The 72,089-nt window shown below is 39.7% G+C and overlaps 1 protein-coding gene across 2 annotated transcripts; it reads right to left on the bottom strand.

Moving 5' to 3' along the window:
* Nucleotides 1–38,358: 38,358 nt before the first annotated feature.
* LOC103023125 (midnolin) lies at nucleotides 38,359–69,762 on the bottom strand. 2 transcript variants are annotated; one of them, XM_022678920.2, is made up of 8 exons: nucleotides 69,106–69,762; nucleotides 65,654–65,741; nucleotides 64,778–64,840; nucleotides 48,339–48,617; nucleotides 48,261–48,302; nucleotides 46,393–46,546; nucleotides 45,815–46,138; nucleotides 38,359–40,072 (listed from the first exon to the last, which is right to left on the bottom strand). In XM_022678920.2, exons 1-8 carry the CDS (start codon nucleotides 69,324–69,326, stop codon nucleotides 39,810–39,812), a joined length of 1,434 nt encoding a protein of 477 aa, XP_022534641.2. In that variant the 5' UTR covers nucleotides 69,327–69,762; the 3' UTR covers nucleotides 38,359–39,809. The 2 variants fall into 2 exon arrangements, with proteins under 2 accessions (XP_022534641.2, XP_022534640.2); XM_022678919.2 differs by having other exon boundaries at nucleotides 48,261–48,617.
* Between the last annotated feature and the right edge of the window lie 2,327 nt (nucleotides 69,763–72,089).

Below are 72,089 nucleotides of genomic sequence, written 5' to 3'. Positions count from 1 at the left end.
TGATCTACATACATAGCAGAATTGTCACTGTTTAATCTTCTTTTTACTTGATTTTATCTGTTTTAATTGTTCTAAAATTCTAATACATTCACAGAAATGAAATAAAAAAGTTTCTAAAATGCATTTTCCATGTGGTCTAAGACATTCAATTCATGCTCAATTACACAAACACACAACTACCACCCACACAAAGATACACACAGATAACAAGGTATGACCTCACACAGCGTGAGTGTGTGCTATTTCAGGCTAGATAGATATCTTATCAGATTTAATCTAATTCATTCTTTTTCCTTTCAATATTTAATGTTTAATTCAGCATTTTGTTTTCCGCTGCTGTTGGCCTTGTGTACTGTATAAGAACTGGATCTTTTATAATTGACAACAGTGAAGCTGAGGGCAGTAGTGATTAGGGGGCTGCAATAGTTAGTAAACATAATTGACAGCATTGATTTATAACAATTGATTTTGGAGTTTTTTTTATGAGTTTTGGACTTGGAATTTCAGTGTTGACTCATTTTTGCAACACTAAAGGAAGGAAAATACTGATAAATACATAAGAAAAATTCATAAATAATAATGGACATTCAGTTGTTTTTGTTATATTGACTACTGTCAGTTATTAAGAAGTATTAATTATTAGAAAAACTCCATCACAGTTGAAGACGTGAAGAAACTTTTTGTTCAAACAAAAGTCAGATACTACCTAAAAGATACCTAAATGTAAAAATTATATTAAATTTACATTAAAACATTGTGAAAAACTGGCCTAGGGTCTTAAAGCTCTAATTTTAAACTCTAATATTCATAAATACAACTGTTGTTTTGTGTAATACTGTTATATGCATTACTTTTATTCTATATAATGTGCAATAACATGTCTCTATGAATATTATATGTCTGTTATTTCTTACGTGTACATTTACTGTATTTAAGCATTATTCAGAGCGACTTACAAGGTTATTCCTATTACAGAAGTGGTCCAATGTAGTGTTAGGAGTCTAGTCCAAGGTGTAGCCCAGCATTTTTACTTACTTACTTATAATTACACTTATATAGTGCCTTTCTGCCACTCATGGCCCTCAAGGATTAAGAATGCTTACCATTCCATTCCACACACACTCAAAACACACACCGGTGAGAAGCGGAAGCCAATCACGCGCAGCATACTCTCAACCGGAAACGACCTCCACCTGGAGGACTGCATCAGGCACTGAGGATGCACAATCCAAATCTGGGCATACAGTCACACACACATTTACACAGCAATTTTACAATATCCAATCTTCCTGATCTCCATGGTTTTGGACTGTGAGGGGAAAACAGAGTCCCCAGAGGACAGGGTGAGAACATGGAAACTCCACCCAGATAGGGACTTGAACCCAGGACCCCAGTGCTGGGAGGCATAGTCACTTAAACCTGCAATTGAACCCTAGTCTCCCACATGATGTGGTAGCTTCCATTTTACCACAGCAACCATTTGGACATTATTATCTTTGTACATTAAACCCTGGAGAAACACCCAATCTGATTCAGCTATGCCTTCTATGCTGTATAGTCTAAATGATAAAAAAAAGTTCACTTCGATTTTGAAAGTTAAGCTCTCAGGATGCAGTAAAACATGCATACATTAGAACTGAAGCCTCTTCAACAGTTACAAGAGATGGAGGTCATGACCAAAATAATCGTTGATTAATCAACTAATCTGAAGAAAATAATCATCAGAAATAATTGACTACTAAACTAATCATTAGTTGCAGCTGTAATGGTGAGTAAAGGAACAGGGTTACTGGGCTGTAATGGAGAGTGTCTGCAGGGCAGTCTATAAAACAGTCAGGAGTCAGTCAGGGTGAGTTCAGGCTTTGGTAAATGTGTTGATAGAGCACATGTCCAGTGTGTTCTCTGACACAGGGGCAGCACTTTAGAGGCCCATAAAGCCACGGGAAATTAGCTTCTTTGAAAGGGAAGCACTGGACCTGCAGGAGGGCCTTCTGGGGCAGGATGTTCTCGTAAAACACTTCACTGAGGTGAAGAGCTTTTAGAGTGGAAAAGGAGAAAAAAAAAATTAAACTTTAAATAAACTGATTTTTGGAAGATAAGCCTACCTCATGTCTTCAAAATGGTCATGAACAAAAAGCTGTGAGGAAACTACCTAGTTTATCATACCAAATCATCATTGATCATTTGGTGTTGTGTGGTTGGTTGCATTAACAAACACTCTGTATAAAGATTTTTGATGTTCCTTCAGAAAGTCTAATCCTAGATACCTGGTCATGTAGCTTGCCATCAGCTGCCGGAGCCCTGGGAGAGTACAATTGGCCCTGTTCTCTCTAAGTGGGTAGATGGCGCTCTCTCCCCACATCAATCCAAAGGGTGATGTCGATCAGCACAAGGCGTCTGTGAGATGATGTATCGGAATCGAGTCGCTGCGCTTTCCTCCGAGCACACTGTGATGCTACTCGTTAGTTCAAAAAGAGGCAGAGACTGACTCACATGTATCAGAGGAGGCATGTGCTAGTCTTCACCCTCATGGTGTGTTGGGGCATCACTAGTGATAGAGTGAGTCCTAATGATTGGGTTGGGTAATTGATTGGCCTTGGAAATTGGGGAGAAAATGGTAGAAAAAAAAAAAACGTCTTAAGCCTGAGTTGCACTGTCTAGGCCCAATTCTGGCCCAAATGCTCAGCTCACGTGCAAGCCATGTTCTGCATGTGCCAACACCCCAATTGCTGAGTATAATACCGGAATCATCCTGTGCCAAGCTTGGACATATATTTTTAATGCTATCTGGGATGTTTAAAAAATGGCCAAATGAGTAAGCAAGTGAACCCCAGACCACCAAGTTTAGGAGGACCCTGGATCGGTACTCCAACCTGCTGCCGGGCACGAAAGCAGCTTTCACACTTGACTAAGTGTACCAAACCTGCAGAGAAAGTGCATTCGGGTCAGAAAAAAGTATAAAAATGCCCTTAGTTCATTTTATAGTTATCCTATCTTGATGAGAAATCCATCTTTTAGTGGTATCTCTTTACCAGCATAGTGTATGGTGCCATGATTTGGATCATGCATTTGATTTTTTCTACCCTTGGCCATATGGTTTGTCTAGTGTGGTCACATTGATTATGCTGGCAGAGCAGCTAAACCATCCAACCCAAATAAAAATATATATTCTCTTTGCTGTTTACGAGATAAACTGGTGAACCATCATAACCAACATGTCTAGTTTGACCAGCTTGAGCTTGCCATATTGTATTTGTACTGTATTTAAGTTTTTTTCATGGCTTGGTTTGTATTAAATGTAGAAATTATTTGTGCATATTTTAGTTTTCTGAGCTTGGATTGGAACGTTGGACTTGAACTGAACCTGGGTGTAGATTAGCTCAGCTAATCAGAGCTGTACTGGAAACAGATTTAGCTGAGTTTTGTTTTTTCAACATGCCCAAATCCTTTATGACCCTGTAACCTTGGAGTTATATGGGCAAAATATATCACAGCATTACTAAGCTTAACCTGTAGTGTTGTGTGTATGTATTTGTAGTTTCAACTACGTCTATATGAAAAGCACTAATGACGCAGAATAATAGCATGTTTGCTCAGTTGCTATACATGACAGAGAATTTCATGACTGTTAGAGGAGTAAACAGTAGTATGTGAATCCTTTGGGATTACTTGGATTTCTGCATGACTTGGTCATTAAATGTATTCTGATCTTTATCTAAATCACAACAAACAAATCATTTTTGTGTGGTATTAGTTTAAGCAGACTGTGCTTGTCTATTGTTGTGACTTAGATGAAGATCAGAATATGTTTAATGACCAATTTATGCAGAAATCCAAGTAATCCCAAAGGGTTCACATACTTTTTATTGCAACTGTATATTTAGGTCACATGTACAGTATGCAATATGGCTAGGATTGATGGATAAATCAACAAAGTTTAGCACTTAAAATACTGAATGACTGTCATGCCATCATTATCTACTTCATTTTGTTAGATTATAAACTTGTGCAGAGTGCAATTTACAGTAGACTTCACAGACAAGCTTACAAAAGACAACCCTGTAATTTTAGACAAAATCTTGATAGGAACAATTTGATAGGAAACAGTGTCTGAAATAAAGTTTTTTATTTGTCATTGACCCAGGCCATGTACCTTCTGAACCCTTGAAGACCCTGCTGTTTGATAAAGGCAGGAGTGGGCCAACCCCCCAAGAAACCAAATCAGACCAAACTAGTGGTGGTGGGGGTTGGAAATATCAGCTCATGAAAGTAGAGTCTGCCTAGAGAGTGTAGAGTAGTGTCTAAGTAGAGGCCTTTTAAAGACAAATGTTAATGATAAATGTTACTAAATAATGACATTGGTGTACTGCTGTTGATCCTTAAGCATTATTCGAGCAGCATGTGGCCTTAGTTGCAACATCAGAAAAATTTGACCGTTTCTGACGCAACAGGCCACCCAACTCTTGGTAAAAGCAGTCGTTATCTCACGCCTCAACTACTGCAATACCATACTAACTGGCCTCTGGGCCTGTGTAGTAAAACCACTCCAGATGATCCAGAATGCAGCAGCACGTCTGGTCTTCAACCAGCCAAAACGGGCACATGTCACCCCACTGCTCATTGAGCTCTATTGGCTACCAGTTGATGCTCGCATCAAATTCAAAGCTCTTACAGTCGCCTACAAGGTGATGATCGAACAGCACCTTCCTACCTGCACTCACTCCTGGAGGCTTACTCTACCTCCCGGCCGCTGCGCTCCTCCAATGAACATCGCCTCACTTTGACTGTTCTCATACAGAGTTCCCCAGTGGTGGAACAAACTACCTTCCACTACCAGATCAGGAGAATCTCTCACTATCTTTAATAAACTCCTGAAGACAGAGCTCTTCAAAGAGCATTTAATCTCCTAACACCTCTAACACACTAACTACTTCTAACCTCATTTTCCTCTTCCCCTCCTTCACTCCTCTATCCCATTATTTCCCTTTTACCTCCTTTAGGCCCTATATAAAGATGTTTTTAACTTTAACTTCTATTACTTTTGTACTTCACTATTGTAAGTCGCTTTGGACACAAGCGTTTGCCAAATGGAATGGAATGGAATAATTATTGTGATTATACTGCCGTTAATGCTGTTTATTGTTAGATATTGTAGTGTCACAAGGCCATAGTCTTGTTTAGCAGTTAAATGACCAGAAAGAACCAGTGGTTTTCTGTTCCAAAATAGCATCTCCACTGGTGCAGCCCTTATTCACCTGCTACCCCAACACCAGGAGGATGGAACAGCACTAATAATCCCAGCTAACAGAAGAACAATAAAGAAAGGCCACCACAATATATCGATAAGTTAATAATCCCGCTCCTAAAACATCATTATCATTAGATCTGACTGCATTCAAAATCAAGTGCCTTAGTTAGGGCAGGGTATTGGATGAGTACATCCTGATCTCATTCTTAATTCCCAAATCGTCCTAAAAGTATTGGGTGGAACACCATCATTTCAGAGTACACAGCTCTACCACTGCTCCACAGCTCAATGCACCAATGGCAGAACTTCTCTACAGGGACTAGACAGCAATAGGCACAATTCAAAATAGCTGAATTTGCATTCATTTTATGGGCTGTCCACAAGCATTTGGATATATAGTCTAGGTAAACACAAAATATGTTTTCACAGCTTGTGCAAGTACTGTAACACCACACTGCTTTCACACCGTTTTAAACAGAATAGTTTCACACACTCTCACTCTCCATGAAAGAGGCCTCGCTCTGTGTTTTGGTTTCATTTTGATTCACGAAGCTGAGAACGCACTCCACACGCTCTGAGAAATACAAGCCAGCAAGTATTAAGAATAACTGTTCCAGAGTAAAGTCAGAACACACACACACACACTCACTAACACACGACATATACGACACACAAACACATGCACACACTGACACACAACACAGACCACAAGCATGCTGTTGTGCTACTCTCACTATGGAGATTTTCCACTGAACCGTGCAACACTTTAGTTACTGTATATCTGCACCTACACCCAACCCGACCTCAACCTCAGTGACCAACAACACGTCTCTCTTCATCTCATCTGCAGATCATACGTCCCCAGTGCTTCCTGTTTGCTCCTATAAATAAAAATGAAACTATTTTAAGAGCCGGTATTATGGAAAGCTAAACGCTGTGCAGGGTTAACTACAGTGCAACCACTGCTGTGCATCTGAACATGCAACACACTATACCGTCCATGCAGCCTGCAATGCCTGACCCACATTACAGTGGTTTTAAAATCTTAACTACTGTTGAAAACGTGACAGACCTCACACATAACAGCGTTTCTTAGTCATTAAAGTCCCCATACTACAATCTGCTCTGAAACATCCCACACTTTCACATTATGAACACAACCAAGAGTTTTGACTGATGGCTGGTTTTGCTGTGAACTGCTTTATCATACAGCAAAAGACAAAAAATAAGATAATAATGTACATACTTTTATGTATAACTTGCCCTTTACATTAAAAATCACACATCTTCTGTCTTTGAATTAAGCCCAGTTGCTGAGTATCATATATGAGTCAGCCGGACCCGCATGTGCCGACACCCCGGTTGCCAAGTATAATGCGAAAAACACCCCGAGCCTCTTGTGCCAACAACCCAGATCCCAAGTATAATATGTGATTCAGCACGAGACGCATCATGTGCCAACACCCCAGTTGCTGTGTATAATATTGAAATCAGCCCAAGCTTCTTGTGCTAACATTACAGTTGCCAAGTATAATATGGGAATCAGCCTGAGCCACATGTGCCAACACCCTGGTTGCCAAGTATAATATAGAAAGTCAGCACAAGCCGCATGTGCCAACACCCTGGATGCCAAGTATAATATAGAAATCATTCCAAGCTTCTTGTGCCAACACCCCCGTTTCAGAGTACAATATGTGATTCAGCACAAGCTGCATGTGCCAACTCCCTGGTTACCGAGTATAATATGTGAGTCAGCACAAGCCACATGTGCCAACACCCTGGCTGCCAAGTATAATATAGAAATCAGCCCAAGCTTATTGTGCCAACACCCTGGTTGCCAGGTACAATATAGAAATTAGCCCAAGCTTATTGTGCCAACACTCTGTTTACCGAGTATAATATGTGAGTCAGCACAAGCCACATGTGCCAACACCCTGGCTGCCAAGTATAATATAGAAATCATTCCAAGCTTCTTGTGCCAACACCCCCCGTTTCCGAGTACAATATGTGATTCAGCACGAGCTGCTTGTGCCAACACCCTGGTTGCCAAGTATAATATGTGAGTCAGCGCAAGCCACATGTGCCAAAACCCTAGTTGCCAAGCATAACATAGACATCATCCCAAGCTTCTTGCTCCAACACCATAAGCTTCTTGTGTCAACACCCTCGTTCCAGAGTATAATATGTGAGTCAGCACGATCCGCATGTGCCAACAACCCAGTTGCCAAGTATAATATAGAAATCAGCCCACCCTTCTTGTGCCAACACACCCATTCCCGAGTACAATATGTGAGTCAGCACGATCCGCATGTGCCAACACCCTGGTTGCCAAGTGTAATATAGAAATCATCCCAAGCTTCTTGTGCCAACACCCTGGTCGCCAAGTATAATATAGAAATCATCACAAGCTTCTTGTGCCAACACCCTGGTTGCCAAGTATAATATAGAAATCATACCAAGCCAAGCTTCTTGTGCCAACAACCCTGTTCCTGAGTACAATATGTGAGTCAGCAAGAGACGCATGTGCCAACACCTCGGTTGCCAAATATAATATAGAAATCATCCCAAGTTTCTTGTGCCAACACCCTGGTTGCCAAGTATAATATGTAACCCCATTTTCCTTCTTCCCCTCCTTCACTTCTCTATCCCTTTATTTTCCTTTGATCTCCTTTAAGCCCTATCTAAAAATGGGTTATCTTAATTCCTATTACTTTTGTACTTCATTATTGTAAGTCGCTTTGGACAAAAGCGTCTGCCAAATGTAATGTAATGTAATGTAATGTAATGTAATATAGAAATCATCACAAGCTTCTTGTGCCAACACCCTGGTTGCCAAGTATAATATAGAAATCATACCAAGCCATGCTTCTTGTGCCAACAACCCTGTTCCTGAGTACAATATGTGAGTCAGCATGAGACACATGTGCCAACACCCCGGTTGCCAAGTATAATATAAAAAACAGACCAAGCTTCTTCTTCCAACACCCTAGTAGTTTGTTATAGCAGTCATTCAGTATAGAGCTCATTTGTAACAGAAGTATGAGGAAACCTCCTCATTCATTGCTTCTTCTAAAATCACAAATATTAAAAAAGTGTATGCACAGTCTATCCTGTGTCTACTCTGCGAAGAAGCCTTGCAATTGATTGCGTTCAGCCACAAATGCATAGTGATACTGAGGTCAGGTTGTCAGGTTGTTGTGTATCTGTGTGCATTTGCACATCTGTCTATACAGTGGGTGCAGGGTAGAATAAAGTAGCTGAATGTATTGATTAGAAGGGGTGTCCACAAACATTTGGACATATAGTATATAGTGAAAAAGACACAGTTGTGTAAATATCAGGGTCTGCAAAGAAAATAATGGATACTCAAGCTTCTAAAACCCATCTGTTCTTCTTCATCTCCTCCACATACCTGTCTATAACTGTCTAGACAGCTCTGTATGTATACTCTACTGAATGTGGGTCAACTGGCAAGAGAGAAAGAGACTGAGAGAGATTGAGAGAGAGATGGAAAGAGGGAGGGTGGATTATGTCTCAGTATACACACATATTCGCACAGACACAGCACTGTTTATTAGAACAGAATGTAAGAACTGTTCTTCTAAAAGTACAGTCTGTTGGGAACACCTGCTTATTTATTGTTTCTTCAAAGAAAACAAAAGGCATTAAAATATTAAAATATAATCAAGAGGAAGATGGATGATCACAACCATCAAACCAAGCTGAACTGCTTGAATTTAGTTATCCAAGTAGTGTGTAAGACGGGTGGAGGAGAACATGCCAAGATGCATGAAAACTGTGATTAAAAACCACGGTTATTCCACCAAATATTAATTTATGGATATGGACTTTATGGATATAAACTTGTTTTCTTTGCACTATTTGAGGTCTGAAAGCTCTGCATCTTTTTGTTATTTCAGTCATTTCTTATTTTCTGTAAATAAATGCTCTAAATGACAATATTTCTATTTGTAATTTGGTAGAAATGTTGTCCGTAGTTCATAGAATAAAACAACGATGTTCATTTTACTTAAACATATACCTATAAATAGCAAAAGACACAAAGTACGTTTTACCTGCTTCCCAAAAGTAGCTTCGTACAGCAGAATAGGAAAGGTTTCAATTGGATTGCACTCTACCTCAGCTATGTTAGCATGAGTGTGCTAATCAGTTAGCTATGCGAACTCTGCACTGAATATATACACAGAATTTTACCAAAATGTACATTGAATGTATGAATAACTGCTTCAGCTGGCTGTAAGCTTTGGTCACAGTCAGTGGCATATTGCCTTTAATTCAGTTGTTTCTTGTTGTTTTATCTGTGTTTTTTTTTGCTTGCTAAATAGCAGGCTACAGCTAGTTGCTAAGGAAGATGTATCAACTTCCACATTACTTGTACTTATACTTAATGATAATAATGTAACATAATATTAGTCCCAGCAACAAATTCCCAAAACCACTCTCTCTTTTGCAAACTAGGGGCTAACGAAAATGACTAATTGTGTACCAAGGTTCCGTTTTAGGCCCAGTGTTATTTTGGTCTTTCACTGGTTTCTGGTATTTGCACTTCTTCTTTACAGATGACATCATGCTGTAAGATTACGGTAAGTTTATTTTGAAAAAAAAGGGATGCTAGATTTTGTAGATGAGCTGTTGTTTAACTGTTAAAACTGTTAATATTACTACTACTGGATAAACTGCGTGTCCAGGTAAAATCTGATTGTTTCTTTGCTGCAAGCTCAATGAAGGCAGTCTGAGACATGCTTGGTCTGGGCAAAGGTCTGTATGGAGGTTGCAAAACTTTTGGCACAAAAATAACTTATAATTCTGGCTCTGCCTCTTGTCTCTACTAAAAAGACTTTGGTTGCAGTTGCAACCAAACCACACATCACAAGTCTGGCTGAATTTTATTTTAGACAAACTAAAAAAACTAAAAATAAAGTAGTAAAATATAAAATAAATAAATGAATAACACATTAGTAGCTAACAAACAGTTTAATCTAGCCAAACATACGGCCAGCTGAAGAAGAAGAAACATCATTGTCTTTCTGCATGACCCACTTATAGTTAAGCTTCAGTTTATTGGCAGATACTCTGACATTCATTCATCACAGAAGATTTTGCTGGTACAATGCACAATTCACAGAAGAACTCCAGTGTAAAATTGATTTTTTATTGTAGTAAAACATGATAAAGAGTACTAACTTTTGTTGAATAGCCCACCTCCCTTTTTCCGCAGCTTTCCGAGATCCAGTAATTTTGTTCCTTTTGCCCAGCTTGCTATACAATGGGCGCTTTAGGGCAGGCGTTTGTGCACTTTTAGCCCCTGCAGATAAATCACTTTTTCCACTGTTATCCAGGCTCAAAGTAACTCCACTCCTCATTGGTAGAATCTGGAGAGCCCTGACATTTAAAACGAAGCATTAATAACTTTAAAACTGCACAAGAAGCTTATTACAAAACACTGTTTACAACCTGTAGCATAGCCTAATCTCCGGGCGCCGCCGTCTTAAAGTAAAGTCAAAATCAGTACAGTGATGGCTCAGAGATTAGTTTACAGATAGCAGTGTAAAAAGTGATATCAGGGCAAAATATGCCCCAAAGTGCTCATTGTAAAGAGTGCTGGGCAAAAAGCACAAAATTACTGGATCTCGGAAAGCTGTGGGAGAGTGGAGGTGGTCTATTCAACAAAGGTTAGTACTCTTCATCATGTTTTACTACAACAAAGGTCAATTTTACACCGGAGAAAGTTCTTAGATGTGTTAAGACAAATTGTTTCTGAAAGAACCTCAACCTTTCTTTCAAGACAAGTTGAAAGAGGAAAGTTAAATGATTGGTAATGATTGTAACTAGTGGCATCTGGCTAGAATTGTCCAAACAAACAAAAAAAAACAAGCAGCTCTGGCAAAAATAACACCAACATTCAATGCAGGAGACCCTACACACACATCCCACAGGTCAGTGCTGTATTCTTTAACTTACATGGGGATGGCAAAAGTCATGGGACACCATGCTATATATATATATATATATTTGGCATGTCAGTGTAACAGATTACATCAACACAGTTGGGTATATTTTTATTGCATACATTTTTTTCCTGTACTTGTGTGACTTTGTAACACTTTATGTAAATGTGTTAATTGTAAATGCAAGAAAACAGGGTTAATATAAAGGAGTTTATTAAGCTTTTTTTAATTTGGGGTCAACTTTCTTTTTTTTTTTAAAAAAGAAGCACCATAACAGTGGCTCACCCAGAAACACACATACAGCTAAACACACACACACACACACACACACACACTCGCATACTGTCGCACACACATGCACGCAGCCTGCACAGGCTTGAAACACGTTGCTACGGCAACTGCCCACTCGGGCCTACGCACACACCACCCACACGCGGTCAAGAATCAGATGGTTTTTTGTCTGTGTGTGTATTTGCGTGCGCATGTGTGTGTGTGTGTGTGTGTGTTTGTGTGCTCAACAGGAAATTAGTTTGCTTCAGTATCGGCTGCAGGTCTGTGAGAGTCGAGCGTTTCCAAATAACAGTCTGCATTCACTGGAGAAACAATCTGCAGGCTCTGACACGAAAACACAACTGCGCAGACCTTGTAATTACCACTCGTGTCATACGGATTTATAACTTCCACAGCACAACAGGTCATTATTCCAAAGCTAAGAAAAAAACAGATACATATTTTGGTAGAACTTATAAAGCTAAAATAATAATAATAACAACAACAACAACAACCAGAAAAGTGCATGACATGAAGGAAATGACATCTAAGGTGTTGCTAGGTGGTTGTTAGGGTGTTATAATGTTATAGTTGTTGGTTACAAAGGTGTTACTTCAAAGGGTTTGATATCTAACCATATAGCAGACGTCTCTAAGGTCATTATTGGGCCAAATACCACAGCCGAGACTGAGTTGCACCAGAATGAAACTAGGCCCAATTCAGGCCCAGATGTGAACTGAGCATTTGGTCCAGAATGGGCCTAAATTTAAACCAGAATAAGGCCCTGGTTGCCGATTATAATATGGTCAGCCTGAGCCACATGTGCCAACACCCCGGTTGCCAAGTATAATATGATAATAAACCCAAGCCACTCGTGCCAACACCCCAGTTGCCAAGTATCGTGGCTGGCATTGCAATGACAATTTACCCGAGCTACTTGGGCCAACACCCCGGTTGCCAAGTATAATAAGACCATTAACCCAAGCCACTCATGCTCACATCTCGGTTGCTAAGTATAATATGAGAATTGACACGAGCCACTCATGCCAACAGCCCGCTAGCTGAGTATAGTATGGGAATCGGCCTGAGCCGATTGTGCGAACACCCTGGTTGCTGAGTATAGTATGAGAATCTACCCAAGCCACTCGTGCCAACAACCTGGTTGCCAAGTATAATATGACAACTAACTCTAGCCACTCATGCCAACACCCCGGTTGTCGAGTATAACATGAAAATCTACCCAAGACGCTTATGAGAACACGCCGATTGCTGAGTATAGTATGGGAATTGGCCTGAGCCACTCGTTCCAACACTCTGGTTGCCTTGTATACCATGAGAATCTACACAAGCCACTTGTGCCAACACCCCTGTTGCGAAGTAGGATTTGACAATTAACCTGAGCCGCTTATGCGAACACCCTTGTTGCTGAGTATAGTATTAGATTCTACCCGAGCCACTTGTGCCAACACCCTGGTTGCTGAGTATAGAATGAGAATCGGCCCGAACTGTATGTGCTAACACCGCAGTTGAGGAATATAATACAAATATCATTCCAAGCCACATATGCCAACACTACAGTCATCAATATAATAATAGTATAATATAATATATCAGCTGAGTGCAGAATGACTCTTCATGTGATCTGGGTAGTCTGTCGCTAAGCTGTTGATAGGTGGTTGTGAAGGTGTTACTGGGGTACACTTGTTGGTTGGAAAAGTGTTCATTACGGTGTTGTTACGGCATTGTTAATCGTTGCAAGGTGTTACTGTGTGGCTGCTATGAATATAATCTAGTTGCTAAGTTGTCACTAAGCTGTTGCTTAGGTGTTGCTAGTGTATAGTTGTTGGTTGCTAAGGAGTTACTGTACAGTTGCAATCGTAATGGCTTGGTTGCTTATGTGCTGCTCTGTTGTCATTAAAGTGTTGCTAAATGGTTACTTGACACAAAATACACTGTATTGCCAAAAGTATGCGTTAGCCTGCCTAATGATGTAAGGCTTGGCTGGAACTGCTTAGTCATGGAAACCCATTCCATGAAGCTATGCAGAAGCAGTCTGCATGCATAACCGCTTAATTTTATACACCTGTGGCCTTGGAAGTGATTGGAACACAGATTTGATCATAGACATTACATTGTCTGGAATGAGAAGAACTGCTATATCTCGTCAGTATAATTTGGATTAAGAAATTGTACTGATCTAAGTGGTCTGGTCACTGCTCTTGCTTTAGCCATTCTGTTTCAGGACTGATGAAACCACAACTGTCCCCATACATCTCCTGGAAATGAGTAATGGTGTACCACATGGTTCCGTTTTAGGCCCAGTGTTACTTTGTTCGTTTGCTGGTTCCTGTCATCCGCACTTCTTCTTCTTTACAGATGACACTATACTGTACATTTCCTGTGAAAAAAGCAGAAAAGCTTTAGCAAAAGCACATTGAGCATATGGTTCCTTTACAGACATACAGAGCAGTGGCATGTGGTGTTTTCCATACATTATAATTATTGCATAGAAACGCGAATGCTTTATATTTCAATTCATTTTGTTATCATGCCTGATGTAACATATTATTACTGTTGGGAAAAAATATTTACCTTAAAATAAAAATATATGGATTAAATCCCATAATTAGCGTTTTTACTACCCCTGTTCTCCTTCTCTCTCAAGTGCAATACTTTTACAGATTTCCTTTCCTAAGATCTTCATTTAACTTTTACTCAGCACATTCAAATTTATAAAGCATCAAAACTAGACTGAGATATTATCATAATGTAATAAAAGCAGGCATACTACACTACACTACAAAATTATTTCTGTCTTCCTCTAAAAATACATAGAATTACCAGCATTGCACGGTCACAGAGTATTGTTGTGATTAATATAATTAATGTTCTGAGCCTTTGAGTCAGAAAATATAGAATATATATTGACACATAGATTTTTCAGCAATTGGTACAACGTTGTTGTAATTATTTATTAAAAAGGGGTGTCCACAAACATTTGGACACATAGAGGCAGTTCTCCAAATCATGATTAAGTCTATTCTTGGACTGTATTGTATTTAAAATAGAAATTTCCATTAAATGAAAAATTTACTATTTTAACCTTATAAAAAGATGTTTCTCTTATTTTGATTAAGAATAATTGTGTAGTGTTGATTTGGAATTCATCTTACCATCACTAGTACACCAAATGCATTATGCTCAGTGTAAAAGAGGAGTAGTACTCACATTTCTTTTAAAGGTAAAATGCTGCAAATATCTAAACCTGTTCTCTTCCTGCTCATTTCCCTGTCTATCTCATTGTCAATTCACAGAGGGAAAATCCCAGGCTAACTGAATTTAGCTTTATCTAAATAAGACTACAATAAAGCTACTTCTGCTGTGTCATGACTGGCTTGGCAGGCTCATATTCATGATAGTTTGACTATATCAAGTCCTTTAGTGTAAAACGGCTTAAAAAGTCAAAAGGCAAGTATGGGCACCCATGTCAGAAGGGATTAGTAATCTAGTTTTTCGTTTTATTGGGCAAAAATGCTAACAGCTAATGACAACACAGCTAAATGCTTTTATTTAGCAGTAAGCTGTTCATACCATGCCAATATCAGGACATAATGCTTTATTTTCTACAGAGACCTTAGTAACCATACATTAGGCCACAGGATTCTTCAGTAGTTAGCGACATTGGACGAGCCTGTTTGCCATCATTGATACAATAGCGTTGGATGAGCCTGTTTGCCATCTTTGCTACAATAGCGTTGGATGAGCCTGTTTGCCATCATTGCTACAATGGCGTTGGATGAGCCTGTTTGCCATCATTGCTACAATGGCGTTGGATGAGCCTGTTTGCCATCATTGCTACAATGGCGTTGGATGAGCCTGTTTGCCATCATTGCTAATGTGGCCTTAGCGTCACTGGCCAAGCTTGTTAGCTGCATTACTTAGGGTGAATAAACGTCCGTATTTCCTTTAAAAAGTTAGGAAATGTCCTGTTTTTTAAATTACCTTCATTGGACCATTAAATTTACAGGCACTAGGGCACTTCGCACGGTGCTGTGTGTGACACAATCCCTGAGCCGTCAGTGAGGGCAGCCCTGTTCTTAATCAGAACGTAGACAGCGTGACTGTCAGTTCGCAAGCAACATGCCGAAGCGCAAGTGTATGTTTACCGACGATTTACAAAAGAGTTTCCCCGCTTTCAGACCGGTGTGCAGAGTGTTCATGTAGTAAACGGACTGCTGGCCGAAAATCGCAGAGAAGAACTTGAAGAATTTATTAATTTATTTTTTCCAATAGCTGATTGTTAATTAGTTCGTTTGTTAATTTATTTTTTTCCAATATCCTACAGAACAGACAATATTTTGTTCTATTTTGTATTACTGAGGGTAACTGAGTATTTGGAGTTGAGAGTTATTGTTATAACTTTTGTTGTTTGTTTTGTTGTTTGTTTAGATGAGAAATTATTTCTTTCATTGTGCTATTCATTCATTACAGGAAATGTTAACTTAAGCCTTTTGAATAAATGCATTTTGATTAAAATTATCATTTGTTATTGGAGTTTTTGTTGTTGACTTTCAATGAAAAGCTTTTTTTAATAAACTGTAAATATCATGTTATTGTAGGATTACGTGGGCCTATGTTAAGGGAGTGCATGCCACAGTATATGTGTGCCCCCCAACCACTCACCCCGCCCGCACCCCTACCATACCCCCCCCGATTCCAAGGTGTCCTGGTTTACCCAAATGAAAATATGGTCACCCTACATTACTACCGAGGCGCTAGAGATGTTGGCCGAGCCTGTTCACTGGCATTGCTACTGTAGCTTTAGCAGCATTGTCTAAGCCTGTTTAGCAGCATTACTACTGAGGCATTACTGGCATTGGCTGAGCCTGTTTGCCAGCATTGCTACTGTGGTATTATTGATATTGGCTGGGTTTATTCACCGCCAATGCTACCATAGCGTTCGTGACATCGGCCAACCCAGTCACCAGCATTGCTAATGTGGTGTTTGCGAAGTGGGCTGAGCCTGTTTGCCAGCATTGCTACTGTGGCATTAGCGACATTAGCTGGGGCTATTCACCATCAATGCTACCATAGCGTTAGAGACGCCAGCATTGCTACTGTGAGCTTAATAAGATGGTTTCTAAGCGACAGCTTAGCGTTTTTTTGTTGCAGTTGCTCAGACTTGAAGAGAGGGCGGAGCTACACATATTAGTGACTGGTCAGTGTTTGGATGGTGTCAGCGTAATTCACTTTTAGATCCACCAATTCTTCATCCAGAAGAGAGGGATAGTGATGAAATACAACAGAAATTTATTAGACTTTGGAAAGATATTTATAAGAAAAGAAAACTGTTAAAAAAGGAAGTCCAGCTCTGTCACGATCGTCAGCTAAAAATCCAGTCCAAAAATCCCTTAACCCGGACGTTTACTTCCAGATCTGCGCAGGTCAAAGAGCAACAGAGCGTGTAATATATCTGCAGGACATCCCGACACAAGCCTCAACACAAATGATCACAAACACACAGACACACACTAGTGCACACACTCATATGGCATCACACACTTGATGTTTGACGGCGACCCTCTTGTTGGCCCCTTTTTTACCGGCACGCCGTTATTCATCCCACATGAAAAGGCTGCAGCCAGGCTTTGGGAGATGACCTTTAACCTCCGCTGTATAATGTGTTTTCCCACTGGTGAGGGGTGCTGTTAAAACAGGAACTTTAAAATGATGTGTGTGTGTGTGTGTGTGTGTGTGAGAGAGACAAAAAGAGAGAGAAGCGTATTTGTTCTTTTGAGATAAGGAAACCTCGGGCGCTTTTTCACAGCAAAGCCAAGCAGTTCTAAACACAAAGGATGGTGACTTTTCCACACGGACACAGTTCGTGCCCTGCGTGCAGTTTTTTCAGTCTGGTTATCTAGCTCGGGAACTACAGAACTGTTTGGTGAAAAGGCTTAATGGTGTTGGTCTCTGCTAAATGGCTAGCTATGCCTTGCTACTGCCACAGTAGGCTGGTAACTGGAGTGCTAATGCTAATGCTAATGATGCTGGACGAGGTCGATAGCGATGTGGGAAGTAGCCAATGTGCTAACTCCCTGGTTAAGATGTAGGATGAGGCTGGTAGCAAGCATGCTAATGCTGCAATAGAGATGTGGGATGAGGCTGTTAGCAAGCATGCTAATGCTGCAATAGAGATGTGGGATGAAGCTGTTAGTCAGCATGCTAAAGCTGCGGTTGGAATGTGAATTAATGTCCAGTAGCTAGTGTGCTAACGCTAGGGGTGTGCTGTATCGTATCGTGCGCAATAATATCGCCAACATTTTATACGATCTTATACCCCAAATAACATATACCCCTATATAATTTGAATGATATTATACCCCAAATTATTGTGCCATAGCTATCACATCAGGGTACACATTTTCTTTACTGTTTTTATCAAAAGAAAAATTCACACTGTTCTCATTTTCCATTATAAATCATTATATCTGTCTAGTATCATTTATTTTACTGTAATCCTGGATATATGGAGATATTTGGAGTGCATTATTAGGATCATTGACATCTGTCACGAATCTGATAAATTCTTGTATTGTTTCATATATCAGTTAGGGGTGTGCCATATCATACTGTATGCTATAATAAATTTAAATTTAAATTTTGATGCAGTAGTGTATTCTTGAAAAAAGTTTTATTTATTTAATTTAGTGTTTTGTCATATCACCAAGAGTATCGTTATCGCAAAAATGCCATGAAATATTGTGATATTATTTTAGGGCCATATCGCCCACCCCTAGCTAAGGCAATGGTTGCGATGTTGGATAAAGCCAATAGCAATGTGGGATCCATAGTGAACGTACGATAGTGATGTGGACTAATGACAGTATTTATCGATGTTTTAGGAGGCTAGATGAGATGTGGGATGAGTCTGGTAGCCAGCATGCTAACTAACACAATCGCCTACAAGGTGATGACAGAACAGGTTCCTTCCTACCTGCATTCACTCCTGAAGGCTTAAGCTACCTCCCGGCCGCTGCGCTCCTCCAATGAACGTCGCCTCGCTTTACCAAACAAACATTCACACAAAGCAATCCAGACTGTTCTCATACAGAGTTCATACCCAATGGTGGAACAAACTACCTTCTACTACCAGATCAGGAGAATCTCTCACTATCTTTAATAAACTCCTGAAGACAGAGCTCTTCAAAGAGCACCTACTCTCTTAACACCTCTAACTAACTACCTTCTACTACCAGATCAGGAGAATCTCTCACTATCTTTAAGAAACTCCTGAAGACAGAGCTCTTCAAAGAGCACTTACTCTCCTAACACCTCTAACACACTAACTACTTCTAACCTCATTTCCTTCTTCCCCTCCTTCACTCCTCTATCCCATTATTTCCCTTTGACCTCCTTTAGGCCCTATCTAAAGATGTTTTTACCTTTAACTTCTATTACTCTGTACTTCACTATTGTCGCTTTGCCAAATGTGATGTTATGTAATGTAATATAATGTAACACTGCAGTAGCGATGATGTATCATACCTGTAGCTGAGTCGAAGCGATTAGCCAAGTGCTAACACCATGCTAGTGATGAGTGGGATGAGGCAAGTAGCATTGTGGCTGTGCTTTTCGCAAGTTAGCATGATAACTGGCTAATTTTGTAAAATCAAATCTCGAATGTGAGACCAGACACATCCAACTACAGCAACAACAAGTCTTATGTTTATCACAACAGACTGTGAACATCCTGGTCCTGATTTAGCAACAGAAAACTTTAGCAGGTCTAACAGGTCCAAACAACAATACTCCTCAGCTTTAGTAACCATTCGGCCCTGCTGTGGAAAAAAAGAGGAAGACCTGGAGAGGGACACATGCACTGGTTTGTAATGTGTGTGTGTGTGTGTGTGTGTGTGTGTGAGGGTGAATAAGTGGACAGGGTGACTCCTCTTGTTAAAGCTCTTGATACAATCATGTGCTCTGAAGGCTGTGGACATCACTTGAAGTTGCTTAGCAACTCATCTGAAATAGCTTTTTAAAAGCTGGGGGGAAAAACGCCGCTCACAGACTCTTATTCAGGCCTTTTGTTAGCCGCTCTATTTTAAACCTCCCACCCGCTCTCGTCTCTTTCTCTTTCCCAAAGGTTACTTTATTTTTAGAGTTCTGCACTATTTCACTCTTTTTTCATTTCTCTCTCTCTGTCTCTCTCTCTCTCTTTCTCTCTCTCGTTCTCCTTTTTCTCTTTTTGCTCTCTTTCATTCAGTTTATGTCTATTTTTCGCTCTTCACGCATCTGGTTAGTAGGCCTGCGTGGGCGTTTCATTAGTGAAGGAGCTGCCTATAGAGAACATTCAGTCTTCATTCAGTTCACACACACACACACACACACACACACACACACACACACACACACACACACACTCTTCTTCTTCTGGCCACATCTAGGCCATCACTGCTGAGAGCAAAACTTCTCTTTTATAATTATATTAAATAAACAGGAAGAGAGTGCAATGTTTCAAAATTAACCTCTTTATATGAATACTAGATGTAAATAGATTGAAAAATATATTAAGATTAATCACAACAATATGAATAATCACACCTAATCTCACTTGTTCTTCTCTTTTTTACACAACTCAGAAATTATTAAGTTTGTGGGTTAAATAAAAGATTTTATAAATAGTTATCAACAGCTCTATTCTCGCCAGTTCCAGTCTTTTTCACTTTTATGCAAATAAGCTGTTGCTAGCCATGTTTTTGCTGATTGGTTACCACATGCTAGTGTCAGCTTGTGTTAAACGGCAAAACATAAACAGGCTAGTTCATGCTAAACTGTAATAAAAGCACAAAACGCATTGTTAGAAAGTACTTACATCTTCCTCATTTGTTGACTTGTCATGGAAAGTAGGTACAGATCCCTCCCTCAGACGAAGTCTGCTGGCTAATCCTGCTGTGTACTGTCTGAGGCTGATCTGGTGAGGAGTTCATGGATAAGGGGCGGTGACAGAGTGGTTCTATGCAGGTTTGCCATCCAAACAGCTCATTTTGAAGCATATGATTCCTGACACCAAACTCTTTCAGCTGATTCACAGAAAATGGATGGATGGACTTTTTTCAAGCTTGGAGATTTTTTGTAGGCAATTGATACCAATAAATATATAAATTTAATGTACACAAATGAATGAATGTATGATTGGCAAAAACTGAATTATGTATTTATATATTTATTTTATTTTTAACGTTTTCATAATGTTAGTATTGTCTAGCTGAGAATGTTACATGAGAAATGTTCTATAAATGCTACACCGCAAACCATTATTACATCAAGTGTTTTGCGAAAGTTCTTAGCCCATTATTTCTGTAATGCTACAGACTAGCTAAGTTTTATATAACGTTCGCTGTTCTCTGGGATGCCTAATAAAATGCCTTCCTTGGTGCCAATAGAAGAGTATAAAGCTCCCCAGAACGGAGCTTTGGAGCAGAGGAACTGTGTTCTTTAGAAAGATTGAAGCCCCATCCAGTGTTTTTGGAATGATTTAGAGAGTTGGAGAGTTGGGATGAGGTGGGATGATGATCATTGAATGGAATCAAATTCTTAAAACAAAGAAATGCTCCAATATTTAGTGTAAATCCTTCCATGGAGAGTAAAGACAGTTACTCCAACACAAGCAGAATAAACCCTTTTAACCCTAGAACACTAACATTAAAAAAACTTTAAAACACCATCACTAACGTTGAGTATACAATATATGACAAGTTTTGGAACCCTTTAATTTTACATAACAAAGATACCATTGGAAAATCAGGTAATCCTTAACAGGTAGTGTCCTAACAAAAAACAACAAAAAATAATGCTGCTGGGAACTCGGTCTTTGGTCCATCCATTCCTGGGACGTGTGAGCACCTGATTTAAACACACAAACACTAACATACATCCGGTAAATAAATTACCCCCAAAAAACATGTTACTCTCTATCACTAACATCAGATCAAAATCACCTGAGTGCATGCCTCTTGAAAAAAACATAGATGGAAGGAGGGAATCAACCATAATATTAGTGACATCAATGAGCCCTGAAACTTCCCAAAGTCCCATACAACTCAGACAGCAGCAACACAATAAAAAAATCACATGAAAAAATTGTGCGGGTGAAAATCATTCAGAGTTAACGTTCTAGGGTTAATATAAAAAGTGGATCAGATGTCCAAATACTTTTTTTTTTCCACATAGTGTTTGTAAAACTTTGTAAATGTTCCATTTAGAAGTTTCTCTGAAGCCAAAACCTGTTTGTGAGGGTTTATTTTTAAAATGTAGGTTGGTGTAAGATTTACATCAAAAGCATCGACCTGCTTTTGTGACTAATCGCTCGTTCTAAAGCGAGCCTGTGTGGAAATATTTTGGGATAAAACTGACGGAAAAAAAGGCAATAGAGGGGGATTTTTTTTTCCAGGAACTTCCCTCCCTTTCCTCATTTTGCTCGATCACGTCCACACAAGGTGCTAAACTTCCACCTTCCCCAGTAACACACCTCACTGATTCCCAAGTACCCTAACAGCCCTGGTGATCTGTTTCCAGTGTAATGGCTGTGAGCTGTATCTGATTGTGTAAATGATTTCTAAAGAGCGCTTACACAGCACAACTTGCTGCCCAATGCTTTCTTTGTTTTTGTTTGAGAGAAATTCTAATTAAATCTTGTATGAGCTTGTCTTATATTCCCAGTTCTGGGCCTACCTTCCACTTCCAGCTACTTTGAAAACCTGTAATGATTCTAAAGAATATCCTAAAGAAAAACTCTAGCAATGATGTTATGGGGCTATTTGACATTATAGAAACTATACTATCCTTGTACTATTAAGTTATACAAATATTACTATTACTATACTATCCTTATACAACTATTAACTAATTGAAGTTCATAATCTTTGCTAGCTTAATAATCAACACTGTTTCCATTTATATATACTAATTTGAAGCTGTATAAACTTTGGTTGAATTTGGCACTGTCTACTTTATAACAATTAGATAGAAGCCTTACCTTCAAAAAGACCATTGTACCATTCCAAAGACTAGTTTACAGTTTCAAAAGCTTCAGAAATGACAATTCTCTTTTATAAGCATTAGTTAGAAGCCTTGTTATGTTCAGAAAGACCATTGTACCATTCCAATTATTTGGAATGGTACAATTCTTTTACAATTCTCTTTTATACAAGCTAGTTAGCAACTTCAGCTAGTTAAAACTTCAAAATGAGTTCTGTACCTTTCTGAATAATAGTTTTAAGCTGCACAAGCTTCAGAATGCACACTGTCCGTTTAAAAGTGCCAGTTAGAAACCGTGTTAGCTGTTAGCTTATTAGCTAGGGGGCTTCAAAATGAACAGTGCACCTTTCTGAATGCTAACTAAAGGTTTTATAAGCTTCAGAAATGACCGTACTCCTTTGTACTCTTTAAAAATGTCACTGTCCTTTGAAAAGTGCTATTTTCAAGCTGCATAAGCTTCGAAATGTTAAACACTAGTTTGAAGCTGTACAATTCTAAATAAAGCTTTAAAATATAAGCTTTAGAATGGCACTGCCCCTTTATAGGCACTAGAACCAGCATTAGAAACTGCTTTGCAGGAGGGCTCTGAGTGGTCCAGCGCGGGTTAAGCGCTGGCACTATGATCAGGAGATCACCAGTTCAAATCCTGTTCATGTAACTTGCCATCATGCTACCTGAACCCTAAGAGAGCACAGTTGGCCTTGCTCTCTCGGGGTGGGTAGATGGCGCTCTCTCCCCACATCACTCCAAAGGTATCAGAACCGAGTCGCTGCGCTTTCCTCCAAACGCGTTGTGATGCTACTCGGCAATGCTGCATCTTTAGCAGTTTAAAAAAAAAGGGGGAGTCTGACTTTACATGTGTCGGAGGAGACATGTGCTGGTTTTTACCCTCCTGGTGTTGGGGCATCACTAGTAATGGGGGGAGTCCTAATGAGTGGGTTGGGTAATTGGCCGTATAAATTGGGGAGAAAATGTGGAAAAAAAATTAACAAAAAGGAAAAAAGAAACCTGTTTAGCTTCAAAATGAACATTATACATTTTGAAAAAATAGTTCTTTATTAAAAAAAATTGAAAAAGAACATTATACCAATTTTCAAGGACTAGTTTAAAACTGCATGAGCTTGGGTTGAAGCTTTGAATGCAAATTGCGTTGTCATTTTGAAGCAATGAGGTTTAGGGCAGATAACTTTGATAGATTGCGTAGATGCTTTATGAAAGGTAATGTTGAACTTCATTTTAACATTATGTTGTTAGTTTTTTGACGTAAGTGTGAAGCTTTGTGAACATCTTCTTATATATTTTAGTCTATTGAGTTCATGTCAGGGCAGTTTCCTCATTTGGCTCATGTATGCAGTTGTTGAGGAACTCCTTAAGTGATAACGGAGAAGAACCTGCCAGTCAGCCAGAGGGGATCTGCTGCATCACTGCGGATATGGTCACTTCCTGTCCCCCTCCAACAGCCCCCCGACTTCCCCTGTCTTATCAGGCGGCGCATCAACAGAGGATGTTGGGTAAAGAGGGGCTGGCGTGTGTTGCGTTTGCTGTTTTCTGGGTCAGTGAGTGTGTGTAATCTGCATGTACAACACCGGCAGGAAGGCATAGACGGCCCGGAGGCATCACTTTACATCATTTCCTCATCAGTGACGGCAGCAGTGTCCACTTCCTGACTACCTCAGAACCTGCGTTCAGCCCCAGCGCAGGCCGGGGGGCTTTATACGAGTGTATGCGCTGTGTGCGAGTGTCTGCGACTGTGTTTATGTGCTTTACTCTTATTGATCACCATATGGGGGAGCAGACGTAATGCCACTGTGAGCTGATAAGATCCGCCTGCTGCTCCTGAAATGACTCCAAGAGAACATAAAGATAGATCTGAGTACTGATTTAGCTTCACTCGCCAAAACGCTGAGGGTGTAAATCTCTAACAGTGGATTACTGATCAATTCAGTGCCTTATCAGATCTGGTTAATGATTCTGAATCATGCTTTCTGCATACCTGTCAAGTCTCCCGTTTTGGCCGGGAAACTACCGTATTTTACTCCTCTTTCCCGCCGTCCTCCCGTATTAGTATTTTCCCGTAAATTTCCTGTATTATAATAAATTTTTTTTAACTTTATTATTGAGGAGACAGGGCACTGACCGCTCTGTGTCTCTTAACCAATCGTGGTACCGGTTCAAGGAGAAAGTCCCGCCTTTCAGGAGAAACAGCCAATCAGCTTGCTGGTTTTGCGGAGCGCAAATGAGAGTCAGTGTGGGGAAGACGCCCCGCCCCCCGCTGTGAGTTCAGGCAGCTAGTCAGAGCAGCTGATGTTAAAACATGGATATACGGAGATTTTTCTAAAAGAAAGGTAAGGGTAGGCTAATCATGTAAACTGTGAGGAGATTTTTCTGATAGCTGCTTAAAAATACTCGTCTCTGAATAAAAACACACAGATTAAACCTTTTAAAAATTTAAAAAATTACAGCTTGTGAAATGTGGAGAGGACCGAAATTAACTGAAATGATCAGAAAGAAGTATTAATTAAAAAGTATTAATTATGTAGACCCCATTAGAACTAATTTTTACTGATGAAACATATCTGGTCCATGTCTTTTTAGTAAAAGCTCATGATACTATTTTTAGGTCACCAACAGTCAATTTGCAGAATATGTGCACCCTTTGTTCAATTTTAAATCCATTAAATAAATAAAACATATATCATATAAAAGAGTGCATTTATGCCAAAAAAGACATGAAATCTTAACTTTTTTAAATATCTAGAAAAGGGTTATTAATTTGGCTGTATTAAAAGAATGACATATGTAGGAATGTCCACAAAATTTCAGTGTCAACAAAGGTAGGCCTATCAGATTCTGATAATCTAATTGTAGTCTGTAAATGGTTCACATGTGGTTATCTTAGATTTCTTGTAAACCTGTCTTAAAATGTAAGGGATACTGAACCTTCGTTGGGCTGGTGGGACGGCTTTAATCGGACGTAGGAAAATATCCCTTATTTTTAAATCTAAAACTTGACAGGTATGTTTCTGTTCAGATTAACTTTTATGTACTCAAGTATTGAGAATAGTTTATGTAAGCAATAATACATGAGAAGGAGTGCTATAATGTGCGTGCAGTGCCAATATTACACATTATAGCACGAAACTTGATTGTATTATTGCGACCACAGTAGACCACAGTTCTTTTATCACTGTTTATTAAAAGATTTTAAGTTAAAGAGGACAAGAAAATATGATCTGTTTGGTTATAAACAATTCGCGAGTTAAAATAGTACCACAGCTGCTCTGTTTGTAGCTGCGCTGTTTGGGTTGTAAGCGCTGCATCGTTGCTAGGTTACCTGTATGTGGCGGAGTAATACATGGAGAGCTTCAGTTACAGTGCATTACCGGCACTGGGTCTGTAATAATTCCTAACATTTTTATAAGAAATTGTAACAAGTAACAATACAATAACAATTTCATAAAGGGCTAACATGCTCATGCAAGCATTCTTGTCTTTGTTTAGTAGCTAAAATATAAGAGAAGGAAATCTATTTTTTGAATATCCAGATACATGGGGATGAGGCCTGTATATTTATCTGTCATTGTGAACTTTATCGTACGCAGATATATAGTAAGATTATACACCATCTTTGGTTGCAAAGTCAATTACCCAAATAAGTCAATAAACTAATAATAATTATTAACTGAAAACTCAATTTAGACAATAAAAATAAAATAAAAAACATTAACATTAATTCTCAACAGATACTAGCGGTATATTCCTTTAAACTCAATTATATATCACATTATAGTTCTCAATAATAAGATTGCACATTTTTTCAACGTTATTTAAATCGATTAGAATCAATGTCATCGAATCGTTGTCTTCAGCCCACAGCATCAAGACATGCAGGCAAATTCCCCTCATAATAGACCGACTCTGGCAGGGCTACCAGACCCAAATGGGCTACAACAATGCCACCGTTTGATTACCACGATAAATGCTCCGTCTGTAAGAGACCCCTTATCTAAAAGCTTCAATCAGTGTCCGGCGTTCATCCAGATGGAAATGACGTCCATTCAGTATCGGCCTGCAGCTGGCCTCGCTGATGAGCTTGGCCCTTTGGGCGGCCAATCGCGCGCTTCGGAATGATGATGGAGGCAATAAGAGAATACAGGTCAAGGCTTGGTTGTGGAGCTCATCAGAGAGAAGTACACACATCAATATGTAATATCAGCCCGATGCCGATGTGACCCATATTGATCAGGAAGGGCACACTAAGTCCACTCCAATGGGAGCGGGGGGCGTTCAGTAACCCCCTCTTTTTATCCGGTCAGCCAGGGGTCAGTTTGAGCCGAGCTAAAGGAGCAGCTGGGGTGGGCTTTAGAATGGCACCAGTGCAGCACTTTGTTAGGAGCACCCAGTGCTTTTGTGAGCGTATCATGAGCAACATCAGCACTTTCAGAACCCTGAACACGTTTATGCTCTGCAAAACTTATTAAACCAGTTTCATCAGGTTTGCTAGAAAATGCAGCTTACCTGTGGCTGGGAGAAGAACTGTGTGGGAAGTAAATGAAACAAATGAGAATACATGTAAAATACAAAATAGACAAAGCCCCAAAGAAGTATGTTTAAATATTACTTAAGTATATTTTAAAAAGTTCCATTTTAGTACAGTTAAGTACACTTATCACAGTTTAAGTAAGACTTTTGTACTATTTTTATACAATTAAAGTATAATAAGTACAATAATAATAATAATAATGTGGCTCCAAATACACTTTAGTGCACTATAGCATAATAACACTTAATATACTTTAATCTACATTTTTTCACTAGGGAAAGATGCCTGTAGGTACGCAGATATAGATTACGATTATACACCATCTTTTATTGCAAAGTTCATTAGCCAAATAAGTCAATAAACTAATAATAATTATTAAATGAAAGCTCAATTTAGACAATAATAATAATAAAGAATACACAAAGCTTCACATTCTCAGGACATTAATTCTCAATATAAACTACCAGTATATTCCTTTAAACCTTTAATATCACATTCGAACAAGTTAATGCTCTGCAAAACTTATAAAATCAGTTCCATCAGGTTTGCTAGGAATAAAAATGCAGCTCACCTGTGGCTGGGAGAAGAACTGTGTGGGAATTAAATGAAACAAATAAGAATACATATAAAATACAAAATAGACAAAGCCTCAAAAAACAAACAAACATGAAAATAACACAAAAAAATGTACAAGAGGACAAGATGAAAAAGTTAGAATATCGCTATACTCCCTAAACTGTACTTTTATACCCTATAGGAACTAGAATTTATCCTATAGAACCCTGTACTATCCTATTTACTACCCTGTCTTACCATATACTTTCTATGCTACCCTATATACTACCATATAATCTCAATACTACCCTATATATTATACTATACTCCCTAAACTGCACTTTTATACCCTATAGAAACTAAAATGTATCCTATAGAACCCTATACTATCCTATTTACTACCCTGTATTACCATTATACTTTCTGTTCTACCCTATATACTACCTACAATCTCAATACTACCCTATATATATTACACTATACTCCCTATATACTGTCCTTTACTCCCTTTACTCCATCTTCTTATATAGTATACATCCTGGACAGGCCGCCAATCCTATGTACTTTCTATGCTACCCTATATACACAGTACTACCCTGTATATTACACTATGCTTCCTGTATACTGTCCTATACTTCCTTTACTTCCCTACATACTCCCCTATACTACTTATACTTTCGATACACCCTTCACTACACTATACACCCTGTACACTGCACTATACTCCATATACTACCCTGCTCCACTCTAAACTACACTATAGAAACTTATACTCCTATGCTACCCTATACTATCTTATGTACTATCCCATACTACTCGATATACTACCCTATTTTCGATGCTACACTATACCCCGTATGTACTGTCCTACCATGTCTTTACATACTCACCTATACTCTATATACTATACCATACTATACTATACTATATATATATATATAGAGTAGGGTATTGGGGTATACTCCAATACCCTACACTACCCTACATTATTGTTTACAGCTTATACTACCCAACAAATACCCTATATCACCCTATATTATACTGCACTCCTTTTAATACTATACATTGTCCATACTCCCTACACTACCCTATATTATCCTTTACTCCTTACAGTACTCAACAACTACCCTATATTACACTATACTCTCCTTTACTCCTTATCCTACTCTACACTTTCCATACTCCCTACATTACCCTACATTATCCTTTGCTCCTTATACTTCCTAACAACTACCCTACATTTTCCTTTACTCGTTATAGTACTCAACAACTACCCTATAATACACTATACTCTCCTTTACTCTTTATCCTACTCTACACTTTCCATACTCCCTACACTACCCTATCTTATCCTTTACTCCTTATACTACCTAACAACTACCCTACACTACCCTACATTATCCTTTACTCGTTATAGTACCCAACAACTACCCTACACTACCACATATTATCCTTAAACTCCTTATACTACCCAACAACTACCCTACACTACCCTACATTATCCCTTACTCGTTATAGTACCCAACAACTACCCTACACTACCCTACATTATCCTTTACTCCTTATAGTACTCAACAACTACCCTATATTACCCTATACTCTCCTTTACTCATTATCCTACTCTACACTTTCCATACTCCCTACACTACCCTATCTTATCCTTTGCTCCTTATACTACCTAACAACTACTCTACACTACCCTACATTATCCCTTACTCGTTATAGTACCCAACAACTACCCTACACTACCCCACATTATCCTTAAACTCCTTATACTACCCAACAACTACCCTACACTACCCTACATTATCCTTTACTCCTTATAGTACTCAACAACTACCCTATATTACACTATACTCTCCTTTACTCATTATACTACTCTACACTTTCCATACTCCCTACACTACCCTATCTTACCCTTTACTGCTTATATTACTCAACAACTACCATATATTACACTATACTCTCCTTTACTCATTATACTACTCTACAGTTTCCATACTCCCTACACTACCCTATATTACCCTTTACTGCTTATATTACTCAACAACTACCATATATTACACTATACTCTCCTTTACTCTTTATACTACTCTACACTTTCCATACTCCCTACACTACCCTATATTACCCTTTACTGCTTATATTACTCAACAACTACCCTACACTACCCCACATTATCAGTTACTCCTTATAGTACTCAACAACTACCCTATATTACACTATTATCGCCTTACACTATACTCTCACTATACTATATTATCCTATACTATCCTTTACTTCTTATACGACCCTATACTACCTAACACAACATATACAGGGGCGCATGCTCTGAAACCTTCCCCTGAGAAAATGCTTTATATAAATCATGCTGTTTAAAAAGGAAAAATATATTCTATCTGTATTTGTTAGACAAATGGGGTATCCCCCAAAAAATCCTTAAATGCCGCAACATTCTATTTTTTGCTATATCGCCCACCTTCAGCCCAAAGCAATATCGAGGTCAAGCCATTACATCCAAGATGGCCCGTTTGAAAGCTATCAGCGGCGCTGAAGTGGAAGGGTTTATAGCTCAGACGGGTTTAATGACATCGCTTACGTCCATGTAAACACATTTCCAAGGCAGAAAAAAAGCCAATTATGAAGCGGCCCACTTCAGCTGGGTCTGTCTTTGTCATTAACACTCGCTGATAAGAGCGCTCACTTACAGCGCAAAACACAAGCTCAGCTCATTGCAATGGTAAACTGCCGCCATGCTGAATTGCTTCATTACGGCCAGACTGCGCATTGTCCACGCAGATAAAGCGAGTGGCATGCTTTATGGGCAGGGAAGCTGCAGCTTTTGTCCGCTTCTTCCCTGCGACGTGATAAACACATCGATGGTGGGTGGTGACCCTCCGGTGTTCTCAACTAATGCAGTCATTATAAAGCGCATCTCGGGCTATTGATTACGCCAGCGTCTCCTAGGATCCCCCCACGGTGCACAATTACACCCCCGGCCGTCCCTTATGACCACCATCTTAAATGGAGATGCCTGGTGCTTTTTAAAAAACCTTACTTGGACTTGAACAAGCTGGGATGTGCTAGTCACCACAGGGAAGGCAAAATTGATTAGGGGCTGAAGAAATGTGTTCAGATCAAATACAATAATATTAAAGAGCACACAGGGCTCCAATATGAGGGGGACTCAATGGGAATACCATCCCCCTCAGTATATAGCTGGGAATAATCATGGTATAATTGCTTCATGACATATTCTGGGATGTTTGCACCAAGCTTCTTTGGATGTATGTTTTTTATGTCAGAATACTCCCAGATAGTATGAAGAATCGGGTTAAGCTTGGCCTATTATATGGCGGCATTTTGATATAAGACTGGGACTTGGCATTGGACATGAGAAATTGAGTGGAAAGTGGTTTAATGTGACAATTGGAGAGTTGGCATAAGTCGCTCACGCCAATTCCCATATTATATTCAGCAACCGAGGTGTTTGCTTTGGAGCAATTTGGTATGATTGCGCAATTTGAACGTATGAACGTGCAATTTGGGCTGATTTCTGTATCATACTTGGCATTCGGGGTTTGGGCATGTGCAGCTTAGGCTGTTTCTTACATTATACTCTGCAACCGGGGTGTTAACATAAGAGGTATAGGCCAATTCCCATATTATACTCAGAAAAGGATGTTGGCCTGGATGGGAGACAAGAATTTAGACCAGAATTGAGTCTAGATTTAAACCGGATCTGGGCCAATGCAACTCAGAATTTATACAGTTACTGTGGGGTGTTAATATAGCAGTGCCACAGTGTTTAAAAATCAGTGGGCTGGTAAGATTTTGGGGCAGTTGCTGGGGATAACACATAAGAATCCACACAGGAACATACAGACAGGTCGTAAACATCACAGCAGAGTCTGGTCTTGTGGTAATTTAAGGGTTAAACCAGCCCCCTCCTCGAGTGCCACAGTCCCAGATTGCTGATTGTAATTGGTCAGTTAATGAGTCTAGCAGAGTGGAGTGGGTACAGATTAGCCTCTTCACTTTAATGCGGCAGGTTGACAGCGTTTTTCACAGGTTTACATTTAGCATTTCTTACCAGTTTAGCAGTTTATCATTGACAAAAAGATATATATATATATAAGAAAATATAAGAAATATTTACAGGAATGGTCAGATTAGTGTTTCCCCTTCTATTCTTTAAATATTCTCTCAGAGGCTTCCTTTTTGGATAGTGTACCTTTTGGTGAAAGATCATTTCCTGCTAAAAACTGCCAATAAAAAGACTTTATCCTTTTTTTGCCCAGTTGTCAGTCTTTGAGACAGGCACATCGTTGGACTAAGAAAAGCAGGATGTTGGTTTTAACAAATTGCCTGCCATCTAAGCCATCAGTCAGCCAGACAGCCAGTCACTGTCGTCTTTGTTTGCAGAGGTGTTGTGAACAAGAAACCTGGATGGCTACAGACTGGGATTCTTTAGTCTTTAGCAATATTTGCAGGTTCTGTTTGGGATCCTACAGGGATGTAGGCCTGCTAGAGTTTAGATTCTCTGTCCAATCTTGACCTGATGCCCGACCTGAGCTCTGGCCTGTTTGGGCAGAGATTTTCCACCACTTTCCTTGGGCCCTGGTGGGTCGGGCTTAAGAAATTAAGTGACATAAGTAACAGATCATGCAGCGATATTCATGAACTGCTGACCTACGTAGTGTGCACATGATTTTAGGCTGTGTAGCAGCTAAGCTACATGGGACATTCCAGGATTTTGGTACATTTCCTGTCCCACCACTTAAATTTTAAATGTACATATCCCAAATATCTAAATGACTATTTTTTGTGAACAATGTACTTGTTATAAGACAAACTGTAAAATATGGTGGAAAAATAAGCTCCTTAGATATTATTCAAAAGACCCAATACCTCAAAACCACCAAGACCACCTCAAAAAATGGCCATTTTCTCTTGTCCCACACATTGGTTGACCAACTCCTTTGGCAAATTTAACAATTAAAATAAGCTCTAAATAAATGATTTCCTCTTGTATATTGTTGATCTGCATCTCCTTTACTTATGAAAACAACTTCTTTGGTCTACATTGTTTTGCATGTTACAGTTTTTATGCTATTAAGTTGTGTCCCACAACATGCGCTCAACCCTGTTACCATAAGGAATTTTACCTGCAGAGAAAGAGTTAAAAATATTTGTCTACTGGCACAAAGGAAGTGACATCACAAGGACTTTTTCTGCCCACATGGCAACACCAAGAGTAAGGGCTCTAACAATTTTCAAGTTTTTTTTCCAAATATGTTTCTCCAAGTTGTGTGTGTCACTCAGTGAACGCAACCCTGTTACTCATATTGTAAGACTAATAATGAGTAGAGTCAAAATTTACTTTATATACTTATATAACCATGTTTGTCCTTGATCTTGTATACATAGCTAAATTTTACAGTTAGCATCTATTCCTGGGGTAAACCACAACTTAGCCTAGATTTGCAACCCTGTTACTCGCAACTCTTTACCAAATATATTGCATAATGTAATTTAAAAAACTGCTTTGATACCTGAGCTTGACGAATCAAACTTTTTGATAGTGTATTACCTGTATTTAATAAATATATGACTAAAAATGATCAAATTGAAGATCACATTTTCAGAAGTGACCACCCCTGAAATGTACCAAAATCCTGGAATGTCCCACATACTAGCTTCCATGCCCATGCTGCAGCACCACTCACTGCAAAAATAGGAACATTCTGGCTGAAGCGCTTCTGACAAGAGCTGCCAGTGCTCTAACTCAGCATCTTTCCTTAATATCTGATGATACATCCTGATCATTGTTTTATTTACTGCTGAAAATATTATCCTTAATGGTCCTTTACTAAAAAATGTTGGGTTTAAATTGGGCTCAGGCTCATAATGACTTGTTTATGGGGTGAACCGGTTGGGCAGAATGTTCACCAGGCCTGGGCAGAGTCGGACAAGGGTGTTGTCGGACAAATGTGCTGCCTCTCGTGGCAGGAGTTGGAACTGACACGTTTCAGCAGAATAATGCTCATCCACACACAGCAAGGCTTTCTCAGAAATATCTCTTGTCAACTTACTTTTTTTTCACAGGTTTGCTTCAATAGAATGAAATAGCAAACTTCAGACACCAGATATGGACTAGTCAGCTACATTTGGGTGAGGAGAATATGGTCTCTATTAGGGGTGTGCCATATCGTATCGTATGCAATAATATCGCCAACATTTTTTAATATTGTGAACGATATTATACCCTGAAATATTGTGCCATATCACCCACCCTTAATTATGACATCAGGGTGATATAGTACTTTTTTGCTGTTTTTTTTGTGCTGTTTTTCCCATTATATATCTACTTAAGACAGATTATATCTGTCCAGTATCTTTTGTTTTATTTAATCCTGGATATATGGAGATATTTGAAGTGCGTTATTAGTATTATTAGTATTTTGACATTCTGGATCATTGACTTCTGTTACAAACCTGATAAAGTTATCATATTTTTAAAAAATATATATCTCAGTTAGGCATGTGCCATATAATATCGTATACAATCATTTTGTTGCAGTAGTGTATTTGTGATTTTTTTTTTGACATATCCTCAAGAGTATCGTTATCGACCATGAAATATTGTGATATCATTTTAGAGCTATATCGCCCGCCCCTAGTCTCTATTTGATTTTTGTTTATGCTGACTGATTCTTTATGATAGCGTGCGATTGAAACGTGGACTATTCTTTCACAAATGTGTGGACGTACATCAAGCCGCCGTTGTGTTTTCCTGTGTTACGACACAGGCTGCGTGTGTTCTGAACTCTCTTGGTGAAAGTCTGTGGTAATCTGAAAGCATTTTCTGAGAGAAGCTGACTGTTAGCGACTCTGTTTTTCATTCCTCTTTTAGCTCATGCTGCGCCGAGGTGTCACGGCTACTCAAAGCCACAAACAGCCGAGGAGACAACTAAACCTACAACCGACAAACACACACACCTGCAGGAGTGTGAACGATATCAACGGCTCACACACACACCTGTCACAGAGTGTATTGTGAGCAGCGATACCAGACTGTGCAAGTGCTGCTGTTTTCACAAAACTGTTAAAACAGTCCCCGGATGAAGACCAGCTTTTACAGATGGTCTGAGCTGATTTTGATAATTAAAGTCTATGAAAAGTTGCTCACCTGAACAGAAACATGCCCAATCATCGTAAGAAAACGAAAGGGTTTTCCAGCTAATTTGAGCTTTTGAGATTGATTAGCTGGTCTATCAATTACCAATTAAAACTGGTCATCAAGCTGGTTACAGACTAGTAGACAGCCCTGATGAAATATCCAGCCCAAGACCAGAATTTTCTATTTTAAGATGGTTAATAACATTTCCTTTTAGACAAAGGCTGCAGATCTGAGGGTTTAGGGACATAGGGAGCTATGGTAATCTTAGATGCTGGTGACATCACCCCACTGCTTGCACACAACACACTGTAAACACTGGAATGGATGGGAATCAGTGTTTCTGTGTGCCCTCATGTTTATGTTACCTGATTTATCTGTCTCTATCTGTTCCATAAATCCATATATCAGTACACATCAAACTTAAACAATAGTATAGTGACTTATCTATCATTTTCAAGTTGTTTTAACCAAAGGAGGATGGGTCCCCCCTTATACTTGAGTCTTTAGGAAGGTTCCTCCCAAGCTTTCTTCATACAGCTTTGAGAAAGTTTTTCCTTGCCACTGCTGCCTGTGGCTTGCTCACTGGGGTTTATGTGTTTATTGGTTTCTTGTGAAGCTGCTTTGTCTCAACATCAGCTGTAGAAATACTAAGACAAATAAAACTTAATTTAATTTGAAGGAAAGGACATCCTGATTAAAAACAACCATTTAATGCTGTTAACTAATTGTTCACATTTCAAAATAATCTTACCAAGTTGGTGTGACATTAATAATTTATTAATTTTGAAAGCTGGTCCACTTGTTACCTACTAGGGGTATATTGAAAATGTAATATATTAAAATATAAATATATAGATATTGCAATATTTTATTTTGCAACACTATATCAATGTTCAATGTGGATAAAAAGTAACTTTTTTGCTCAGATTTTATAAATATGATGATGGTGTGTAACTTAAATGATAGATTTGATTTTACCAAATGGAAAAACTCTGTACGTCCAAATGTGGACAGTCCTCTAATAAATTCAGCTACTTTAAGTTGTTCCCATTGTGACTATTAGAAATCATTTTTTATGGATTTGCCCTGACTGGAAGTTTTTAAGTAGCATGCTTATTGACCAACAGTGTTTTTAGCACCTTTAGCGCCTGTCACAATAAGTACAATATCGATTTATCATACAATAAATGAACATGACCTCAATAATGTTTGATAATCGTGATATCGCCTACTGTGTTTATTTGTATGTTTTTTCACATATATAATAATGAACATTATTTTAGCCATTAATGCTTCAATAACTGTGATTCCATACACACAGTGTGGACAAAAGAAGGTGATGAAATAAGTAAATAATTCCCAAACTAATTTATAATAAATTATTAAATCAAATTTTGTGGTCTTTAAAAGTGTATAATTGTTTTTTTATGCTATACTGTTATCATTATGTCAGTGGCATTTAATAGTCCTAAAATTACCAAAATATCATGTATCGCAATCATTTCTGGGACAATACATCGTCCACGAAAAAATCTTATCGTGACAGTCCTACATGCATACATACTATGATTCTCACTCAGGCCTGTCATCATAGGGATTGTTTCCTAGACTGTTTTTAATAACTTTTGATTTCAGAAGAAACAATGAATTAGTGTTGCAACACCTTTGTCCATTTTAATTTCATCAGGTTAGCTTACTCGCAAAACAGAAAAAAAGACAATAGAAACAAAATTGTATTCTTGTCTTAGATTTATTTCCTAAAAAGAAAAAAGGAGTTCTACAGCAAGCCACACTGAAATGTATTGCTTATGAACAAAAAACAAACAAAAATAATTATCAGTTGTTTCATTTGTCCCCTCCTTTTTTTATTAACAATATCAGTTTAATTTTTTTTTACACAAAAAAGAAGGAGGAAATAAACAGCAATGTCAGGGAAAAGCAATGTCAGATACCGTTTCTTCACAGTTACCAGATCGGCTTTATAAATTAAAACAGTTATTTAAAAAACGTGCTACACTGGCCTAGCGCAAGACCACGAGCTGAGACTCCTCGCCTCCTGCTGTGAGACTGCAAGACAGTACAGGCAACAGAAAACGCAGCGTGGACAAAACAACTGCTATCACAGCATCACAATTATTAAAGCAACATCTAAACAAAACGTGTATGTTTCCTTACTATCAACTACTCATACTCAATTCAGCCTCTCTCAGAACGGGGACATGCAGACGGCTGGGATTGGGCATGGGCTTGCTTTGGGGGACTTGGTTCTGGAACAGAAGTGCTTATTGTCTATATTATTGCAAGGTGTTGTTAATGAAATGCAAATTGCAGCTCTATTATTTGTATTGTATTTTAGTGGAAATTGTCCAAAATGAATCAGTACATTAGCTGAGAGGGGCTGCACAATATATTGTTTTTGCATTGTAATTGCAATGGGCACAAACACAATATAGGGATTTCGGTAAATGTAAATTATTTTGTTGTGCAATGTCACATTTTTCTGCTTGTTTCAAAGGCAAATTCACCTTTTTCTCCCCCATTTTTCACAACATATCTACCAGAGACAGGTTGTTTCTGGGCAATATTGTTTAAATTATGTTCTTATTAGATGCATAAACCCTGTCTGAACGAGATTATTTTCTCAGGTGGGCATCTGTGAAAAATCTGTGAAATCAATATTTTTATGTTTCTACAATTCATAAAATGTTGGAAATTTGAGTAAATCCCTGGATGTTTTTTTAAATATTGCAAAAAAAAAAAAAATAAAAAAAAAAAAAATAAATTATATATATATATATATATATATATATATATATATATATATATATATATATATATATATATATATATATTAGTGCCATTTTAGCCCCTCAATATTGTGCAGCCCTACTCTCAAGTACAGTACATTAAATGCTCTATTAACAACCATTTCTGTGGTTCTATGGATCTTATGGATCATCAATACCGCGGATCAGATCCATCAAATCGCAATTCTGATAAAAAAAAATGTTCCCTCTTGATATCATTCCCGTACATTTGTAACATTATAATTGTTTAAACTTGTTTAATCTTGGAGACCGAGGGTTCAACTTCAAAAACGAGCAACACTGTGAAACGACAGGATGAACAGGAGACAAAAGCTCAAGACGTTACAGTACAGACGTTAGATCATGATCTAAAAAACAGCACGCGCTCGCTTTTGTCTCTTTTTCTTCTTCTTCTCTGGCTGAAAAGGTCTTTCTTTGTGGGCCGCCTTGTGACAAAAGGCAACAAACAGAGACACATACACACACACACACGCGCACACAGTTCAAACTTGAAAGCGAGGCTCTTTTTGCACGTAAAGACAGCGGTCGTGTCCTTGCAGTGACGGCCCGGACACAAAAAAAAAGCATGATAAGCATAGAAAGGGTCCATAGAAAGTCTCCAGTGCCTGCACTTTTTTTCACCACGTTAAAGTCAAATAAGGCCACTGTACACAAGGTCCGTCTACCCAAGATAAGAAACAGACGAGCGTCTTTCATTCTTCTTCTTCTTGTTTTTTTTTTAAACATATATAAATGTTCTTTTTATTTCCAGTCTTGTGAAACAAATGGCAGTTAGGCGGTAAATGGGTCCAAGCGCACGAAACAAACTAAACTTTGCTGAGTATTTGTCATCCTCTTCATTTATCATTGATTTCAATGAATGGCTTCATTTGATGAAAGAGCAGCCAAAAAGGACTGAAGACCCTGAAGTCATCCAGAACAATCCAGAAGGATCCGAAACTGTTGGCTTTCTTCAGATCGACTGTAAAATGGGGCTACAGAGCTGTGACTGAAACCGAACCCTCTATCAAAAAGGGATCTTGTGTGTGTAAGACAAGCATGCATCTGCAGCACTTCTGCAGAATTTCATAGAATTACATAGAATTATGTAGGAATATATATATGTGTGTCATAGTTATGAATGAGATGAATGACCAGACAAGAGACAGACCCCTTCTTGGTTTATCGTCCTTTGTAGCAGCAAAAAACGAAATCTTCAGATGCGATATCTGACGCTTCAATACAGTAAAAGGTAAACGGAGGCACTGTAATACCTTAATACTTTAACCAGCAGATACAGTTATTTGTTTTACGACAATATATGTGCACAGGTGTTTTAAGGGGGGGAAGTGTAGAATAAACGGTAAAGAAATGGCTCCATTTATAAATAAAATATAAAAAAAAAAAAAAAAAATGAACACAAACAATAAAACATGAGGAACGTGTGTGTTCTCGTGATAAATGCTCTCTTCTGATGACGTTGAAACCTTTAGCTTCATAGCTTTAGCTTTTTTGTCAAGAGTTCTGTCCATTCCAGGCATTAAAAAACAAGACTTTAATGCTCACAAGTCGATAAAAAGAAAAAAAACAAACAAAAAAAAACAAAAAGGACAAAAACCGAGGAGTGTGCAAAATGTTATAAACCGGAGAGACGAAAACCTGAATTCCTGCTTCGTAATGCTACATGACGCATTTTGTAACAACTAAACTAAAACCACCACCACCGTGTTGAGAAGGTTACGTGAAAATCAGTGAAAAGATCAATGCCCAGTGACGCAACATCGGGTCCCAATTAAAAAAAAAAAAAAAGAACAGAAAATATATAGGAGGGTCCCATTGCCAGAATCGGGTGCTCCCAATGAGATAACATTGGGTCTTGGGGTTTGGCTGAATCCAGTAGGGTTCAGATCACTTCCTGTCTGTAAAAAAGGTCCAGAGGTGTTCAAGTTCTAACAGTTCCTCCAATCAGAACAGTTCTGTCTTTCTGAGGCAATCCAGTTGATTCAATCCAAACTGAATGACCAAACGACAGAAGTCCAAAAGTCCATTCTGTTTAATAGTTTTTGACGCTCTACCTTCTTCCATCGCCATATTTCTGTTTTTGTAGTCTTCTTCCTCCTCCATCCCTCTCTCTCTCTCTTATTCTCTCTTTTGTCTGCGTACCGAGGCCTCTCCTCATTGGTCCTCTACTTTTGTCTCAGGCCAGGACGAACTCAGAGCCCATGTCGGTCTGGACGTCGGGTTTCCACAGCGCCTCGTCGTAGTCCAGGTCCAGAGAGCCCTCGCTGGACAGGCTGCTGTTGCTGTGGCTCCGGGCTGCTTTGCGGTTGGCCAGCCAGTGGTAGGGTCCGCGGGGGTCCCGCCGAGCCCGCCGCCGGAGCCTCCGCTGCTGCAGGAGAAGCTGCAGACGCTCCACTTTACAGCGGGTCGCTTTATTCTCCGTCTGCCTGGAGGGCAAACCTGAGGAGCAGAGAGAGCAGAACCACATTAGTTACTGTGAACACTGTTTCTGTAAATCATACAATCAATACAAACTCAATACACTCAGCATAATGTTCTGTGTGCATTTATATATTGTATCTATTGTCACGGCCATGCAAAATCCTTGTATCTCCATTTTTGCAGTCTTTAATTTGTGGTATTGTGATAAACAATATACTTTTTGAGAATATCACAGATATTAACAGAAAATGTTAAAAATTTAATTTATTTAGGTTTTTATTCTTCTTTGTGCTTTATGTGCACATATACTGTATATTGTCACTGTCCTACAAAAACTTTGTATCTCAGTTTTTTTTTTTAACTTTTGGACATTATGTAAATCTGGCAGTAGTTCCTGACATGACAATGTCAAACGTCTATGATGAACGGACCAATAGGAATAGAAATCGAAAAAAGAAATACCATTTGGAACAACCCCCCCCCCCATTATCTGGTAAAGTTGACATTTTGGAGATACAAGGTTTTGCGAGGCATCAACCATATAGATAAAAAAAACACCTTTATATTAATTAACATGAAAATAAATAACAAAAGAAGAACAATTTGGCTTAAAATGCAGCTTTTTTTTCTCAAAATGTGCCAATTTTTTTTTTTGCATAAATAAAATACCCTAAACGAAGGTTTTTTACTTTTAAAATATTTTATAATGCTTATTTGTATTCAATAAGACTAAATAATTAATATTTTTTTTTACTTTTTTAGTTGTTTATGTGCTGTTTTGCCTGGCCAAACTGTCAGGCCATTTTCAGGCAAATAATTATTTATTTATATATATATTTTTAATATCTAACAATTGTGTGGTATTTTGATAAACAATACACGTTCCTAAGAATATCATGAAAATAGTAATTACTTAAAAGCAAATAAGCAAGTTAATAAGCAAAATAATACGTTTTTCTTGGCTAGTGCATTTTATTCATGTCAAACATATTGTAATACTAAACATAAATTGTGAAAATGTTTTACACCATCAGGGTGTAACATTTTGCCACATCCACCAATTGCAAAACATGTTCTTATTAATTAATTTGCTGTAAGATTGTTTCTTTTGAAATCAAAATGTGTAACTCCTTCCTGTTAGTCACCTACTAAATCACATCACATCACATCACATCACAAAACACCAGAGACAGCAGACAGTACTCAACACTACCAACACACAGCTAACATCAACAGAATCCGCCTAGAATCTCCAATTACTGTTATTATTTTCATTATGCAATCTATACTAATTAATCTTGATCTGCGATCAGGCCTTTATGTAAAGCCTCAGGTGAAAACGCAGTTTAAGGGAAATACAGCATTAAACAGCATTACGTAACTCACAGCTATGGACGTGAGAGAGTACACAGATAACGAGCAAACGTGAACTCTGCCTCACTTCTCTCTCCCGTCTGCTTTTACTTTGTGAAGTTTCAACATCGGCCCGGCCTCAGTTTCTGTGCTGCCCGTTTAGCTTCACTTTCACTTTTTATATATATATATATTTTTTTCCTTTTATATATTAAAAAATAATTATTTCTAGAATTATATTTCTTAAAATAACTTACAGTAGTGAAGAAAACACTAATTCCTCACAAAAAAGGAGAAATATATTGGTTGATATATGGTTGTTGATTTGTTGAAAGGTCTTAGATGTAATGGGGCATTAAAATGAACAGTAACTGACTGAGTGTTAAATCTAAACTCCTATATTTTACAGTCTTTAAGGTAAATAATTATAATTTTGTATTTTTTATGTAGTATATGTCTTGATTGATCAACTACACTTGAGCAAGCTGAATAGAAGAGAACTAATACGGAAAATATGGATACATACATATTTTATTTTTGCTAATATAAGTCCACTTATTTATACGGCTTTATGTTCCAAAAACATCATGGATAAGCTTTTTACGTCACAATTTTAAATCCCTTAGAATTAGGAATAAACAGGCAGTTTCTGATACTGTTCCTTTAAGACTGATATGAGCTAAATGAGCTCCATTCTGATTGGCTTCTGATTGAAAGCACTCACTCCTGAATATTGTAATAAGCATGATGGGTGGGAGTAGGCTCTGGTAGACTATATAATAATATAAGGAGATACAAAGATTTTAAATATATGTTTTCATACATGGAAATTTCCATATATGAAGAGTAGGGATGGGCGAAATGGCCCTAAAATAATATATCACAATATTTAATGGTATTTTCGCGATAATGACACTCTTGGCGATATGACAACAACACTGAATTAATAAATGTTTATGAATAAACTACTACTACAAAATGAAAATTAAAAATTGTATTATTGTGTATGATATGATATGGCACACCCCTAACTGAGATATTACAAAAAAATATCTCCATATATCCAGGATTAAAGTGAAATAAATGATACTGAACAGATATTATCTGTCTCTAGTAGATATATAGTGGGGAATGAGAACAGTGTGAATATTTATTTTGCTAAAAACAGTAAAAAAAAAAAAAAAGTAGTACCCTGGTGATATGGCATGATATTTCAGGGTATATCGTTCACGATATTCGAAAATGCTGGTGATATTATTGCGTACGATATGATATGGCACACCCCAAATGAACAGTAAAAAACTTGTAGTGTGACAGATGTATTTTGAAATGATCAAGATTTACATACTAATTCAGTTTTCCATCATGAGGTTCTTTAAGAACGCAAAAAAAAGAAAACCAAAAGAAAAATCATCAGGCCTTCAGTCAGGTGTGTCCAAACTTTACAAGCGTTACTGTAGACACACACCCACCCCCACACACACCTGACTCTGAAAGCTGAAAGAGCAGCGAGGAAAGCGAAGCCAGCAGATGCTATCTTACAGGACCGGTTCCATTTGTTTTAGTAATCAACGCACGGCCTCAGAACCGGCAGCACCAGAACCGGCCTGGCACAGGACCGGGTCACGGGTCAGCGCAGGAGAGAGGAGGAGGTCTGTTCTTTCCACAGCCCTGCGGCCGGCCTCGCCTCATGCATCATTTAAGCTTCATCAGCATGTTTCCACTGAGCATACACACACATGCACACACACACACACTCTCATCCACATGCCAGGCTCCTATTGGCCCCAAAGAGCCCATACGGATAGCTATTGTGATCCAGAGCCCCTAAATTATTCACACACACTCATTCTAGGAAAACCGGCACACTCAGGTGTGCGAGAGTGTATTTTCTGAGTGTGTGTGTGTGTGGGCTTGCGCATGTGTGTGAACGGAACAGATTAAATGTTCAGCAGCACGGTTGTGATCTGTAGAGATTAGGCACACACAGCTCACTGCAAATACTAGGTCACTCTCTGGCCGTTTCGGCAGGGCCCCTGCTCTGTGTGTGTATGTGTGTGTGTGTGTGTGTGTGTGTGTGTGTGTGTGTGTGTGTGTGTGTGTGTGTGATATAATGGTAATATTGTAATTACATTCCAGGACATAGTTACTTACATATGCATAATGTAGTGGGCATATTATAATTACATAGAGGTACTTACATATATACTGTATGGGGTAAATTTCTTACTTTGTAAGTACCTCTTATTTGGCTAACCCAACTAGCGGTTAGCCGCTAATGCTAATGCTCCAACCTTAGCGCTGGAGAAATTCGGGAACCTAAGCTTACTGTAAATAATGGTAAATGCTTATAATAAACTTTTTTCAGGAGAGACATCTGTGTAGATTAACATTCAGCTTTTACAGTTTTGTTTACTTAGCTTAGCTTTACTTAAACTTCGTTAACTACCCCCCCCATACCCCAGCGGTGAGACCTGTTGAATTAGAAGGGAAACATGGCGGCACCCCTGTTCCTTACTAGTGTCGCATAATGCGCCTTATTATTAGGAGCGCCTTGTGTATGAAACAAGACGTAAATAGACATATATTGACAGTGCAGCTTATAATTTTACAGTGTGTAAAATACAGTATCTTATCCATCAGTCTGCCACAATAACCTTTATTTGAAGTCTCTGTGAATAAAAAGTGACTTAAATCATTTAAATCTTGCCTTTTCAGCAGCAGATTAAAACACTGCCCCAAAACACTGCTGGTGAAATGATCTGGGGAACTTTTGCAAATGGCAGTCGGTCCCTTAGATCACTAGTAATGATACAAGGCACAATAAAAGCTCAATAGTATTTGCAGGGCATGTGTAACCTGCAGCCATGTGTCTGAATATTTTAGCAGGACAATGCTAGTCCACATACAATAAGGGTTTCCAAGGAATGTCTGAGACAGCTTTTAACACTTATATACACACATATATAAGTATGTTAGACTTACTATAGGACAGATTATATATACAGTGTATACGCATACGTGTACCCATGTCCCAACAGTGTCTAAAAGACACTGTAAAGTATGTGTGTGTGTGTTCTCTGAAGGATGAATCAGTGGAGTGAATGAGAGGAATGCAAACATAGCAGAGAGGCCCTGACTCAAGCCTGTCCTTCCTCTTCTCTTTAACCGCTCTGTCTGTGTCGGCTGGTGCGTGCGTGTGTGTGTGTGTCGGTGTGTGTCTGAGTCAAAAGCTCCTCCTCGGAACTGAAGTCTAAGGCTAAATGCATCGTTGACCACAGAGACAGTCTAACGCAACCCAAAACGCTTCAGGAATGAAGGTTCACTTTTGCACTCGCTTCTTTTCTGTCAACACCCCCACAATGCACATTCTGTCAGCAGCCAGCCAGCGAGCGAGGGAGTGTGTGTGTGTGTGTGTGTGTGTGTGTGTGTGTGTGTTCAGACTGCTCCATATAAAGGCAAAAGCACACTGGCGGGGAGTGTGTATACGTGCCTCACAGATGAGGTTAGAGATTTGGAGCAGAACAGTGGAAACAGCAGGAAAATGTGGAGGACTGGGGGAAAGGACTTAAGGGCGGAACTACTTGGACGAGCTTTTTAATAGTCAAATTCCCAAAAACACACAGACCCAACCGCCCACACACACACAAAGATACACACACACACCCTCCAGAGAGTAATCAGCTCATTAGCACAGGGGGTTCTAATCAAAAGTGAAACATTCCTTACTGGTAATTTGCCATTGTACACACATCCGCTCTCTGCAGAGACAGGCACCAAGGTTCACACAGACACACACCCACACACACAGACATTAAGTCTATAACTGTCCAAAGGTTTGTGGACACCTCTTCTAATGAATTCGCCTTTTACAGATCAGTCAGCTGCTCTAAGCTGCACCTGTTGCAGTTCTGCACAGGATTCAATAGATTATGACCATCAAAAAAACAGATAAACAGGAATTAACCTACTGGAACAATGCCATGCCTTATCCAAAAGCAGTGTGTAAGACTGGTGGAGGAGAACATGCCAAGATGCACGTTTTGCATTATTTAAGGTCTGAAAGCTCTGCATCTATTTTTGATATTTCAGCCATTTCTCTCTTTTTTTTGCAAATAAATGCTTTAAATGACAATATTTTTATTTGTAATTTAGAATAAATTTTGTCTGTAGTTTATATAATAAAACAACAATATTAATTTTACTTAAACATAAACCTGTAAATAGCAAAATCAGAGAAACTGATTCAGAAACTGAAGTGGTCTCTTAAAGCGGTATGAACTAAACACCTCTTTGCTGGGAACTCCATGTGTAAATGTTTCTCGAGCGCAAGTGCGTGTGTATTAGGTGTGTGTGTGTGGGCTGGTGGCCTTTAGTGTGATAGTGTGACCCCCTTCTTGAACTCACCGGTGGGCTTGCTGATGCGACTGTGGCTGTGGCCGCTGAGAGTCGGCCTCTCTGAGGTAGGTGACGGTGTTGAAGGTGAAGCTGGAGGTGATGGAAGCTGTATGGTGGAGGGTGAAGTGGGCGAGGCTGGTGGCGAGGGCGATGTGGGTGGGGTCGTCCGGGGGGAAGCAGGGCCCTGTGCGTGACAGCGGAGATGTGCCAGTGCGGGCGGAGTGCCCTGATAGTGACGTGTGGCGCTCAGGAGATCGTTGAGGATCTGCAAGATGGTGCTGATGTCGCGGCGAGGACGACCACTGCTGTCCTGACAGTTCGGGTGCAAAGTGCCTGCAGGGGAAGAGTAGTGTTATTGTATCGGAAATATACAGGAAATATATGAATCATTTTAATGTTTCAAAAGCTAAACCTGTTAACTGTTATCTGTGAACATGAGAAATATGAAAGTCAGGATTCATACTGTTCTTAAATAACAATTTACATTTACAATTTATAACTAGTTGCTTAAAAAAAATGCATACAGTTAAATGAGTTTACATACACTAAATACCTTCCAGACTGCAGTACTGGAGGACCTGGCTTACCTGAGAAGGTTCCTGAGAAGACACCAGGGGCGTGGTTAACAAAGCTTTCGATCACAGCGCCTGGTTTACGACTGGGCCACGAGCTGGAGCTGGAGCTGGAGCCAGAGCTGCTGCTGCTGCTGCTGCTGCTGAAGTTTGAACTTCCACACTCACCCTGAAAATACATAAATACAGTATATTGTGCTTATTGCATATTGTGAAAACCAAGCCATCTTGTTAGTGAGTGTCCATGCATAGGTTTAACAGGTCTTTGGATGACTAAACTAAAGCTGGGACACTGGGATACAGACAGGCCGGTCAGATCATGACCCTAAATGACAATTATTCATTTTATTATAGTTATTAAACAACTACTACCTAATAAATAATGCCTTGCATTCACAGAATAATTTACACTGGCTAAAATAATGCCTGAATAATGCCAGAAAATGGCTGGATAATAATGAAAGCTGTGTGGCAGTTACAGATTCATTCATAATTCATAGTTCCATAAAAGCTAAATAAAGCCAAAAAAATCCTGGATGATACTGAATCACACTGAATAAAACCTGGCAGTTACAGAATAAATTGTACTATTGTACTATTGAATAATGCCTAAATAAAGCCTACAAAAAAGCTGCAGAATACTGATAATACACATCACTAAATAATGACTAGCAGTTGAGGAATTATTTATACTAGGTACTAAATAAGACAAAGGAGTTACTGGATAACGATTACATCATAGCTGCTGAATTATGCCTTAGGGAATAATGCATTCTAATTGAATATTGCTTAAATAATGCCTGGAAATGCCTAAATAAGACTGGAAAATGTCTGGAAGCTAAAGAATAATTCATACTAGTTCAAAATATAAGTAATATAAAGTAATGCCTGAAAATGGCTGTATAGTATTATAAAAATGTCTGGGAGTTATGGAATAAGTCACACTAGGTACTAAATAAGGCAAAGCAGTTACTGGATAATTCATTTTAGCTGACTTATGTCTTATGGAATAATGCATATTTGTTGAGTATTGCTTAATAAATGCCTGTAAATGTCAAAATAATGCTGTAAAATGTATTGCAGTTACAGAATCATTTATACTAGCTCTTGCCAAAATATTGCCTAAATAATGTGTGACAATGGCTGGATAATACAAAAAAATGGCTGGAAGTTATGGAATAAGTCATACTAGGTACTAAATAAGGCAAAGCAGTTACAGAATAATTCATAATATATTTAGTGTAATAATTAAGCCATAATACACTCGAGGTTCGTGCTTTGACATGTATTATTGGCACTGCTGTGCCGTAAATCATCAAAGCAGTGCTAATATTACATGTTATAGCACGATTGTATTATTGCTTAATTATACAACAGTATATAAAAGATATTAAGTTAAAAAAGACAAGAAAATAAATAGTTCCATTGCTGCTCTATTTGGTTTGTAAGCGCTGCATCATTGCTTGGTTACCTGCATTTGGTGGAGTAATACATGTAGAGCTTCGGCTACAGTGCATTACCGGCTGATAACGGCACTCATAGAATGCTTCTCAGTCAATCACATTGCAGGATTGGAACTAACTGTGCTATAATACTAATTAATGTCTGGCAGGTACATTATAATTCATATTAGTTACTCAATTGTGTCTAGTAGTTGCATAAAAAATCATACTAATTACTGATTAATGCTATGCAGTTATGGAATATTTTTTATTAGATAAATAATGCCTAAACAATGCCTGGATAATGCAGTTATGGAATAACTCAGACTAGTTGCTGCAAAATAAAGTTTTTTGAGTTTTTGAGTTAATTATGATATTCTACACACTCAACACCACCCCCTACTAAACACTACTAGCCCCCAGTCCTCCAGCTTGTGTTACCTGTGGGCAGGGTGTGGACTGTCCGGGCGCAGGGCTGCAAGCCCCTGCAGTTGAATGAAGCTGAGGGGCGGAGCCTGCAGGAACGGTGGGGCTGGAGGGGGGTGAGAAGCGGGCGGGGTGGGCGTTGTGTCCAGGTGATGCCCTCGGGTTGCTGTGTGCAGTGGGCGGGGTATGGATGTGCCTGGCTCCGCCCCCGCAGTGCTCCGTAGGCATCCTGGCCGTGCCTGAAGGACTTCTGGCTGCAGACTGCTGAACACCTGAGTTCTGCGCAGCCAGCTGCAGCTGCACGAACATCATGTGGTCGCCCACGCGCAGGGCGAGGGTCAGCGGAGAGCGGCCCGAGAGGAAGTCGCCGACCTGGGAACAGGAAGAGGAACGAGAGAGGAACATGAGGGCCACTTCTCTACGATTGTGACACAAGTTAGGAAACTTCCACAGTGCTGCTCACTTCCCATTCAAACAGTCTCTGTGAATGAAACAGCTGAGGAGAAGTGCGGCTGCAGAGACCGGGACGGTTAGACCACAGATTTCGGTGTGTGGGCTGTGTGGGGTTCAGGGATGAAACTGGAAATGCTGTGCTATGAGGAAGCCTAATCAAATCCTAACTTAGCCCATACTGTTGAAAAAAAAAAACAGGCTGTAAAGTGTTTTTTAGGGATGTTAATGTTAGATATTAAGAGGTTTGTGATGTCATTTGCAAGTAATGAAATTAGATTTGCATGTCTGGACATCACAAACGTACCTGTGTGGTTAATGTGGAAATAAGGTTAAAATCAGTAGCTAACCTTTGCTGCTTTATTTAGATCCCTGCACTTCCCTCAATTATAAGTATTTGAATCTGAAATCTGTATAATCAAATTACTTTTTTCCTGGACTTATTTACAGGAATGGCTTAAATAAAAAAAAAATGAATTTCAACAATACTTTTTTTGTGTGTTTTAAACTTGAAAAAGAAAAAAAAAACATTAAATTTACCTATTTAAGACTTTTATATTTATTTTTTAATTCAGATATATTTTTTTCAGATAAAAAAAAATGATTTGAGAGGTGAAACAATTTATGGATCTTAATTTTTTTGTATTTTTCCCTTTAATATCTAGTTTCACCACAACAAAGGCATTGTAAATATTTAAATTTCAAAGGAAACAACATCCTTAATTTTGTCTAATTATATAAACATGCAGATTTAAATTAGTTGTGTCAGTTTTTGAGGTCCACAATTCCAAAATGTTCAGATTGAGATGCATCTATATTAATATGATAGTGATTACATTTCAAACCACCTCGAAACATGGTTTAGATATGGTTTGCAAAAATCACATTTTATGTGGATTATTGCTGTCCAAACTATCAAAAATTGATCTGATTCAATCTAGACACAGCTAAAACATGTAGTATTTCTGCGGGTGGTCTGAACATGGTCCAAGTAAAGCCACTGATCAGGCTCTAAAAGAGGTTCCAGAGAGTGAAGTGGAGCAGAAACTTTGGCCCCCATATGGACCAATCAAATGTAACTTTTTTTTTTTTTAAACATACCATGCGGACCACTGACTCAACGCTACCCCGAAACTCCATGTACTAAAGTTCACCTTCAAGCCTCCACAATCCACCTCCCCTTTCTAATAAAACCGCTCAGTCCCCAGCCCAGCATTCTCGCTCGATGACAAACACGAACCCGCCGCATCAAGACGAAACCCTCCCTCTAAAGGCCACCCATCTCCAGCACTCCTACCCCGCTCGGCCCTAGGAGGCCCCGGGCCCCTGGAGGAGAGGATGACTGCTCGAACGGCTGCCCACAGAGGGAAGCCCGGCCAGCTTTGAAGTGAATGAATCACAAACCACTGCAGTGATGTCAGCGCTGGCTCACTGACGCTCATAAAGAGGCCTGCTTCTCTTTCACAGCTAACCACGGCACGCAACGCTGGAACACCGAGAGCGCCGAGAACGCCGCCAGCACGTGCTCCGCTAATGAGCCAGGCTGAGCAGCGCACTCTCTACACTGCAGTAAGAAGAAGGAGAAGCACTTCAGCTCTGAAGACTTTCAAACGGCCGCCCTGTCTGAGAGCTAATTAGCTCCACTGTAGAATGAGTTCACTGTTAATACTACAACAATGGAAGAGGGAGGAGGGGGGTGATATGAGTGAATCAGTGATTCATGATTCATTGAGAAGAATCTGTGTGAAATGCATATATTTTAAATAGTTAGAATACATTATAGCAAAGGGCAATAATATTAAATGAAGCACGGCATAGAATGTAATATAATAAAAGACTAAATGGACAGTGATTGTACAGTTACGAATAAACAAATCAGAGTATATCATTCTGCTGATTTCCCTTCCCACAATTTGCAGCATATGTTAAAAATGGTTGTTGCTATATTTAATAAAATATTTACTAGTATTTACAGTGAAATCAGTCAACATCAAGTACTGTCTTCAAATAGCTGTTACTTCTCCAACAGTTTTCATGATCAGAACATGAATCATTCCTACTCAGGAGATACATGTCCATCTTTATCTGGAATGGTGTTTGAATGGAAGTGTCCATGAACCATTAACCAAAGTTCGTTTCATTCATTCTCTACAGCTAATATTTTTCAAGTTGGAAGCAATAACTTTAGCATACAGCATAAAACTACACTATTTCATCTACAATCATGCCAAACACTCAAAAAAACCCTTTGTATAGTAAGTGGCTTAAATACTACCATAGAAAGTGAAAAGTGTCTACTAAATTTTACCTACAGGTCACATTTTTCAAACCACAAACAACTTGGTACAAGTCTGAGAAAAAACTGCAAATTCTATGCTTAATATCACAGCAAGCACTTAGAAAGCAACACCATAAAAAAACACCAGAGATATCACAGTAGCCAACGACTAACACCAAACAACTGCCTAGCACCACCACAGCAACCACCTGGCAAGTAAGACCAAAGCCTCACCAACCCCCTGCAACACCTTAGAAATCACCTTAGAACTCTAAAAATCCTTACTAACCGCACAGTACATCATCATGTGTCCATAAGTAATCTGTCTAATAGCAATAAATCAAACAATCCACATAGTTGCTACATCTAATCAACCAATCCAAAGTGTATTTACTGTAATAATCATAGTTCTGAATTGATTTAAAACAGCACAACAAAAATAAGCTGCCAAAATCTGCACAGACCACATCATACACTCTCCCAACTTGTGATAGAAATTTAATCACAATGAAGCCAAAATCAACTAGTAAAAATAACGTAGGTCTAGACCTGGTCTAGTCTAGCTGTTGTAAACTAAACTTGTAGATGTATAGTGTGGGTTCATTAATAAAGCTCCATCTGAACTAGACGCACCACTGATACAGTAAATGAATGTGCAATAATTACATTTATATGCTTCCCTTTACTTCTGAAACCAAAACCACACCCTTTACAGTGGACTCTAGATCAATCTGTAGGGAACTGGGCTTTACAGTATAAGGAAATCATGTGGGAGGACCTGAAATTAAAGGTACAACCCATGTTTTTATTTTTTATTTTTTGTTCTACATGTGAATAAGAAAAACAGTGAAGAGAGGAAGGAGTTCAACACGCTCTGAGCTTCTTTTGTTTCATTGTTTTTTTTTTTCTTTCTTTTTTGCACTGTGACGCAAAAGCAGCACACTCCCGGCACTTCAGTAGAATCAACCACACGGCGAAAAACACACACTCTCTAAAACCCAAAGAAGCTGAAAGTTATTTCAATATTCGGGAACCCCAAGCGTAAAGGTTACCCGCATGTAGGTGTGTGAGCGCACAAGTGTGTGTATCTATAATGTGCGCTTTGTGAGCGCGTGGGCAGATGGCCTTAAGTTTGATTGATGGCTCTCATCTCTCTGCTAGGTGTCAGTCATGGTTGCAGGCGGAGCATGACACCCGAGGAGACTGGGAAATGTGAGGTAACCTTTTCACCAGGCAGTTTTCTCAGCCTTTCCCACCCACTGCCTACTGAGCTCTGCCCAGTCACACTCAACACTACCGAACAATAGAAACTTAGAGAAACTCGGCACTAAACAGACGCATTCTCAGAAATGCAACCCTGAGGAAAACTGTCCCTCCACCCTTTAAAGACTAAAGATTTACAGCTTCTCTTTAACCGCACTGTTTAAAGGCAATTATGCAATTGCATAATGGCTTACATATTTAGGTAACATAACAAATTATATTTACATCTGACTGACAATCTGCATCAGTAGGTTTGAGTCTGTATTTCTAAACTCTTCCATCAGTGTTTAATATAAAAAACACTGGATTTAGGATACAACCCCATGTTTGCTTATTGCTACTTGTGGGAAATATACTCACAACAGCTTATTTTGAGTTTTTAGAAATTCATAAGCTTTATGTCCAACAAGTAGCCATAGGTTTATGTACTATATGGCTGCTTATGGTTACTTCTGGGACATGAACCCAAAACTGCTTATGACTGTTCTGGGAAATACACCCATGGCTGCTTTTGGGATAAAACCTATGGCCTCTTATTGGACATAAAAACTTTTGGGACAGTAGCCCATGGTTGAATATAGCTGCATTTGGGATAATCAACCCATGACCTCTTATTGGACAAAAACTTCTGGGACATAAACCCATGGTTGCATGTAGCTGCTTATGGTTACTAACTGGACATAAACCCATGGATGCTTTTGGGATGTAAACCTATGTCTTTTTATGTCTGCTTTGGGATGTAAATCAATGGGTGTTTATGGATGTAAACCAATGCTTGCTTATGGAACATGCAACTAATACATTCCTGCTAATCTGGTCCAGATGGTTGCACCGTTTCTGGGATATAAACCCAATGCTGCTTATGGCTGCTTTTGGAACATAATCCCAATAGGTTTTTGCTTATCTGGTCCAGGTGGCTAGATTGCATTAGGGACATTAACCTATGGCTGCTTACAGCTGCTTCTAAAAACTTAAACCCATGCCAGCATATTGCAGCTTTTAGAACATATACCCATAGCTGTGTATGGCTGCTCTTGCTATGTAAACACATAGCTGCTAATAGCATCTTCCTGTATGCATCCTGTACTTGGGACAAATACCCATTGCTGAATAGTTGCTTTTGGGGCATAAACCCAATGTGTTCTTGCTTCTCTGCTCCAGATGGCTAGTAACGGCTGTTCTGATTCTAGGATATAAATCAGACCTCTGAGACATGAACGCATGTCTGCTTAGAAGTGCTTTTGGGACATAAACCCATGTAGATTTCCACAAGAGGGCCAGAGGGAGAGATATAAAACTGAAGAAAATGCAGGTTACAGGCCCTTTAACATAAAAGGAAACATATGTACTGCAAGCTCCAGAACAGGCACAGGAGGGGCGCTTGCTCATCTGCACCAGACTCACAGTTTTGAGTGGAAGAAGTGCATGCTGGGTAGTGCAGGCTTCTTTTTAAGGAGTGAATGGAACAAGAGGCAGGTTGGTACGCAGATCACACAGCACGATAGAAGCAGATGAAGGCGAAGGAAAACACTCTTGTGTGGGTGTGTGCATATGCATATGTGTGCATGTGAAAGCAGAGGGGGGAGGAGGTGGGGTGGAGGAGGATGGGGGGGGGGGGTGGTAGTTGGGGGTGTAACTTTAAGAAACCCGAGGCTCAGAAATGGTTTGCAGGCATCCCTCCCTTACCGGCTGCTTTTTAAAGAAATGAAGGAGGGGGTAGGGAGGGATGAGGGGGTTAAGATGAGAGAGAAATACCACCGAGATGAGACGATGAGGTGGAGCTCAGAGCTCGGAGTGTTTTCAGCAGATGGAGCGGAGTCTCTTTGTTTGATGCGTTCAGTCTAAAGTACATCAAACAGCTAAAAACACTGGTAAAAGCAAACGTGTACCGTATGCAGAATTTTAACTGTGTGTTTATGGCTATTTTATAGAAGACAGCATGTCAAACAGTGTCAGAAACCACATAAAACTCATCTATTAGAGATTACCCAACAACTCAACACAGTTTAAGGTTTGTGATGATTTAGGCATGCAATTAGCACAATGCTAATTAGTAATTAGTTAAAATCCACATTTATTTTTGCTGTAAGTGTCTGAGACCATAGTCTAGTAGAGATTACCCAACAACTGAGCCCGATTTTTCGTGACGATTCATGTACACAGTTAGTACAATGTTATTTATTAATTAGTTACATCCATAGATGTTTGTCTAAGACTGGTGGAGTAGAACATGCCAATATTCCACCAAGTATTGATTTCTGAACTTTTAAAACTTGCTTTAGTTGAGTGTATTAGAGTTTACTTGACAATTAAACACAGTTTTAAGATAAACGTTTGATAATTTAGGCACGTAGTTAGCGCAATGCTAAACGGTAATAAGATAACATCCACTCTTTATTGCTTTTTTTTCCAGATACCAGTGGGCCATTGTCAGAACCAAATAAATGAGTCCATTAGAGATTATGTAATAACTCAACCCAGTTTAAGACACAGTTATCACAATGCTAATTATTTGATGTCTACGTTTTTCTCTATTAATTAAGAACAGGGGGCCAAACTGTGTTATAGACCACATAACCCAGTCTACGAGAGGGTACTTAACAAGTAGCAAGTGTGACGGTTTAGGTGTGTAGTTAGCATAATGCTAATCAGTTATTTGTTATCATCCAAACTTCTTTGTCTAGTTTATAGATAACAGCACGTCAAACAGTGTCAGTGTCAGGGATTACTTAGCAGATCAACAGAGTTTAAGGCAAGTTTATGATTATTTAGGCATGCAGTTATTACAAAGCTAATTAGTGAATAGTTAACATCCAACTTTGTCTGTTGTATAGACAGTGTGTCAAGCCGTGTCAGAAACTACAAAGAGAGTCTATTAAAGATTAAATAACTCTGCTCAGCTTAAGGAAAGCAGTTAGCAGAATGCTAATTCGTCATTTGTTAATGTATTAGTTAACATGCACCCTTTTCTGATTTACTGATAACAATCTGTCAGAAAAAGTGTCAGAAACCACATAAGCAATTCTATTAAAGAGATTATTTAACAACTTGACTCAGTTTAAGGCATGTTTGTAATAATTTAAGCGTGTAGTTAGCACCATGCTAATTAGTAAGCTTCTGTTAGTTATTAGCTAGCAGGGGGGCTTTAAACATCTCTGACCCATGCCTGCCATTTAGCATAGTGCAAATAGGTTCATGTCCTCATTTATATTTTCTTCAAAGAGTCTTAATCTATTGGTAATACTTCTCAACAGAATTAAACAAGCTGTTTTTAGGTGTGCACAGTTGCACATATATGTCAGCAATGGGTGCACCTTGTAAAAAAGCTGAATGCTGCATTTGTTAAAAAAGGGTGTCCACAAACATTTAAGCACCTCCCACCATTTAACCAACACTTTAACTTCTGTCCAAAACAATAGGATTTATTTTTGTGGACATATTTGCAGAAAGTAGATTGGTGACAGTCTAGTGTTTATAGGCTAGCAATATTAGCCTAGCATTTCCTATTCTAAACTAAAAGAAGCACACATTTGCTGACTTGTCCCAACGACTGCAATCAAAGTAATCAAAAAAATCATGTTTATTTCTAAAGCTTAAAAAAACAGAACACTGTTATTTAGCTTATTAGCCTATTAGCATTTTAGCCTATTTTTGTCAATGGGAACCTTCTAAAAAAGACCCAAACACAAGCCTCAAAGCAGGACAAAGAACCTCCCTCCGTAATTGTGTCATTACATAATTGTGTCATCACGTCGTATCAGCATCTTATTATAGCATAAGAGGAGAGTCTGGCGGTCAGTGCAGAGTGTTTGATTAGCCTCGTGAACACGGCTTGACCCCAGCAGCACAGGAGGGGGAGAAAAAAAAAAAAAAAAACACACACAAAAAGAAAACCCTCCCTCAGCGTCCGGATGCTAGCCAGCTCCCAGCTCTGTGCAGCGTGGGGAATCATTAACCAGGGCTTGTCGTGAGCTCCAGGCACGGCAGCGGCGAGCTATAAGCCCTCCAAAGCATTAGCTCACAGACGCGTCCAGCTTTAATCAGGGTAATTATTATGGGGGCTGGATCCCACCGCCAAGCTCAAAGAGCTGTGTGTGGACCTGGGGGTGAACAGAGAATAGAGAGATCTCTCAGCAGTCCACCCCCCATTCCTCTCTCTCCCTCTCTCTCTCTTGCGCTCTCTCTCCATCTCTCTCGGTGTATGGAAAAGCCCAGTCACGATGCCGACCACTTCAAGCACAAAAGCGAGTGGTGAATGAAAGCCGAAAGTGATCACGACTCCAATGGCAGTCCGTCTATTTACACTGCACCAATTTGCACGCCAGTCAACAAACTGCAACCTGACCCCCTACAGGGAAAGAAAAAACCCTCATTATACCTCTACACACTCACTCAACTACAGCTACACACACACATACACTTGTTTGTGTATGTCATAGTAAGCGACAAAAGGACTAGAAACACCAGAAAATTCTAACAGCTCTCTTCAAACCAAGAAAACCTATGTCCATGCTCCTCAGAGCAATAGATCCAGCACAAGACCAACAAACCTAACACTAGTGTTTTTCAGATCAAACACAAAGTCACCGCCATTAAAACAACCACCAAAAGGACCAACATAGTAAGAATACAATAAAAATAAAATACAAAAAAGAGGTATTTAGAACACTGACCCTAAACTTGGTGACATGCAGACCAGCAAAATCCAATGCCAGTTCTCCTCAGACCAGCAAAAACTCAAATCCAGTTCTCCCCAGACCAACAAAACCCAATGCCAGTGCCCCTCAGACCAGCAAAACCCAAATCCAGTTCTCCCCAGACCAACAAAACCAAATGCCAGTGCTCCTCAAACCAGCAAAACCCAAATCCAGTTCTCTCCAGACCAAAAAAAACTCAAAGCCAATGCTCTCCAGACTAGCAAAACCCAATAACAATGCTCTCCAGACCAGCAAAACCCAATGCCAATGCTCTCCAGACCAGCAAATCCCAATGCCAATGCTCTCCAAACCAGCAAAACCCAATGCCAATGCTCTCCAGACCAGCAAAACCCAATGCCAGTGCTCCTCAGACCAGCAAAACCCAATGCCAGTCCTCCCCAAACCAGTAAAATCCAAATACAGTTTTCCCCAAACCAGCAAAATCCAATGCATGTGCTACAGTGTGTGGATATTCTAAATCATATTATTTATTACAATCATTTTTTTGACAATATAATGTATACAAGAACAGTTATTGTGGCAGGCCTTACTACAGTGATCCATTCAAACATGATTTAATTACACTATTGATATCCACAATATGGTCAGAAAAGTATTTCTATTAAGAATAACAGAATTTATTACAATACAAACAAATAGTCATATTGCTCACCCTAAGGCATATATACTCTACAGCTACAACACTACAGCTACAGGGCATTGAACCATCAGATGTTATAAACCTGTACAAACACATCAATCACCTCACTGGTTTTCTCTACATATCAAAACATGAACACGAAGATGCACAAAGGTCTATCTATAGTAGATAACAGCAATATCAGGTCTCCATTATTAAGGTCCACCCAAGACAAGAGAGAGAGAGGACAGAGCCTCCACCCGGCTGCTCCTCCATTGATCCTGAGACCACACAGATGGCCTTCAATTCTCCCTGCCTGCACAGTGCTATTAAGAGCCAATGATTTCCAATTATAGCCAACCAAGACTGCAGATTACCCCACCAGAGACAGAGAGGAGAATAAGGGATTGAGATAAAGTCTCCTTACTGCTGATGCTGGAGAGAATACCCAACAATAGGCAATAAACAGGATGGTGTTCGACAGAACAGCTGTGGTAGATTTGCACTAGAAGAGCAATAAGGGCCAGTGACAACACAAGGTCAGTGATGGTATGACCAGAAAACTCAGCAACATTGCTGATAAGACCATCAAACCTTACATTTGGGTTTTGCAGACCAACAACCTCAATGATAGGGATTCTTACACCAACAAAGCCATTGCCGATGCTCTTCAGACCAGCATATTTATCAACATGAGGGATTTTTCAGACCAAACTCACAAACCTTTTGCTGTTAAAATCACCAACAAAGGAACCAATGATGAAAATACAATGGAATTCAGAGCAACAATCAAAATTTTTGTGTAATGCAGACAAATAAAACCCAATGCCAGTGCTCCTTATACCAACAAACCGAATGCCAATGCTCCTCAGACCAACAAACCCAACACCAGTGCACCTTAAACCAACAAACCCAACACCAGTGCACCTCAAACCAACAAACCCAACACCAGTGCACCTTAAACCAACAAACCCAACACCAGTGCACCTCAAACCAACAAACCCAATGCCAGTGCTCCTCAAACCAACAAACCCAACACCAGTGCACCTTAAACCAACAAACCCAATGCCAGTGCTCCTCAAACCTGCCTACACTTTTTAGACCAATGTCAGTGGTCTTCAGACCAGCAAATTTAATTCCAGTCAGCCCAACAAACCCAATGGCAGTGCTCTTGAAACTAACAAACACTAGAGCTATTCAGACCAAAAACACAGCGTCATTGCTGCTAAAACCACCAACAAAAAGGCCTAATTATTATAAACAGCTATACTATTCAAAAGGAACAACCCTAACCATAGTTTTGCTCAGACCAACAAAGCCATTGGCAATCCAACACCAGTCAGACCAACAATCTCAACACTAGTGCTATTCAAACCTACACAGTGTCAGTGTTGTTGAAACCTCCACCAACAGGACAGATGATCAAGAAACAATGCTACTGAGTGAATCATCATAACACTAGGATTAGGTTTGTTCAGATGGCCAGCGAACCCAACAACACAACTACCACTGGATGGGGTTATCCTTTGTTCCAGAATTAGAACATGGAGATTTTAAGGCATTCTGACATCATAACACACACATATATATATATGAACACTACTATAACTACGACTCAAGACTGGGTAACAATAACAACCTTTAACAGCCATATGAGGCCATGCATATTGTGTTGTGGAGAAGAACAGTATAGGAACAGTGATCACCACAATGTGCCACATGATTAGCAAAGAATCCATTCAGTCTTGTCCTGATGTGTGTGTGTGTGTTAGTTGCTGTGATCAAATTATCCTTGTACTCTCCTGACATTACCTCAGCAGCAATATGCTCGTTTTATCCGCTTAGAAAATAGTCTGTTACATCTGTTCCTCCATATGGAGATCAATATGTGTAAACCTACACACACGTGCACACACACACCGATATAGACACACACACATTCAATAGGGTATTCCTGCATACGAAGCGTAAGGATACAAATCACACTTCCACAATAGCACTATTCTAGGCACAGGGAGGTGAATGGAAGATGTGTGTGTGTGTGTGTGTGTGTGTGAGTGTTTGTGTGTGTAAAACTGTGTGGGGGCTGTGCCAGTGATCGAGGCACCAAAAAAAAAGCCCAATAGTCAAAGCTCAATCACCATCCATCCCTGTTAAACAAGCAGGCCCTTGTAAGAGGGCTGCAGATTATTCCGCTCATCTCTTCATTTCATCAGCAAAGCGCCGGCTCGATATTTCCGGAAATCTTTTTAGACACTCCACACTCCCCATTGTTCCCATTGCAGCCGTTCAGCTTTTGTAAATCAATTAGATTCTCCTCCTGAATTAGTCTATCAGGAATGGAGAAAAGGGGAGACTAAAGGAGAAAGAGAGAGAGAGAGAGAGAGAACGAGAGAAAGAGAGAGAGAAGGCGAGAGAAGGGGCAGGAGTTGTGCTGTCCATTCTCTACATACACAGTGCAGTACTGTTCAAATCACAGGCCCATATATACACAATATGAAGCATATAAAGTATATAATATATATTCGTAGTAAAGTAAAGCATCAGGCTATTGGTATATTGACCTAAGGAGGATAGTAGAATATTTAAACAAAAAACAATAAAATAAAATGTAATATAGTGCTTTTTTGTGAAGTGTTGCATGATCAACTGCTTCTTTGTGGTGTGTTGTGCAAATGGCTCTTCATTTTGTTTGTTAGGAAAGGGTATTGTTGCTGTTGTTTGATTGGCTGATCCTTTCGTGGTAGTGTTATTGTGGTCATGTGACTGGCTGATCCTTTTGTAAAGAGTGTTTCTGCTGTTGTGGAACTGGCTGATCCTTTTGTTGAGAGTTGCTTCTGCTGTTGTGTGACTGGCTGATCCTTTTCTGGAGTGTTGCCTCTGCTGTTGTGTTACTGGCTGATCCTTTCATTGTGTTAGTGGCTGATCCTTTTGTTAAAAAAGTTGATTCTGCTGTTGTGTTACAAGCGGATCCTTTTGTTGAGAGTTGCTACTGCTGTTGTGTTACTGGCTGATCCTTTTGTGAAAAATCGCTTCTGCTGTTGTGTTACTGGCTGATCCTTTTGTGGAGAATTGCTTCTGCTGTTGTGTTATGGCTGATCCTTTTGTGGAGAATTGCTTCTGCTGTAGTGTTACGGCTGATTCTTTTGTTGAGAGTTGCTTCTGCTGTTGTGTGGCTGGCTGATCCTTTCGTGGAGTTGCTTCTGCTATTGTGCGACTGGCTGATTCTTTTGTGATGTAGCATTGTGTAACTAACTTTTTATATAAATATGTTGTGTGACTGGCGGAACCTTTTGTGCTGTCTTCTTATATGACTGCCATCCAAATGATGTGTTTATGTGCCCACTCTTTTCATGGTTTGATGTTGTATGTACATTCCGCCCTGCCCTGCCTTGCCCAGTTGAGTCTGGTATCGGGTCAAAGCTCATAACAAGACTTTCGGTTTCATGTGACTGAAACATTTACTTACGCATCATGTGCCCAACCTCACGCCATCTTTGTTTATCTATCTGTCTGTCTGTCTGTCCTGTTGTCTGCCAGTCAGGGCAATGCCATCTATATACATGTATGGGTATAAATACATATTCATAGACAGGCATATACATCTCTCTTCCTATCTGTCAGAAATTCTCTGCAAGCCTCACTGGCTGCCTGCCTGCCAATCTGTCTGCCTGCCTGCCTGCCAATCTGTCTGTCTGTCTGTCTGCCAGTCAGTCTGTCTCTTTGCTGATGCAGTCTCAGCCTCATGCTGCCTGCTTACGTCTTTCTCTCTCTCTCTCCGTCACAAGGCAGCGCAGAGCAAACAGCCCGGCCACACTCTGACAAAAAAGGCACAGCTTCCTGAACTCCCCACCCCCACACTAACCCACACACACTCACACACAGACATATATATATACACACACACACACACACACTTTTGCACGCACTATAATAAGGTAAAAACAGGAAGACACCTTTTCTCACAGACATAGGTATGCACAAGTGGTTTCTAACACACATGCATTAGTCTCTTTGAATGTGTGTGTGTGTGTGTGTGTGTGTGTATTTGTGTGTGCGTTTGTGTGCGTGTACACGTGAACGCACTACAGCTCCTACAGTACAAGGCAGGATTTCCAGGTTAAAAATATCTGCTGCTGAGGAGCCTCTCCTGAGCACTTCACCTGAGAACTCAAACCACATCTGTTAACTGACAACCGCTGTAGACGCACATGCACACGCACAAACACACACACACACACACACACACACTCAATAAACTGAATGCCAAGGTTCACCAACATTGCTTGTACCAGCACAACAGCATTGTTTTCTATACTTTCTATACAGGTAGCTGAATTAAAAACAATTAAAAACACACTAAACTCATTCCACAGCACAGTCTAGCCATAACACAGCACAGGAAACTGAACCCCAGTCTTCCACCTGATATGATACATTGTTGCTGGCATGTAGTAGTGTTATCCACTGCACCACACAACAACCACAAAGTGTTTGTTATGCATTGTGGGGGAGGGGGTCAAAATGCTAGTGGAGATCTGCGCAAGTGCAGTATCCAGAACAAGCCAATAAATCTGATTCTTGTGCATTACTGAGCCAAACACTAGTTAAACACCTCACTTTTGCCATGTCCCACTCAAGCTAAACAATGCTGCACTGGCTTTACACAGACAATTCTAGCCAGATGCAGTTATTCACACTAGTCACATTAGTCACAATGCCTTATATTGTGCATTTCTGAAGAATACGTGCTACTATTTGGAAATGGAATGCCCTCATCCATCTGGCGCCATACTATCAGACCACATACAAACTCCTCACTCACACTGACAAGATAACACCACACAGCTTGCCGGTTTGGGTGTTGCCAAGCAGTCCCCTGAGGAAACACTACCTTGTTTTTTTGTTCACAATGTACACACTGCTATCATGAGACCTTTGGCATGTTCTGTTAGCCTAGCATCTCCTGTTCCTAACCCAGAAAGCACATGTCAGATATCCAACATGTCTTAACTGATCAACTTTATATACAGCTCTGGAAAACATTAAGAGACCACTTCAGTTTCTGAATTTTGCTATTTATAGGTATATGTTTGAGTAACATTGAACATTGTTGTTTCATTCTATAAACTACAGACAATATTTCTACCAAATTCCAAATCAAAATAGTAATTTAGAGCATTTATTCACAGAAAATGAGAAATAGCCAAAAGAGTTTACAAATCATCTTTTGGTGGAGTAACCCTGGTTTTTAATCACAGTTTTTTATGTATCTTGGCATGTTCTCCTTCACCAGGCTTACACACTACTTTTGGATAACTTTATGCCTTTACTCCTGGTGCAAAAATTCAAGCACTTCAGCTTGGTTTGATGGCTTGTGATCATCCTCTTGAGTATATTCCAGAGGTTTTCAATTTGGTAAAACTCAAAAGAAACTCATTAATTTAAAAGCGGTCTCTTATTTTTTTCCAGAGCTGAATATCTTTTTTTATTTGAACGTGTTAATTTGACTTTTTGTTTTTTAATTACCCAATCAAAAAAGAAACTGGGTCCAGTGCCAACAGAAAAGTTCAGAGGGTTCAGTTGCACAACGGAAGAGACCAAAACACAGCAGATAAAAACATGCCTGGGGAGTGTTTTTGTTAGGTATGCTGGGTGTGTGTGTGTGTGTGTTTGTGTTTGAGTATGTGTGAGAGAAAGAGAAGTGAGAAGACTGTGAGAGGAAGAGAGAAATAGAGCGAGCCAAAGGACGGAGGGGGCGAGAATAGATATAATAAGAAATCTTAGTGAGTCGTTTCTTGGAAATCTTTTCTTATCAACCTGACTTTCACACCCTTCACACACACACACACAGAAAGATGTGGGATAAGGCAAAGCTGACTTCATGATGAACGGAGAAAAAAAAGCAAGAAAAAAACAGAATGACGCGCAACCATAATATGTACAGGGTGGAGTCTGTCTGGGCTTGCATGGTGTGCACTCACACACACACACACTCAGATTTAAATGGGCAGACTGCCATATCTACAGCAACATGACTCACCCATCCTGTGTGATTTGCTTACATGGAAATGCAGTACTGCTTCTGACACACAGACACAAGTACATTCATAAAAAGCATAATCCCTTAGAAGAAGAAGAAGAAGAAGACCACACTTCAAAGCGTTACGCAGACAGTGGCGGTTCGGACGGGCTGGTGTGGTCAGAGTGTGTCTTCTAATGTATGTGTGAGTGTGTGAGTGTATTGGGGTGAGTAAGCAATAGCGGTAACAATGTATGTGTGGAAATATACTAAGATGCTGAAAGTCATGAGACAAAATGCGAAAATTCTCTCAAATGAAGTGCTATCTGTTGCTATAAGTTGTGAGGTGATATCTTGTGGGCGAGCTTGAACACTGGGCAACATGCTCATGGCCAGGCAACGTGAATTATTGAAGTGTCACGAGTTTAAGCAAGGCCTGACCTTGCGTTTCACACTGTTCAAGCACTGAACAGCCATTCTTTTTTTTCTACGGGAGGGCACAATTAGAAAACGTAATTGAGATTTTCTCAACTTTATGCAAATCAGATGAATAGTACATTTCATTTCTGAAGAGCAGGCACTTAAAACAATGCTTAAAGTGTATGTGTCATGCATTTAGCCGAAGACAGGCCATATAAGGCATTAAAACCACCCACAGTGGAAAGCATAGTGGGTGGTAATGATTGTGACCGGCAGCATCTGGTTAGAACTGTCTGTACAAAAAGACAAAAGTCTTAGTGAATGCAGGCCTTGCGGTCTTGTATGCATATCCCTCAGGTCAGTGCACCCTTTTTTAGCTTCCATGAGACATGGCAAAAGTCATGGGACGGGAAATTATACCAATTTCTGTCCCATAACATTTGGCACGTCAGTGTATAAGCATATTCACAGGCTTTATAGTGTGAGTCATACATTGTTGCGGTCACTCTAAACCTGTTACATGAAGTTGCATCACATTTATTTTATGCATCCTCCATTTCCTATAATGTTTACTTATGACAGTGACACCAGTGCAGAGTGTGTGTGTGGGTGTGTGTATGTATGTGTGTGTTTCAGTAAGAGCCAGCTGAGCTGGCGGAGAATGCCAGCTCATAACGTACATGAATGTTTTTCTTTGAATTGACACTCTCTCTGTCTGTCTGTGTCTGTCTGCCAGTCATGACTGGCTTCATTGTTTCTTACCTGAGTTTCGCTCAAACTCTCCAGGGCTTGCATGATGGACTGCTCTGGTCTGGACGCCTGCGACTAAAGTGAAAGGAAAAAAAACATTTAATTAAAAGTTAATACAGGGCAAATTAATACATAAACCCCAAAAACACACACACACACACACAAAAACAAACCTGGTTCACTCAAGCTAAACAAGGGTTATAGATAACATGCAGAGATATGGAGCTTATTATACATATATTACACAGTTTAAATGAGTAATTTCTAAAAAATCTAATTAATATAAAGTATAAATGACCCCATTTGCTAAGCTAATGCTGCAAATGCTAATATGATAAACAATGGATGTGGTTCATCATTAAACTTTAACAGACCTTGACTGGAAGATTTAAGTAAGTCACATTTACAGGAACAGGGATTACACCTAGTTTTGGACACCCCTTTTAATGCAAATGCACACAAAACATACACAGCTTTTCTAGTTCTTGTAGAAAAGTACTGCCACTAGAATATGACTCCCTGGAGTAGAGTATTCTCTGCATCCTGGATGTATTTTACAAGAATGGTAATCGTAGCCTAGTATATCCTACTCTAAATTATTGTAAATAAAATAGGGCCCTATGACTTCCGTAAAGCTAAGAACATGGACAAATATATATATATATAAATCAAGGAATTGAGGCTTAGTTGTACAAACAAAAAACAACTAAAATCAGAATTGGAGAAAAGCAAAAAAACAGAATTTGGGTCAAAATTGCTCATTTCACTTAATGGCTTAGCTTATTATGTAGTTGCAGTGAGTAGTGCTGAAAATAATAAACTAATAGGATCTTTGAGGCATTTTAAGGGTTAAAAATAAGTCTCGTTTCTTTCAGCACCATGTCTTACCATTAGTCCTGCTTCCACTGTCGGCACCAGAGTCAACTTGCTCCCGTCCGTAACCCCAAAATCCTGGAGTCTTCCTGAGCTCAGCCTCCTGCAGAACAAGAAGGACAGCCTTTAATGACAAACTGCTGACTTTCATTTGCTGCGCGAGGCATCCGGTCCGAAACAGACCGCAAAAGCACCTTTATAACACGGTCGTAAAACGCTGAGTGGGTTTCTCAGAACGCTCCTTCCTGTAACTTAAACCCATGAGACTTCTGTTATTACTGTTCAGTGACACAACAAAGACTACCCTGCACAGCCCAGGTCCAGGAACAGAAAGCAGTCCTAGAAGCAGAGCCCGGCTTACTACTATAGCAGAGACATTTCCTAAACAAACCTCCACTCTGCACTTCGCTCAGACTTCAGGCTTTCGCTGTGATTTCTTGTTGGATCCAGCTGCAATCCCACTCACTATGCTTACTCTACGTCTGGGAACGAGGCCCAGAGTTTATGATAGCAGTAGGAGGCTTTCACCACCTCTGTGCTGTATAAAAGTGTGTACAGAGGAGCTTTTACGTCACACGCGCTCTCTCCTGACACTGGAATTCTTCTGTATTTCATAATAGCGATGTCCACTTTAATGCTTTTAGGTCAGAGAACAGTTTAGAACAGTAGGGTCATTCAGTAGAGCGGAGTTTAATAGGCAATAGGTCATAAATTTATGATATATATATATATATATATATATATGTAGTCACACTGTAGTCACACTTTTCTGAACGTTGGAATGGACCATGGTACATAAAAGTAAAGAATTACTTCATTCAAGGTTCTTTAAACTTCAAAAAGGGTTTCAACACAAATATATGCTTATGTACAATTGCTTAGGCTATTAAATGAACCATGTAGTAAGTAGTCAACACTCTAGAGATTAGACTACAGCCATTCATAATATGCTCAGAAAAGTGATTAATCATCTCCAAACCTGTATTTGATTAACGATTTAAGATGAGAAAGCTGTGAAAGATGTGAACAGCGTAGATCCAATACCAAGATCTGGAAGAATGAGGATCCTCAAAGGAAAAGATTCCACAGGCTACTATGAAATGCCTGAATCCACTGCTAGGTGTAGAATCTGCATATTTTAGTGCCTTTTCAGGTTTAACACATCCACTTTAACAAGCATGGGCTGTTAATGAGCTAATTAGTAGGTTCAGGTGTGTTTGGAGAATGGAAAACACCAGAAAGTGCAGGGCAGTGGACCTCCAGTGTTAGGGTTAAGAAACACTGAGAAAAACAATTTATTCAAATCTTTAGACATGAAGAAACTGACAGAATGGAAAAAAGATCAAATCGATGCTTCTAAACTTTTCAAATTATGGTCTAATTGCTTGGAATACGTAAATAATGACACTGCATGCTTTTAATAAGGTTTCAATCTTTGCACACTCAAGAACTGAGCTCAAGTTGTTTCAGAGCACTACATGCATGCTATTCCAGCATCCTTGTAGAACTGTACCGGTAGTCTTTCAGCCTAAATAAGATCTTGAAAAATGAGGATCCTCCAAACAGACCTATTTTTGAGCGCAAACAGGAAGGAAACACTTGCTGTGAAAGATTCCATATGCTACTACGGAAAGCCTGAGACAATTGCTAAGAGTACAGTCACCACAGACAGCTTTGAAAGAAGAACAAGGGTTCTCAAGACATGATGATTGAAATCCTATGTCTCATTGTGGTCTAATTTTACTTGAGAAACATAACTGGACAATACTGCATGCTTTTAGGAAGAGAAACAAAAATGTTCTTGACCTTTTCAGACACAAGAACTGCACTCGAGTTGTTTTAGAGCACGACATGCGTGGTATTTAAGCACCATCATTAAGCTGCAGCCTTCCAGCCTGAAGAGAAGCTTGAAAAATGAGGATCCTTCTATATTCAAGAAGTAAAACACTTGCTGTGAGAGCTTACATTGGCTGCTATGGAAAGCCTTAGTCCACTGCCAAGTGTACAATCTTCACTCTCAGCCCTGGAAGAAGAACAAGGGTTCTCCAGACAAAGAATCTGATTGTCTTCCAAACAAAGCATTTGGATATCATCAAAAGTAGACCAATGAATCAAATATTGGTGCATTATGGTCCAAGTATTGTCTGATTTTGCATGAGAAACATAATTGTACGACACTGCATGCTTTTAATAAGTGAAACTATAAAGGTTCTAGTTCTTTGCAGACTCAAGAACTGAATCAGGTTTTAGAACTTTCAATTGCTTAAAATTCTCCAGATATTAAAATGTAAAATATTAAAAATAAAATATTTGACAAGACATTTTTCAGAGATTAAAATTTGAGAAAAGCTTAAGAAACATATCTGGACCACACTGCATGCTTTAAAGAAGTGAAACAACAAGGGTTCTTGGTAGTTGTTGATCTTTGCAGACCAAAGGCTGCACTCAAGTAGTAAGGCTGTAGTCGTTCAGTCTGAATAAGACATTGAACATTGAGGATCCTCTTATGTTCCAGAGGGAAACACTTGCTGTAAAAGCAGGAGCCCATGCAACCAAATATGACATGTTTCACAATGGTTTTCTAGACATTAGCATTTGAAAAAAGATTGAGAAACATATCTGAACTCTCTCCACACTGCACGCTTTTAAGAAGTGAAACAACAATGGTTCTTGGTCTTTGCAGACATTAAAATGCCATCAAAACTGAAACATGAACCACACTGCATGCTTTTAAGAAGTAAAACAACAAGGGCTACTGGTGTTTCTTGGTCTTTGCAGATATAAGAACTGCACTCAAGTAGTAAAGCTGTAGTCTACCAAGATATTGAAAGATTGAGGATTGTAAGATTTCCTCTTACGTTCCAGAAGAAAATACACTGTCCACAATGCACCAATGCTAAAACTCAGCTCTGGAAGAACAACAAGGGTTTTCCAGGCATAAAAAAATGCCATTATTTGCCAACCAGAGCATTTTCACTAAAAATGAGTGCATTATGGTCTGTTTTTCTTAAACAACATAACTGGAACAACTGTATGTAGTTGTCCAGTTTGGAATAGACATTTAAAATTGGGGATCCTCTTATGTTCCAGAGAGAAACACTTGCTGTAAAAGCCTGAGCCCATGCAAAAAATTTGTGGAATATTTGACAGGATTTTCCAGGCATTAGAATTTGAGAAAAAGCTTGAGAAACATATCTGGACCACATTGCATGCTTTTATGAAGTGAAACAACGAGAGTTCTTGTAGGTTATTGTTTTTTTAGCTTAGTTAACTAACAGAGCACGAGACAAATGGATGTTTAGATGCATGCAACTCAAAACTGATACAAAACTGAACTCTACTACTGGACTACTGAAGGGAGTTGGGTTATGATGCTTGCATTGATTGCACTGCTAGCTTTGGGGACGTGGCACACACACACTAAACCCCCTTAAACCCCCCCCCCCCCCCCCCCCCCAAAGACTCACGTGTCTCTGTGCAGGAGCGCGAGCTTGTCTCTGGGCACGCGGAGCTTCTGCGCGAGCCTCCTCTTCAGCCCTTCCACCGTCTCCTCGGGGGGCAGGGGGAGCTCGAAGCGGCTGCCCGTGGTGCTGTGGATGGACACGGTCATGTGGGGCTCGCTCCGGACGGCGAGCTCGGAGCACCGGGACCCGGCGGCGCAGCCTCGAGCCTCGGGGTGCTGGTCCATCCGACAGCCAGCGAGTGCGACCGGGGAGCGGGGCGAGAAGCTGCGGCGGGCCGGGAGGAGCGCTGGGTTGTAGCGGGAGTCCGCCTCAGCTGGGTTAATCTTCCCGGTGTGTTTTTTTGTTTTTCACGGCGCTGTTCTTCTGCTCAAGCCGAGAACACGTTAATCCTATAGGTCCATCATCCGTCTGAGATCACCACGTCCGTCCACAGGCTAACTAGTGGATTTTCCGTAAATTTAACGTGTTTTAACGCGTCAACACCGGCCAAACACGACAATTCACGCTACATAAAAGCAATATTTAATCGCTGCTGAGGCTAAAACCGAGTATCAAAGCCCAAAAAACGCTCACTAAAAGTCCTCAACAAGGCTTAAAAAAAAACAACATGCCCTATTCTTCTCCAGTGTCGACTCGAGCCCCACGCGTGCCGCGAGCTCCATTTGTTACCAGGCACCGCTGTGAATCCCGCCCACCGGCCACGACAGCCAATCAGAAGCGGTCTAAGAACTCGGGAACGCCCACATTCACCCAATCCACTCCGTTTACGCAACACCCACATTTACGATAAACCCCGCCCCTCTGCGCTGAACGAGCCAATCACGAAGCTCCTGCTCGCCTGCCCGCCCCTGTTCGCCTGTTCGTTATAGGGACCTGCTGCTCGGATCATTCATAACAACACAGTGGAAAGCTGTGGAAGAAACCACTTAAAAAATGATGAGTTTCTTTGATTTTACCAAATTGAAAACCTCTGGAATATAGTCAAGAGGAAGATGGATGATCACAACCATCAAATCAAGCTGAACTAAGCTATTTTTGCACCAGGAGTGGCATAATGTTATCCAAAAGCAGTGTGTAAGACTGGTGGAAGAGAAAATACCAAGATGCATGAAAACTGTGATTTAAAACACAGATGATTTCTGAACTCTTAAAACTTTATGAATACGAACTTGTTTTTTTGCGTTGTTTGAGGTCTGCAAGCTCTGCATCTTTTTTGTTATGTCAACTATTTCTTATTTTCTGCTAATAAATGCTATAAATGACAATATTTTTATTTGGAATTTGGAAGAAATGTTGTCCGTAGTTTATAGAGCAAAACAACAATGTTCAGTTTACTCAAACATAAACCTATAAATAGCAAAAGCAGAGAAACTGATTCAGAAACTGAAGTGGTCTTTAAAAAGTTTCCAGAGCTGTAGTTAGTTAACTAAAGTAGAGTAGAGACTGACAGTGTTGAGATTTTTTCAACTTTATGCACCTTTTTAGACCAATCACAGACATGAGGATCTGAGATCTGCAGCTTTAGCTCTGTGAATCTTCAATTACTACCATTCTTCGTTTACATCCCCTGTAGTGTGAACAGTTAGCTTGTGCTAAGCGGAAAAACACAAACAAGCTGGTACATGCTTAACTGCGATAAAAGCACAAAACTATTATTATTACATGTAATGTATTATGTATTATTATGTATTACATTACTTACATCACCTTCATTTGCTGATTTGCCATGGACCCAGTCTGACTTGCCACAGATTCTTCACTTAGACGAACAGATCTAGTAGGTGGGGCTCTAGTAGGGGTTGATGGGGGAGTGGTGGTGCCATAGTGGTTCTATGCAGGTTTCCTTATTGTGATGGGTTGGGTTGGGTAGTCGAGCTTAAAGCCACATCAGCTCGTCGGCTATTTCGTGGCAGGATAGGTACTGTTTATTCACAAGGTTCTACGATCTAAGCCATCGCAAGGCAGACAGACACAGACAGACACACAGACACATTCACTCACACACTCACACCTAAGGGGCAATTTCAACAAGTTCCAATTAGCCTGAACGTGCCGTCTTTGGACTGTGGGAGGAAACCGGAGAACCCGGAGGAAACCCACGCAGACACGGGGAGAACGTGCAAACTCCACACAGAGAGACCCGGGTCGCCCCAGCCGGGAATCAAACCCAGGCCGTCTTGCTGTGAGGCGGAAGTGCTACCCACCGCGCCACCGTGCCGCCCTCCTCCTTATTGTGATGTCACAAAAAGGGATCTCCAAATGGCTCATAGAAGCATATGATTCATGACAACAAAATCTTGTAGCTGATTCACTGAAAACCTATGGATGTTTTTTGTTGTGCTTGGAGTGTTTATAGGAGCAGTCAAGACCCAAGTGGAAAAACCGAAACACGCAAAAAGAGAGTAATACAGTATTTTCAGACAACCATGTGCACCAATCTTGCCTTTACACACCTTTACAGTGAAATACAGTGAGCACACACACCCAGAGCGGTGGGCACATCCATCACGGCTGCACCCAGAAAGCAGTGAACGTGGTAAGGACCTTGCTGGGTATTGAACCCACAACCCGGTCATTGCTAAACTGATGAGTCACCACTGCTAGCACTGTTACTGTTACCAATTACTGTATGAGACACTGTATGACTTCATGCTGTTTGTTATTATAAGAATTATAAGAATAATACTGTGCAGCTTATCATTATGCTCAATTTAAATGAAACCAGTTTCAAGCAGCAGCTGACAGGAATGATCAGCACTGATCTGGTTTATTATCTGTAACCTGACTCGACACCGGTGACGATGATCAAGCCTGGAACTTCTTGTTAAGAGTGACAGATAGGACAGTTCATCTGCTGTTAACCCATCGAGAACAATGAGTCATGTACGCTGTACTGGCTGACCTCCTGTTTACTGACATTAGAAGTTATCTCCCACCGCTAGGGTGTGTCGTCCTGGCTCGCTGCACTTCCCCACAGTTCCCTCTAC

This window comes from Astyanax mexicanus, chromosome 4, assembly GCF_023375975.1.
Source record: "Astyanax mexicanus isolate ESR-SI-001 chromosome 4, AstMex3_surface, whole genome shotgun sequence".
Lineage (NCBI taxonomy): Eukaryota > Metazoa > Chordata > Actinopteri > Characiformes > Acestrorhamphidae > Astyanax > Astyanax mexicanus.
The sequence above is the reverse complement of the archived record's forward strand: the minus strand, read 5'-3'. Positions and strand labels throughout refer to the sequence as shown.

Coding starts and splice junctions, on each gene's coding strand:
- LOC103023125 (XM_022678919.2), bottom strand. CDS start 69,326: ATGGACCAGCACCCCGAGGCTCGAGGCTGCGCCGCCGGGTCCCGGTGC. Junction 64,841..65,653: donor CAGTGGAAGCAGGACTAATG/GTAAGACATGGT, acceptor CTTTCACTTTAG/TCGCAGGCGTCCAGACCAGA. Junction 48,618..64,777: donor AGAGTTTGAGCGAAACTCAG/GTAAGAAACAAT, acceptor TCCTGTTCCCAG/GTCGGCGACTTCCTCTCGGG.